Source organism: Micrasema longulum, unplaced genomic scaffold (assembly GCF_059751315.1).
Source record: "Micrasema longulum isolate JH-2025_06_02 unplaced genomic scaffold, ASM5975131v1 h1tg002503l, whole genome shotgun sequence".
NCBI classification, from domain to species: Eukaryota; Metazoa; Arthropoda; class Insecta; order Trichoptera; family Brachycentridae; genus Micrasema; species Micrasema longulum.
Genome location: NW_028279645.1, coordinates 1 through 72,089, shown reverse-complemented (window position 1 = coordinate 72,089; position 72,089 = coordinate 1). Strand labels below are relative to the sequence as shown.

General features: G+C 34.4%; 2 protein-coding genes and 1 pseudogene across 5 annotated transcripts; 2 read left to right on the top strand and 1 right to left on the bottom strand.

Moving 5' to 3' along the window:
• The first annotated feature begins 22,391 nt into the window (after positions 1 to 22,391).
• Positions 22,392 to 53,225, top strand: LOC148272069 (3-phosphoinositide-dependent protein kinase 1-like). 3 transcript variants are annotated; one of them, XM_088240571.1, is made up of 5 exons: positions 22,392 to 23,005; positions 41,936 to 42,230; positions 42,632 to 43,594; positions 49,861 to 50,144; positions 50,626 to 53,225. In XM_088240571.1, exons 1-5 carry the CDS (start codon positions 22,871 to 22,873, stop codon positions 50,740 to 50,742), a joined length of 1,794 nt encoding a protein of 597 aa, XP_088096697.1. In that variant the 5' UTR covers positions 22,392 to 22,870; the 3' UTR covers positions 50,743 to 53,225. The 3 variants fall into 3 exon arrangements, with proteins under 3 accessions (XP_088096697.1, XP_088096699.1, XP_088096698.1); XM_088240573.1 differs by lacking the exon at positions 22,392 to 23,005 and adding an exon at positions 23,568 to 24,029; XM_088240572.1 differs by lacking the exon at positions 22,392 to 23,005 and adding an exon at positions 40,905 to 41,113.
• Positions 53,226 to 59,055: 5,830 nt separating this feature from the next.
• On the top strand, positions 59,056 to 65,036 carry mRpS34 (mitochondrial ribosomal protein S34). The gene is made up of 3 exons (XM_088240569.1): positions 59,056 to 59,377; positions 61,632 to 61,871; positions 64,674 to 65,036. Exons 1-3 carry the CDS (start codon positions 59,201 to 59,203, stop codon positions 64,818 to 64,820), a joined length of 564 nt encoding a protein of 187 aa, XP_088096695.1. The 5' UTR covers positions 59,056 to 59,200; the 3' UTR covers positions 64,821 to 65,036.
• A 5,447-nt stretch (positions 65,037 to 70,483) lies between these two features.
• Positions 70,484 to 71,924, bottom strand: LOC148272067 (phenoloxidase-activating factor 2 pseudogene; annotated as a pseudogene). Its single transcript, XR_015824939.1, has 2 exons — positions 71,626 to 71,924; positions 70,484 to 71,447 (listed from the first exon to the last, which is right to left on the bottom strand). The product of XR_015824939.1 is annotated as a phenoloxidase-activating factor 2 pseudogene (transcript).
• Between the last annotated feature and the right edge of the window lie 165 nt (positions 71,925 to 72,089).

Sequence of the window (72,089 nt, the reverse complement as noted above, 5' to 3'; positions counted from 1 at the left end):
ACAATATAATGATTTAATGTGTCTTCAAAGTGTAAGCATCTACTGTTGTAGTCTGGCTCAAAGATGAAAATCGAATTATTAAATTAAAATATATTATCCTAATAAACATAATTGCTTCATAAATCAGTCGCAAGTCTTAAGGTATCTGAGAGAGATTCTCGTTTTTGGGAGAAATACATTTTTTACAATAAATCATCAATTTTATCCCAAATGGTCGAATTTTTCTTGTTTCTGAATATTTTCTTTATTCTTAATGCAAAATTAAAAGCATAAGTTAGTGCAATACCATTATTATTCTCCCTTGAGCTGATCTTCCCGGCCGGGTTTGTTTAACCGAGCGTTTTGTTTTATTAACGCATTAAGTAGCAGTCGGGGAGAATAGATTTATTTATGTGACACGGCTCTTTTGCAAATTACGTTTTCGCAAATGTGTATTCCACTTAATCAATTTCACCCCCCTCCATCTTTAATTTTATTAATGCAAATTTTATTCTTGACAAAATACATAATACGTGCGTCTATTATTTAGGTTAACTAACGACGCTGTTATCTTATTTCTGAATGGATTTTTTGGGGAACTAATTCACAGTAATTTAGCGATAATACATCACATACTTATAATATTTAAATGTTTTGTGTGATAATTATTATTTACTCTATTTTATTCGCCTCGTTTTGTAATGGGCTTGCACTTTTATTTCAATGTAATGAGGTCCTATATTCGTTTTTAGATGAAATATTTTTTTAATGTTTACAATACAACTTGACCATAGTGAGCAATGTGCACCTTTAATTGCGGTTCAAGGTATGAATATGACAGAAAAGGAATTTATAATGTTATTTTTGTAATATATTTTTAAATGCACACACATTCGTATGTACATTATATTTGTATTTTATCAAGTTAGTTCATAACATCTTTAGAACTTATATAAACTTTTATTAGCATTATATCAATATTTATCACGAACGTATTTTTTCAAATTCATTTGGAATATTTTGAGGCTTTCCATTCCTTTTATTTCTTCGGGTAAATTGAATGGTCCTATAGTCATTATTTTTATCTTCATTGGTATTTTATTTTTATCTCTAGTTTATTTGTTTTACATTGATGCCATACTTTTTTACTAACTAATGTCTCAAATATTTTTTACTGTAGCTGGTAACACAAAATATCTCGATTTCAAACATAATACTTGGAAAAAGAACCATAAATAATGTTTCTATTAATCTGTACGCATTTTAAGCCACGCACAAAATCCTTTGTAAGTATTGTTTATCTATGTTTTACTTTTGGGGTAAATTGAGAGTCAAATAATCGATAAACCTTTTTGAATTTTTTTCTCCCTTATCGTTTTCCATATTTCTCCGCCTTTATCTTGTGAAGCATACGTGACTTGAGAACGATTGATAATTTGTTATCGTTTTTTTGTGGATGTCTTCTATATATTTTCGTAAACATCTTTTAAATGTACATCGATAACACGCATTTTTCTTTTCTTTTGCCCCATCTACTCACTTTTGTATTGAAGTGTTTTGTATTGTATTTTTTTGAAATTTATGTTGTTTATACACTTATCTCTTTTTTATACCAACTATAATTCTAAGCACCGTTGTTTCTTTTATTTCTTTATATATATATTTTTTAAATTTATGTTTTTTATATACTCATCCTCTTTTTTTTACGTTTTTTTATTATTATCAATAAAAAAATATAATACATATTATGCTCCCAGAAGTTATTAATAAAAACTCATTTGGGATTGTACATATAAATAAAATATTTTTGTGACAATTCATAATATCATACATAGTTAATACATCCGAAATAGTAAGAAAACATTATATAAGAAATATAAAACACAGTACTTCACACCAGCTATATAAATTACATTTATTACTATCACTATCAATAAGTATTGAGTAATATTTTTTAATTTCGACACTTTTGGATTTTCTATTCGACTTTTCGTGTTTTAGCTCATCGGGCAGCTTATGAAATTCGGAATGGCCAATATTTTCTAGAAATTTTCTGCCAAACTTCGTTGACCGAAACTTAGACTCACGAAGATTCCTTGAGTAACGCGTATTGTAATTGTGAATATCATGACCAAATGTGTATTTTAAATTTGTGTGAGCAGAAAAGTTTATGATATTCAAAATAGTATTGGTTATGTCATGCAGTGGCATCGCCTTGAGAGGAAGTATTTTTGTCTGTCGATAGATATCCTTGACACGGGAATCCCATTTCAGTCCAAGAATGTTTCTCAGAGCTTTGTTCTGAAGAACTTGTATTTCCGAGATCTGATTTTTGCTGGCGAAACCCCGCATACATGATAGATAGGATAGGTGGGAATGTATTATAGCGTTGTAGAGGGCAACCAAAAAGGAATGAAGAAGCAAGCCACGAAGTCTATGCAATACGCCAGTTACTGGTGCTATTTTTGATTTTACATGTTCAAATTGGTAGCTCCATGGAAGTTCGAAGTCAATAAATAGTCCGTTTGTTGGGTTATACTGCAACCATCTATTATGTATCAAACAACTATTATGCAACAATCAATTATGTATTTATATGTATATTTATACTCGTTACCTAAGTAGTAGTTTTAAATAATAATACATGTAATTTATTTTTTTTAATTATCGTTTAGTGTTATTAATTTTTTTTTTCATCAATATGTGTTATTTTTTTAGTTTTTTTCTTTTTTACAGGTTCAAAATATTTATATGACCGAACGTTTTCTTTTTAAAATATTTTCATAACTGGTAATATAATTTTTAAACTGTGTATCTTTTTTTTAATCCTTAATTTGTAAATAACTGTTGAGTAATAATTTGTTTTCATTACTATATTTTACTTATAATTCCATTTCCATGGATGTAGTTTATTGTATATGCAACTTATACGAAAAGGCACTAAGTGCCGTTTATTTCAATAAATTAAATTAAAATCCTTTTAACCTCATTTACAGCTGTCGCATTTCGGTTCAAATTTATTTAAACTTTGAGAAGCGTCAGCTGAAATTATCGGTTTCTTGCTGAACTAGATGCTAGTCTGATTTTTTTTACCTTATTTGTCAAAGATGTGGTGAAATTATGTAATTGTTTTTAGTAATTATACAAACCAGCTATTTATATTTTAAGATAATATACGCTGAGTTTTTAACATCAAACTGCTGTGTTACAAAATACAATAATAATATAATTAGTTTTAATCTATCCCGAGCGATGCCGGATTCTACCGGAAACCTTGTCATGCATACGCATTTCGCCAGCTCTTCAAGCTCTCCAGATACTGTAATGCAACGAAAATATTTCAAGAAGCTAAGGTTCCTTCTTTCGATTATTCCCTTATATTAAGGATCCGTATGTTTCGGTGAGAGTCGGAAGAATAAGAAACATTCTGATTCTTGCAGTCCAACTGATGCTAATTGGCCAGTTAACCTGAAGTCATCGGATTTTAAAGACCTCCTGTAAGATTTATGTTGCAAATCATCTGTAAGATGAAGTGTTAAAAATGTATATGGAAACAGTAGTACTGCACTCCTCTACTTGGTTTCTGAAATAAAGTGTTCTATATAAGCAGGTATGGTAGGTATAATGTTTACAAAAGCTATCAAGATAAACAAATATAAAACGTTTTCTTCATTTTTTCAACATTTTCAAAATTAATTCTAATCCAGTTTCACCCCAAATAAGTTTCTTCCTAGACCATTGTGTTTTTAAAATATCCCCAAGTTATTTCAGTGTTTGGTTTGCAGCCACCTGGGTCCTTCTTTTTTAAGATGCGTATCTAATAGACTTTAAAAAAAATTAACCCTGCCAGACGCAGACAGCGCGCGGCGACTGCCGGGTCCGGGGTCGTAGGGTGAACTTAACAGTACTAGGTAGTAAAGTCATAATTAACATTAGCATTGTGAATGAAGAATTGATAAAAAATAGCAATATTCAGTAGCGTGTTTTCAAAGTACTTACCAATTCATTTTTATAAAATGATAAAAAAACCTAAAAGAAATTCTGATTGATCTGAAATAGGGTTTTAATCAATTTAAATTACCAAAAATACAAAATGCTTACCAAATCCAGCTAAATCAATTGATGTACCCAGACAAGAAATTAACAATTATAATTGTCCTCGCTAGTACAAGGCCAGCTGCCTGACTCCTCTTTTTTTTCGAGAATTTCCTCCCCAATAGGGGAAACTCACTTATTTTTACAATTTTCAAGTAATACGTCTATTTATTTATTTATTTATTTTAAAGAAACAATCAGTCGACAATGATATAATAACATTTATAAAAAAATACAGTTTAAAGACAGACCAGCAAAGTTTCTAAATAAAAATCATAAATATTATTAAATTGTGTTACAACAAAAGGATGTGTTCATATGTATTAGTATTAGAGTAAGTGTAGGTGTGTGTTTATGTGTATTAGTGTGGGAGTAAGTGTTCGGGAGTTTGCATCATTAAATAGTAAGTGGGATCTTATCGCAGCCAGAAATAATAAGTCTTAATTTATTTTTAAATAAATGAAGGGGTATGTAAAAATATATCAATAGATGAAAAAAAAACATTATAGTTAGGGCAAGAACGATAGAGGAAAGAGTTTTGTGCATAGTTAGTGCTACATACTGGTAGATAGAATAAATACTTATTTCTTGTCACGCGGAAGGGCACATTAAGCTTAATTTTAGAGAATAGGTTAAAAGAGTCTACTTTATTTTTTAATCATTTATGTAAATAGCATAATTCAGATACAGTGCGTCTATTTTCAAGGCTAAAAACTCCATTTTGTTTGGCAGATTGGCTGTAAGTACAAAGCGTTTTATTGTTTTTATAATCTAGGTATTTAAAAAAATTTCGTTAAACATTTTCAATGCTTTCTATGTTTGTTATGTATTGTGGGCTCCACATAACGGATGCAAACTACAAATTACTGCGTACAAAAGTGTTGTATAAAGTTTTTAATGTATTTGGTTTTTTAAAAGGTTTGGAAATTCTTAAAATGAATCCCAGCATTTGGTAAGCTTTTCTAACATTAGAATTTTTATGAGACCCGAACAGCAATCTATTATCAAGAATAACTTCTAAGTCTCTAATTTCGCTACACCGTGATATGGAATTATCTTTGATCGTATAATTGTGCGTAAAAAAAATTGCACTTTTAGTGAATGTCATTGAATAACATTCTATGAAATACTGTCGGATTCCCGCTAAAACGGTAATTACATTGTCTACGCCCCTGATACGTCACGATTAATTAAAATATACAAAAACATAATTGCACTTACAGAGATATTTTTTTTGACGAAATTCAACAGTTGATGCGCACAGACAACACACGTTGGCCATTACATCTATAAGTGTATTTAATCGGCGGGTAAGTGTTATCATTTTGTTTTTACCCGTAAGAAAAAAGCTTTTTTTTCATTTAATGTCGCATTTTCATGGAAACACCCTTCAGTATTATACTGGTGGGTACATATCGCATTTACATTAAAGTAGAGTCAATAGTATCTTAGACTGGAAATATATATATATTTTAATATGTAATCTATTTATTTTAGATAATTGTACATTCTTTTTTTATTCCTTAACTAAAAAATAATGTAAATACAAAAATAATTTAAAGAAACAAAACAACGTAATAAAATCCAGACGCTTTCCGATGACGCTCTATCCACGTATATATTTATATATATTTTTTAAATCATCGCTATCTCACGAAACGATGCGATATACCCAGCATCCCTTATCTCTTTTGGCAACTCATTAAACATCTCAAGTCGTCTTTTATGGTACAAATTGTTTTGAGTTTCCTGGATTCGTGTTTTGAGGAGTCCGAAACCTTCACCTCCCCTCGTAGGATAGCGATGAATTTCGTTATCACGCTTAACATCACTAAACATGTATTCGGGCAATAATTTATATTTTCAATCAAAATATTAACACCAATGTATTTTAAATTACTCTTTGTTTTACCGAAAGCATGTTCAGTACCGTCAACATAAATATGTTGAATTTTAGTATTTCTGCCAGATCTCAATATTGTCCTCATTCGCCTATTCTGAACTTTCTGCATGACATTTTATTAGAATAAATTATATTACATTTGTATTAGAAAAAAATACAAGAACAATAATTGAACGTAGTTATGCAGAAAGCAGCCAGTCTACAATTTTGAAAAAATCGATATTGATGTGATCAGGTGCAGTAAAGTCAATTCTATGTTTTGCTAAAAACAACCAGACCGCTTTCATGCAAAAAAATGCAGTAACCGCCTTTTGAAAATTCTAGTCTATTTCAAAAACTGACATTTCTCAATTTGCAGAAAACACCCACAAAACTAGAAAAACCTTAGGGTACTTTCAAAATCAATAAAACTAGTCGAATGCATAATTAAATTCTTGTTTGTTCTATAAAAAAAAATTCTATATTTATTGTTCATCATTTGTTAAACTCAAAAACATTCTAGCTGTTGTGCAGATTCGATTATTCACCCTTTTCACAAAAGTGCTATCATCTCAGTTTCACTGTTCTATGGCTGGCTGCTTTCTGCATAACTGCGTTCAATTTTAATGCTGCAAAACAATTGCCTAAAAAATTGAATTGCTTATATTTAAACCGAGATTTTTTCTTTTTCTATTTAAATTCCTACCTTTTCAGAATTTTAGTTGTTGATATACTCAAAATATGATGTAAATTATAGCTTATTATCTCTAAATATTTTATTTTTTTTACTTCATCCATATTTTCTCCGTGAATATTTAGTTTATTGCGTTCTTTTATTATTTTATCGCTTACTTTCATATAATTGAAGACAGTTTATTATGCTCTAGTACAGTCAAGCATTCAATATGCAATAGTTGGATGGGGAGGGGCTTATAACGTTTATCTAAGACCCTTCAAAGTTCCACAGAAAAAAAAAAAAACTATATAAACCACTCTTGTTCTCAACTACCGAAATGTTCAAAGAATTTAATGTTTTAAGAGTGAAGGATATCTACGGAAAGTGTTGTATGCTCCAGGTGCATAAGGAGAGCCTCCCATCGGACCGTATTACGGGAAGGTCGCTCTACAGAGAATTAAAACTACCACGGCTAAACATCATTATACTTTTATTGGACGGAAGCTTTTCAATAATTTACCACAAAATCTACGTCAAGAAATAAATTAAGGATAAATAAAAGAAAAGCTTCTTGACATAATTAACATTAACTGTATTTTGAAAATAAAGATGTTTGTTCAATATGTGTCTGTGTTTATAAATTTTTTGTTTTTATTTTTAAAAAATGTGTTATATTTTATCAATTTTTAAAATTGTTCAATTTTTTATTTATTTTATTATTTTGTTTTGCATTTTTTGATTCTTTTTTATGTTATTTTGTAAACTTGCCAAACACAAGATCCAGACTCTTTTTTGGAAAGTTCAACCTTTAGTGTTTTCTTTTACTGGATGTATTGTTTATTTATGCTTATAAAGGTTTTTCTTAAAAAATATATAAAAAATTGCTGTTTGAAACATTTAATATTACATTATGTTTCAAGCTTATTTCGAAAACAAAAGCAGAAGCACTTACATCTACATAGGATTGTAGGTGAAAAACGCATTTAAATTTATCATAGCTCTTTCTTTACATCGAGTTTTTACCACATTCCCTTTTTCCTATCCTACATGTTAAAAAGCCTTTGAAGTACAAACTTAGCGAAAATCCTTACTTAAAAAATTATGAAGTTAAACATCTTCTGATTTATGGTTAGTGAGCGTGAATAAGTAAGCAATAAGTAGAGAAGTTACTGCCCCTAACTTGGTGTAATTCATAAAACTTCAGAAAATGGTGGCTAGAAATAATTCGTGTCTCTGATCTCTCTACCATGCCATGCCCCCCCCCCGTGTCACTTCCCGCAGTATTCCCCTTCCGAAGGAGTAGGAAGCCGGTTGATTCTCCGTCCCTACCCTAGACTACCCTCAACCCCCAGATCCGCCCCCCTCCCTCGAGTTGTACAACTCTCCTTGCCCGACTGACTCGCGGAGATAATCATAGTAACTGTGCTGTATGTCTAATCAAATATTTACGCGGGATTAACATATATCATCATTATTATCGGGATACACTTTGCTTCATTAAGTTAGTGTTCAATTTTTAGAAATCCTATTTAGGGTTTGATTCGGCCTGTCCTTATGATTGTGTTATATCGTAACATATCAGTGGTTTTTAAAGGGCCGTATAGATAATATGACAATATTGTCATGTATAAGCTCCGTGGACAGCCTCGACCGCGCAGGACTGCACGCTGGGACAATACAAAAATTCAGCCGCAGTTCACACGTGAGCGCTGCGAAAATGAATGCACGACGGCGCGTGGCGTTCGTTACGAGCGAATTCATGAAAAATAGTATGAATTTTACACCAAGATGTACTGCAATTTTTAAAGGACGAACTAAATTCGGCAAATCAAGACAATCGCTATTGTCGCAAGGTCCTGTCCGCACGTGCTCACACGAGGACAATGTGGCGCGCAGTGGTGGGGGTAATAATTGTTACGCGGAGACAGGTGTCTACCTCGGTGGCGAGGTCTTGGGACAATTTTTGTCCTTCAAATTGCTGCTTACACGTGGACAGCGGTAGAGTCCTGGGACAAAACAATATAATATTGTCTACGTGTAAACCCCCTTTAACATTTTCAATATTTTATTCGGGGGAGCAATCGGCATGCACTTCGTTACATTTCAATTATATATATTTTTTAAACATGTTACTCGTATAACCTCCGTTGATAGCATTAGTTAAACAGAACTTTAATCGTGTTATCATTAATTATAATAAAACATCGTCATCATTTCCTTATCCGCGCCTAATGGTACATAGAACACTGCATTCTTAGGCTAATCGCAATGTATTATTGATCATTTTTAATTATATGTACGACGGCAAGATGATCAGGTTCACAAGGACTGTGAAATATTTCAAGATGACCTCACTGGGGATCGAACCCGGGACCTCACTCGGCGCGGTAGGCATAGTGTTGTATAGTAAAATATAAATTTAAAAAATGTGTTGGGGGTATAAAATCAATTTCTTTATGAATAATAATTCATGTCCGTTGTTCCTAATTACTAAAAAAATGATTTATCAAGGTGGTGACGATGGTCACCGTCTGTCACGCCGCTTCTCTTCCAAAGAGGTTAAATTAGCGTGGAATTCGCCAGTAGTTTTTTTTTACCAACCCAATAATAAATACGGGAAAAGAACACTAGAGTACAATATACCAAAAATGTATAATATGCTCCCATTAAATATAAAAAATCAAAAAAACTTATCTGGCTCATGTGAAGGACGTCTGCTGAGAATCTGGCTTTTAAAACGTGGTTTTTTGTATTGAATTTTTTTGTGTTTTTCTTTTTTATTTGGACCGTTTTTAAATATTTTTTTATATATTTTCTTTTTTTCCATAGTAATGAGAGTTTTTATATGTTTATAGAATTTAAGAAATAAGATTATGTATGTATATTAGAATTTAACTATAAGTACCTGCTGACGAACTGCATTTTATGCAGTTCAGTAGGACTTGATAATTTAAATGTTAATTTTTGTATGCTTTTGATAAATAAATAAATAATAGTACATTCACGCAATCGAAGTGTTAATATAAACTAAAACTACAATAGCGAAAAAAATAAACTTGCAATACGATACTTCTATTATTATAGTTTTGTATCAATAATAATCTACATTACTCCATTAATGTGGAACTCAATTTTATCTACAAAGTAAAATTAAGTTTTCTGTATGAAAAATATTATATGTTTACAATTTTTTTTTCTAAACATGTTCCATTACCGATTACCGACGAAGATACTTTGAATTTTCATACAAATATACACAATTTCGTACTTAAATATCAATGTTAGTTTATACCGTCTCAGTATATACCGATGAAGATAGCCGTTCATAATCGCGGCCCAGGGCTGGTATTTTAAACGCTTTAATAGTGCGGTATAGCGCATATTTAGAACCAAATACGCGAGAGCGAGATCTCATACACTATTTTACACACCCAAAAACCTTAGGAATGCAAGGGTGAATTTACCTATTAATATGGCTATTCGCTTGTTGCATACGGCTTCTGCTCAAAATATGGGCATAGTTTTCTGTAAATACTGTCAGTTTAGCAGTTATCTGCTTTCTGTTCATTATCTTGTAATTCGTAATATTATTCTACCTCATTTTCAGTCTACAATTATTAAATAAATCAATAATAATATTAAAATATGATACATAAATTTTTATTGTAGTAGAAACCGTATGTATTATTTACTTATACATTCACAATAACTAAAATTATGTACATATACATATATTGTTTAGCAAACTTTACATGAATTCTTTTGGCGGGAAGATTTATTATTGCGTACAACGTTGCGTATCAAAATTAATATCACTCGTGCTGATATATCTGGCTATTAAAATGTTTTTAAAATGTTAGCGCGTAATTATAATTTAACTGTATTTTTGGTACGTTAAACAATTTATGTTTGAATTATAGAGCTATTCTCGCGAACGAGGTTTATTCTGCCTTCTCTAGAGCGTGTCAGCCACGTGGCCACGTGGAACCCACGCCGGCTATGGCAAGTACTTACCTCCGCGCGGTTAGGGCGTGTTCCTACTACGAGTACAAATTCATTGATCGCATACCACGTGTCTACAATCATAATAATATATCGATACTGCTGACTCGCTAACAACGTACAGCTCGGTTCAGTTGATAAATATCGATCAACCAATACTCAAATATCCGCGACCAAATAAATATAGAAATAAAAAAAATTAAAAAACCTTTAAATTTATCTAAATTATTTCAAACATGTCTTTCAAATTATTTATATTTATGTAAGAATATGTTTATGTGTGCACTTTTTAAAAATTTAAATAAAATATTTTGATTTTATGCGTAAATTTTGGTTGATTTCTACATTGGTACATTTTATACCTTTATAGTTTTATGTAATAAGATTAACAGTTTATTTAATGTCCGAATTTTGAAAGTCATTGGTTTGACAGAAAATTTATAAAAAATAAATATTTGTGTTTTTATGGTTTACCCATAGAATATGTATTTGGATTTTTGAAGTTATTTTTAACGAGTTTTTTTAAATATATTTTTTTCAAAAAATAAACCGCTTAATTTCTATTTTAGAGGATTTTCAGCAGCTGGGAAAGAGGGATATGGAAGGATGTTACGAAAAATTCACAACACCCAGACCAATAGGGAATAATCTTTCTTGGGTTTTTTTTTCTTGTAACTGGCGGAAATCGAACCCACGACGCCAGTTTTATAGTTGGCTGCCTTACTATCTGCGCCACGGGCCTGTAAATAACTTACTACTAGAAAATGGGAATCAAATTAAGGTGAAGCGGTGTTCGAACCTCGGACCTATGATTAGTGAGTCCGCGACACTACCACGGGACCTCAACCCGCTTTATTAAGATATACCTTGATATGTAAATATAGATGAAGGCGTTTTAAATGGAATTTTTAGAAATGAAAATTGGTACCTACAGTTGGCTTTTCAATACAGTTGGGCAGGTTTAATGTTTAAGGCATATTTCATACTGCAATAATTATTGTAATACAATTATTTTTTAAATCTTGAAGTGATAAGGGCACGCCTCTAAGGTTTTAATAAAATAATCAATGCAACGTTTTGTTTCCTTATTGATTTATTTTATTTGCACCACAAAACAGGTCAGAAGGCCCAATCACAGTTGTGAAATACAGCACAGAGCACTTAGGCTTGAGAAAAATCTTATTCAATTTTTGTGATCTCACCGGGAATCAAACCCATAATCCTCCGCGCGTGAGACAAACCATTGTACCACGGGAGCTGCAATAATATTATAAAATAAAATGTTTTTTTAGTATATTATGCTATTAAAGCTTAGTAATTTGTCGTAAGTATATCTTCTACTTGTGGAGCGAAAAGCCCACCTCTCTTATCTGCCTTAGGAAATAAATTCGAATAATGATAATGGGAACAAATTGGTCGAAAGTTTGTCCGTAATTTCCCGGTCGGGAGTCGGGACCACGCGTCGTGCCCTGCAGGTACCCCTAACAGGGTTAAATTCTGGGTAGGTACCCTTCGGAGTTCATCCTGAACACGGTAATAAAACAGGTGTCCCTCCATACATTATTTGGTGAGGCTGCTCCCGTATGCGACACGTGTTTCCCGCCAGAATCGATCCTCGATATGGCCGCGGTGCGCGCGCAACCTCCTCTCCCGGCGCGGGGGGCTTCCCGCCTAAATCAACTCCAGAAAGGGTAGGTGTAGGTACTAGGTAGCAGGGAAGGCTCCTATTGTAATGCTCCTGTCCACAAAAAGCATTGTTATTATTCCGCTCGAAACCAGCCAACTTTCACTAAACTCGGAAACACTACCGCGAGCGTACTCGTATTCGATTGCCGAAACCACGTGATATTTTTCCCGGATATAATAAAATATCATCGTCAATCAATATTTTTTACATTTACAATAAAAACAGCACTTCATTTAGTAATTTAAATATTTAAATACAAAGAATATGTACTTTGGCGGACTTACTGCCAAAAGTAATATCTTCCAGTCAACTAAAAAACTGGCTGGTCAAAAAAAGATTTAGTCTAAAATTTGTACGAAAAAATATATCAAAAGACGCATATACGATATGGATAAACCTAATAAATTAATGAGTGAGACTTTAATGAGTGGTCGGCTTATTTTAGAAAACCCAACATGACTAGCGCATGTCATCAAGTATACCTACACACATATTATGTAAATGTAACGATAATAATCACGCCTATATTTTAAGTTGTAATATACTAACCTACTCTACCTTTTTTATCTTTTTAATATATAATATTTATATCATCATTTATTGGGTTACATTTAGTCGTTTGTATATAAAATTAAATGGCTAATTATGTTTAAAATATTTTTGGAAATTTGCGTATGAACTTAGTTAAATTTAAATTTAAGCAAATCTCAAGTATTTGAGAGCGTTCAAATGTTTGTAGACAGGGCTGGACTTCAGTGCCTCGGGAGTTATCAAAAAAAAAATTTATTGCAACAGATCCATACAGTAAATAATGCAACGTCTATAGATTTTCCCCTACAGTTACCCGGTCTTGGATAACTCAATGCTCCAAAATTCTGCAGAGAAACAACGGCCTAGATCTAGATGAACGTGGCACCAAGGTCCCAGAACCGAAGAACATACCGTGGGTGTACTGGCAAAAAGCTTTAACTCTAAAATCCTTGTTTTGAGAAATCAAGCATTTAAGTTTTGTTCCAATTTTACTCTTTTATATCTTGTTTAAATATAGTTGGATGTTAAGGGCTCATTAAAGAACATGTTATTAATTTTTCTGTTTCTTAATTTTATATTGGGTAAATATTAAGTTATTTAAAACTTTTAGCCTGAATAAAATACCGCGTATACGACTTAACCTTAAATTTATTTTTAAAACTACAGATATATGAAATTTAATATGACTTGGTGTATTTTGCCAGTTGGTAGAGCGTTAAAAACTTCACAAAACTGTATCATTAAGTCAAATCCATGTTTTCGAGTTAACCAACAATACAGTCTAAGATCTAAAAGAACCGACCCCAACACCAGGCGCGTGCGGTGAATATTGTCAGTAGGGATGCTGACAAAAAATAAACATGTTTTTAAATTTAGTGGATGTGATGGTACATATAGTTAGATATCTAATTATAATAAATATTGCATTGAATCACTTTTGTAAAGTGCGCTTAATGTGTTATATTATGAAAATGAGCCTATGTAAGTTTTCCATTATAATAATAATAATGAATAGTTGGTCATATAATATAAAGTAGCCGAGCACAAAAAAATCTTCTTTGTGACGATAATATAAACCTTAAGCTGAGACAACGAATGGTCAAATGTTATACATGGTACGTCTTACTGTACGCTGTAGAGGCGTGGACTCTAAAAGTTAATATTATAAACCGCCTTGAAGCATTTGAAATGTGGATCCACCTTAAAATGTTAAGAATATCTTGGACCAATATGATAACCAACAATGAAATATTACGTAGAGCCAATACTAATAGAGAACTATTCACCACTGTTAAGCTCCGTAAGATTTCATATTTTGGCCATGTGTTGAGAGGTGATAAATATGCCATACTTCAGCTTGTCGTGAAGGGGAAGATCGAGGGACGTAGAGAGGTCGGAAGAAAACAGCTTTCCTGGCTTCGAAACATCCGAGCATGGATCAGGATTAGAACTGTGGAGGAGCTGTTTCGCACTGCTCAGGATAGGGAAGCTTTCTCCCAAGTGATCGTCAACATCAGGAGGACCCGACATGACACGTGAAGAAAAAGAAGAAGAAGAAGCGGAGCACAGAAGCAGGCGCGTCTCGCGGTGAAGCTGTTAACATTTAACAGCACCTAAACCTCGAGATGTTCTAAAATTTTAGTAAAATTTCAATATCACGCTATTTAAAACTTTATGCCATACGTTATTAGAGTCGTTTTTTCTTTGCATTACTCCAGTTGGATGCTCTTTTTTCTGCAAGTCTCGCAGAACAATAAGACAACGTTATGAACTTTAATGCGCGAGCGCGGAAATTCGAATATTTGTAATAAGACTGGACTCAAAATGAAGAGTAGTATCCAGATTTCAGCGTATCAAACGAATACTATCAAGGCTAAGGTACTTTAATATAGGAAATATGCACACGTATTTAGGTGTGTATTCAAAAAATATTGTTTGAATTTGTAAATTGCTTGCGCTCGAACATTTTTTGTGATAATTTTAGGAAATATTTTTAGATTTTTTTCATATTCGTAATTTTTAATAATAAAATACATATTCGTATTTTTAAATATTCAAGGGATGCGCCAGATCCACAGTATGTACGGACGGAAGGTGCCTGATCATCACCCTCCTAAGTTGGGACAGTGCCAAAAAGAAGAGAGAGGAAAAACGTTCTTGAGAAGGGATTATACAAGTCTAGGCATTTACAGGACTTATGACGTGTCATTGGCTGGTTTAATTAAACATAGGCGGATTGGTGAATGTTGCACAGTGTATAAATCTGTCACTTAAACCAGCCAATGACAAGCCGTAAGCCCTATAAATGCTTAGACTTCCGTATTTCGTTCTCAAAAACGTTTTTCCTTTTCTGTTGCAATAAATTTCAAATTTCATGTATTATATTAAACACTAGCTGGACCCAGCAGAGCTTTGCAATATCTAGATTTAAGTTTATTCATATTACATAGCTTAAATGAACAAAATTTAATGTTTGATTGTTATATTAGTACAGAACTACTTACATGTACTTTAAAACAAAAAAAATCTCCATCTTAGAACAGGCTGAGCCATGTTAGACGGAGACTATCCTAACCAGAGAACTCTCCGTATTCATTTTCTCTTCACTAGTTTTATATAGATTCCCTGGTATTAAATATGTATTCTTATATATGCAATAAATTTTTAATATAAACAATGAAAAAAATACATTTTTGTGCAGGTAACCCCCCTGCATCACGGTTGATAGGTCCTGTAAAATGCCGAAACCGCGCTATATAAGACTCAAAGCCAGTACATAAAGGGGAGGTTCTCGGGATTTGTTTTTTTTTTTCAATTATTAAAAAGTAATATATTTATGTGTCAAATAGTAAAAAAATACTTTTAATTTGTTAAATCTTGTTTCAATAATTTTCTACCCCATCGTTGCTTGATACTATTAAACTTGAAAGTTTTTTGATAGAATTAATGTATCAACATCTTTACTCACTGAAAATGTTTTATCATATGCGCTTTCCGCCGTTTTTAAAAATCTGCAATTTTGGTTTGCATGCTGTTCCTTAAATGTTCATCGTAGATTTTCTGGTACGGAAACAGAGTATCTACCAATATTATCAAACAGAGTAGAAACGCAGAGTATCCTGATCGATTTTGTTACATGAAGGTAAGATGATCAGTCTTACGCTTCAGGTACCAGTCCAGGGGCTATGTAATATTCTGGTGTGAAAACACCCTTTTAAATAAATATTTCATATCAACCATGTCACGAATCGAACCCGAGATCTCTCACATGGTAGGCAAACGCGCCGACCATTACACCACGAGGCCGACTATATTTGAATATGAGATCTAAGTTTAAAATATTTTTATTATTACAGTGGAATTCCATCAAGAATTTTTAATAAATAACTGAAATCGGAATAGTTATTAATTTAATTTTGTCAACGTTGTTTGCGGTTAACAGACGTGATACAATATTATAATATTCTGATTTCAACCTTTATCTTGCCAGAACAAAATAATATTTTTTTACACATTTGATGGTTGAAAAAACTTATACCTAACTTTTTTGTTTTTGTTTTTATCAATGTTTATTATGAAATGTGACAATGTAGTTAAGAATGAAAAATTTGCTAAAGCAGTTTTAACTGAATGCTGTTTTACTTGTATTTGTTCATAAAAAAAACGAAATCACATGTGTCCTGTAGCATACATTGTCACGAAAAGGGTTAAATGAACGTACATACAAAAAATACAGACTTTAGGGCCCGTATTCTAATGGGAAGGAAAAATTTATCTTAAATTTGATCTAAATGTAAAATTAAGTCTTCTGTATGAAAAATATTTTTTTTTTTTTTTTTATTTATCGAGCCACAAACATGAACTTATTTGTAGGTTTTTAAAAAATATTTATCTTGTAAATTTATTATAGAAATGAAAGACGAGTGATACTTTAATCCACACATTTTGGAATATCCTGTGACCGGTTTCATCGCTTTCGCGACATCTTCGAGACTGGTATCTTTATTAAGGATTTCAATGTATTTATACAAAACAAAGGTAAGGATAGAGAATTCAAAATTATATGAAAGTAAATTAAATAAAATTATTTTTATGTTAGGATCATTAGCAAATTTTTTTGAAGAGAATTCAAAATTATATAAAAGTAAATCATATATAATTATTTTTATCTTAAGGATCATTAGCATTTTTTTTTTTTGCGTTAATTAATGAGTTGATATAATGCTATTTTAATGAAAGTATCACTCGCCTTTTCTTTCTATAATAAATTATAACGAACTTCCATCAAGAATTTTCACTTACAAACTTAAATGTTTTATCTTATTATTTTTTTTAAATATTCAAATGAGTCTTGCATTTTTAGAAAAACATCACGTTTCTAAATGTTTTTTGCCACGGTTTCAACCCCCAAGTTTCACTTGGATTAAACCACATGAATAATACACAAATATTTTTTTTACATATCAAAATATCGTCGTAGTGGTACTTTACTGCAATAGGTTGTTGAAATTATTATCTGTTTTGATTTATATAACAATTCTGAGCCCATATTTCAATGGGAAGTTAACATTTATCTTCAATTTTATCTGTAAAGTAAAATTAAGTTTTCTGTTCTTAACATATTAAATTACGGGTTACCGTCATTTTTGCACATGAATATCGATCTTACTTTATCCCGACTCGACATGTACCGATAAAGATAGCTTTCATAATCGCGACCATGAAAAACTTTAAATTTCTTGCTTCCATTAGTTCTTTTACATCTGACCCTTCTTAATCCACCTTCAAACCCAAGCGTAATTTCAAAGTTTATCATTTTTTCTTTGCTATACTGAAGCCATTACAGCTTTTGCTGGCATTGTAATTTCCTAAAGAAAATACATTTTCTTTCCACCCTTTCTTCATAGTCCTATAATTAATGTACACAATGTAAAGTTAATAGCGGACTGTTTTTGTGAGTGGTGTGAAAAATACGAGCATCATTAGCCGAAGGGAAGAGATATAAAACATTTTTTATGAACACGTGGCGTCAATTAAAAAGGTTACTCTGGTACGTTATTTTTTCAAGCTGTTGACGTTGTTTAGCCAATTAATTTTGCGTGCCCAATTCCGATAAAATAACACCTAAAATAGAGTCTTATTAACCTTTGCCTCTGGCGGACTCTACGCGAAATCAATGAACAAATATTTGTTCAATTTAATTTTAAGTGCGTTTTTCCTTTTATCTCAATTTATCAACATCCAAAATAAAATGAAATGAAAATTTACAAACACAAAATTGCTGTTTTCCAATTCTCTGAAATTTTTCTTTTCTCGCATAAAACAATATTATCTTGCACAACCCCTGTGTGATTACGACGTCACCTAAGTCTACATAGTATACTAATTGATATATCTCTCTAATTTTTTTAATAATGAAATCATATTTTGTTATAACCGGCTGAAATGATATTCCTGTTTTTATAAATTATGGTAAATAGAGTTTTAACCTTATATAAGTAATTTTTTGTGTTTAAATTTTCATTAATTATTAAATATTTCAATTCACCTTTATTGTTGTAACTGGTCCAAAAAGAAAATTAAAAATTGCAAAATTATTTTCAGGCGTTGCCTAGTTTGTGAAATAAGTCGAAAGTCAACAAATAGAAAAATCGAAGAAATATAGATGTTTAAACATAGGAAAAATGGTAAAACTTACTCAGTGTGTAAAATTGCCACTTAAACCACCCTATAACAGGTCGCGAGCCCTGAAAATGCCTACACTTCCATATTCCCTTCTCGAAATTGTTCTCCATCCCTGTTGTTTTTGTTGATTATGGTATTTAGAAATTATAATAGTATAACCGCACACTGTGAAACATACACCTGTTTGAGCATCCACATGTCTTCGATACTTCCTTCTGTTGATTTTTGTGAAGTAAAATATCTGAAACCTTTATTGATGCGAGTTCAATTCTGCCGATTTATTTCGCCTAGGATACTTCAAATAATCTTTTTTTTTTACACTTCTTCTTAGACTAGTAGGTTATTGATTCAATAGTATTCTGAGTACCTATTCGTCTAATAATTCTTTAAATATTTGGGTCTTTTTTATTTTTTTATTTAAAAAAAAAAAAGAAATATTTGCGTTCTTTTAATTTACCCAAATATTTAATTTTGCGGGCCATTTTCAACGAGTTATAAATAACTCACTATTAGAAAATGGGAATCAAGTTGGAGTAAGATTCGAACCACGGACCTTTGGTTCGTGAGTCCGAGACACTAGCCACAGGACCACAACCTGATTCAAATTATTGACAAAATGAAACAAAATGAATATTTTTGCTATCCGTAAGGATAGTATGCTCATGCCGCTGTGATTGGTGTTATTTAACAGTGCCTTATGGATCACTGGATGTGGATATTTTTAATTTCTCAAACTTATCGGTACCTGCTTCATACATACGGTTTTTCTTCATATAAAATCTGTTTACATAACTAATATCTAATATATATATTTTTTATTTCAACATTTTTATTAAATAACAATGTTATAATAATAACACAGTGTTTAATGCTTCGAATATCCAAAACGTTAAACAAAAAATGTTCTACAATTTGTTTTTCACCCAGCCATATTTTCGTGGATTCATCAAAAATCGATTCATTACACTTTAATTAGGTAAGTTTATTAGTTAGGCTTTACAGGCGCAGCACGCGTGTTTAGCCGACATAAATTTACCTAATTACCAAATTTATACGAAATACTACCGTACTAAATAATTCTGTATTTTTTTATAAAACAATATATATGTTCCCTATCAAATACAAATTAATATCAACAAACTTTTTTTATTTATTCATAGTGCGATTAGCTTAACCCTTGTGTGGCTTTGTCACGTAAGTCTAATAACACAATACTTATTATATATCTCTCTTATTTTTATTTATCAATGAAATCCTATTTTGTTATCACTGGCCTAAGTCGTGTAATGTATTATTTTCATAAAATATTGGAAATTGATTATTAAACAGTATATACATGCATACATGTTTAAAGATATATTTTTGAATGCCTGTATTTCGCATATTTTTAAGAGTTGATTATTGATTCGTAATTAGCATTTTAAAACCTATAAAGTGTTTCTAACTCTTTTTTTATTTACCGCTACTGGAAAGTTGTAAATTAATTACCCATGCAGTGACATCAGGTTTTTAACCAATAAATAATTGAAATTCTAACTCAAATGCGCTTTTAAAAAGTGCTTTCAACTTGACTATTTTATATTATGTAGAAATATAAACTACGTGTTTTTATTTTATTTTACCTCATAATTTGATCAATAATGTTTTTTTTTTTTTTTAAGTTAATGTTTGTTTTAATTCAAACTGCATTTATTCAAAAGAAGTATCTTCTTATAATAATAAAAATACGTATATAGTTTTATTTCACTTTTTTTTTTTTTTCTATATTTTTTTTTACCAGTGACCGGGTTTCGTTGTGACCGACATCGTCAGACTGGTTTCTGACCAGTCTGACGATGTCGGCCACTGGTAAAAAATTTATAAAAAAAATAATTCAAAATCAAAAGTGGAATAAAACTATATACGTATTTTTATTATTATAATTAAAATGCAGTTCCATCAAGAAATCTCAGTAAAAAAACTCAATATATTAAGAAGTATCTGCTGTTAGTTTTCCTCAAAAAACATTAAAACGCAGTACCTTATGAAATACTGCATTTTAGTAGCTATATAATTTTCTTTTGAGTCTTTTTTGCGGTATCATGTTTTAATACTGCATTTTAACTAGTTTCGGGGCAACTTTTGGTTTCCAGGATGAGAATTTAAAAAACATTTTTGCCTTTTTTTAATGATCGGGTTGTGGTCCTGTGGCTAGTGTCTCGGACTCACGGACCAAAGGTCTGTGGTTCGAATCCCACTCTACCCCACCTTGATTCCATTTTCTAATAGTAAGTTATTTACAACTCGTTGAAAATGGCCCTCAAAATGAAATATTTGGGTAAATCATAAGAACGCGAATATTTCTTTATAAAAAACAAAAAAAAATGACAAGCTTTTTCCTCAGAATTAATCGTTATCATCCTAGCCTTACGATGAAATAAACAAAAAGGAAGTTTTCATCAATATCACTGCATAAGTTGTTTAAAACATATTTCTTATCCTTCTGTTGAAATTTTGTTTTTTTTTCTTCTTCATAAATGTTTTTTCCCATATCATAATATTTTTTTACTGCCTTATATTAATTTAATTTTGTAGTTGAATTTTTGTACCTCTACCTGTTCAAAACTTTTACACTGTATTTTTGTAAGTTGCATTTCTTTAAAATGTTTTTGTTTATCCAGCTTTTTATATCTTATGTAGCATTTTCTCTCTTTTAAATCATACTTTAATTCTTAATTATTTCTGAATATTTTAAAAAGAGTTGTGTAGGCAATTGTAAATAACTATAATAAAAAGTATACGTACTTAAATACATATAAGCTAAGGCTGTTTTCCCTAATTATTAATGGCACATCATTATTAGGATTGACGGCTAAAGGCGTCGTGTCATTACACACTAAACGGGCAGAGGTGCCTGTACTCTGTACTGGGTGATCATAATAAATAGTCACCTCGTGAAGCGACACCGTGCTTGCAACTTGCACTAGTACCCATGCTAGTAGTAGTCGGTAGTCGGCGCTCAGTAGTGCAGCCCACGTGGTGGCGGCTGTCGTAGGTTGTTGAGCCCGACGCCCGCGCCCTCGCCTCCCCGCTCCCCCGTCCCGCGGCCAACCTTCCCGGGCCCCATTCAGGCCCTTTTCCCTCGCTCCGCGGCCAGAGCCCTCGGCGCCTCAGTTGCATCCCGGACGCGTCGCCCTCGTGACGTCAACACGGCTGTTCGAGAACGTAAACATGTAAACAAATACCAAAACAAAATTGAAAAGTGTTAGTTTCGCAACTTAGAACAAATTTTAGCGAGGAAATCTTTTAGTTTCGGTGTAAAATACAAAAAAATATTATTTTACCGACATTCAATACGGTACTCTGGATCGTTGATTGCATTCCTATTTAAAACATCGAACATTGGATTCGTGTGCCTGTTCAATATCCTGTTTAGAAACCGTGCATAAGGTGTAAAGCTGCGGAGTTTTCCTGCAAGCTTTCCTCTAAAAACTTACTGTAAAATACTCGCCCATGCGGTGGCGGTGGCGGCAGACCCACCGCGCGTAAACAGACGTGCCCGCTCCCGCCAAACTCGCAGCGGCGCAGACGTATACGTATTGTCGACAAATACACGCAGCGCTCGTTTTACTAGGAACCCACACTACCGAGAATCGGCTCGTCTGTATTGTGACGCGACACTAGCGAAGCCTGAAAGCTTTCTCATACAGGCGCAGGCGCTACACACCACTACATACGGCCGTCGGCGTTACGTAGGCGCTTCACACGAACGTACACATAAATAAATGCACTTGCGCGTACGGTACGTCTGGATAGTATACATTATATAGATGTGTGGGTTATTTGAGCTCAATTGCTCGTGCTCGACGTTCTACCAGTCGCTCGTTGAGTAAAATAACGAATGCCTCAGTTCAGTTCGCGTTCGACCGCTCTTGTGGAGAGTCGCTCGCTCTCGGAACTTTGAAATATATCTGCCGAGTTTTGATCGTTAAAAATATTTCCAGTTGTTGATAGATAAATAACATTTTGGTGTTTAAGTTTTTGTGGACATTTCGGTTAAAATATTTCTTCAGTCGAGCGTAAATATCAGTTCCGCAATCGTTGTTTTGATTGCAAACGGTTGCGAAATCATCGCGGGGAACTTTCGAATGGTTGTTTGTAAACACCGTTGCTTTTACCTGCAGTTGTTGTTTACGTTCCGCCTAACCCACTTCGCTCATCTCGAAACTTCTAGTGTCGTTGTCGGAGTGTGGTATCCTTAGCAAAGTGAGCTATCCCGAATTGGCTACGGATCCTAAGCTTGTGAATGTCCGCTAACGGGCTTCGCAGGTGAAAAGTGCTCCGATAAGTTGAAATGAGTGCTTTGGCCATAAGGAACAAGAGGAGATCCCGCGGGACTGACACTCTGCTAGAAGCAGCCAACAGAATCCTCCGGATTCTCGGTGTCAACACCAGCAAACAAGTCAAGCAAGCACCTCACAAACCCAAGGTAAGCTCACCAACCCCTACTGAAATCTTAAAAACTTTAATTTCCGAGTTTTCGGGATACCTATAATACCCCACAATTATTCTAATCATCGGAATATTTACGGAATCAACTTCGATCCGATGATATTGAGAATTAGAAAGTTTACACATGCCTATCTTTTTATTACACTATGTTAGAAAAATGTTTCTTCCTAGTAAGTATGATATTGTATCCGTTAATTATACATATTTTTAAGAGTTTTTATTAAATTATTTTAATTTCTCAATTCGTTCGTCTTGTTTTTTTTTCAAACCATTATATCGCCATGGCTGCAATATTTTCGTTTAAATCCGGAATGGTGTTTGAAGCGTTTGGTTTATTGCTCACTTTCATTGTAAATAGCATTCGCACAAAAATGCCCCGTGGAATGCGGTACCTACTGTAAATGTGGCTCATCGCTTGACATAACGGAGTCGAATGCCTCCACCGCCTCGAGAGTCCGGCCAGAATACTTTCGGTATAAATACCTGTGCGGTGTGCGGTCTCCCCGAGGTGCCTCCGCCCGCCGCCCTTCACTCGCGTCACTGAGCTCCGCGCGGCCATCGGAGGCGGTCCCGTGCCCCTTTCTCTCGCGCGCCGTCGCTGCTGCCGCTCGCGCTCGTCTCTCGCGCCGTCCTGCCGTCCTCCCGTCCTGCCTTCCTGGAGCGCCTCCTCCGGGTGACGCTGACGGTGCCAAATATTTCATATTCCAAGAACCCCATTCAAGCGACACCGGTAGACATAGTATTTCAACGGAATCTGCCCTGAATTATGTGTCTGAAAAAGTTCACGTAAAATCATAACATTTTAAATTACACGAGTGTATTTTGAATTAGAGTTCTAAAAGTATCCAACTGATTATTCAAAAAATATGCACTAATACTTTTTCTCATTAAATTCTTTCAAATTTCTCCCTAAAAATATGTTTTAATTTCCGGTAGGCATTTTAAGTTCTTTACATTCGTGATCGTCCATTGAAAAATCCCTCAAAATTTTCCGTTTTTAGGTACGTATTAGTTTTGCTTACATTATTTCATTATTTATCCATGTTTTTCTTATTTTCTCTCCGGGCATTGCGCCGAATACGAAGTTTAATTATTTTTGGGTCTGCACGATGTGCGAGGAATTTAAATTATTAATTTCCATAAAATATTGTTTTATGCAAATACCGTATATTCTGCGGTTGGACGTTTTGTTTTGATCTATTTCCACTTGTTTTTCCGTCGTCTCCCAGTCTTATCGACTCGTCGTTATTATTTGTTTGTTTCATAAATTAAGATTTTTCCTTATTCAATGTATACACCGCGGGTGTTAAATGACCCGTCATTTCAAAACAATAGATAGTGGCGCGATCCAAATAATTACTTTTCTGTCATTTATTAGTACCTACTGTGGACCAAAAAATATCATTTACTTTAAGACATTTACTAATTACATTTTACTAGCCATATTAGAATAAGTTTATTATCAAATACTCATTTACATTTTTCACCTTTTTGTTTATAAATTTCCATAAACCAATAATTTTGAGTTATATGTCGAGTGGTTTTGAGATCACATCGTCGGGGTGTATAGTATAAGGGATGCATAAGTAATATAAGTTCCGACGAATAGTTATTTACCACGAACCCAGTCAACGTATAACTCAAAATAAACAAAAATGTGATCAATTTATTACTCCTATATTTGCGTAATTATTTATATCAGATTACGCGTAGGTAATTTTTCCAAACAGTTCAATCGTTATCAATAATAAAAATAATTTCTCAACATAAAAATGATTGAAATTGATCAACAAACATAAGTACGCAATCTCGTTCCAACTGACATATTATGTTGTAATTGTATCTTTTTGTCGTGAATCATGATATGTTATATTTTACACTACTAGCACAGTGTTGTTAAATTAAAATATGCAAAGATTTAAAAATAATAATAAAAACTGTCGACAGTTTTAGAAAGTATGAATTTTATTTTTGCCACTGTAAAATATTTTTATTGGCTTAACTGTCCTTTTTTTGCTAGCCGTATATAAATGTTATTTACGATCCAATATGGTACACACTTACAAATTACGGACAGTCGAATTTGTGTATAGGTATGAAAAGGATCTAAAAATATCGTGTTTTTTATTTGTAGGTACTTATTACTCACATAAATTTCTAAAATACCCTACCGGGTGGGTATACACGCCGGGTATAACGTTATATAACTATTTCCCTGATGTAAGAAACGTCTTTCGTTTTTTAAATATTTTATTTAACATGTTATAAGTACGTCGGTATTTAATTTGATTTCCTTAACTTCTTATTTACGTTCAAAACAAACATATCGCGTGAGGACGTTAATGGTTGTTCATTAAGAGGATGTAGTGATGTTTATCATTTGTTTCTACTTGCTGATCGTCGATAGTCGTATACAAAATGCAAATAATATTTATAACTATCATAGTTTTACTGAAATAAATAACTAACTGTAAATTTAAACAACCGCGTAGCGAGATGTCTCCTTTATTGAATCAATTAATATTAATGGTTAGATTGAACAGACGGAAATGTGATATGCTGTATAGAAATATACACATCATAACAATAAATCTCCATGAACGCTGTTCATCATTGATTCCAGCATACCATGAGGAAATATGTGTGTCAATATCATATTAAATACTTCGGCGTACAAATATTCATTTTAGTATCTTTCGCCTTCGCTGAAAGTAACGAAATAAATGCTTTTTACGCGCAAGTTGATGCGCCTCCGATCCAACAACGACTGTTTATATGGAAGTCTGAGATCTAGGTGAATATTTCCGCAATAGCTCGCTGTAGGCGTTATGCAAGGAATGAGGCGAATTGCCTTTCTTACCTATTGCAGCATCCTGCACCTGACCCCTTTTAAGCTATTTACGTTTGTTTGGCCTTAGATCGAACACGATTGTGCATTCTTGAAGCTTTAGTAATTACTGCGCCAGCCTAATGCTCGGTATGGTGTGCCAGTTTTGCTACATTCACAACTGTTCTATCGACACTTCTTCATTACACTTACATTACATCTGATCTGTAACCAGCAAACTAGCTCGATGCTGTCACGCAATATATAGCATTCGAGGAATAGCGCAAATTTTTGTAATTACTTTAAATTAAGTAGGGCACCTCCCACCTCTTTCAGTGTTCCCTTTTTATGTGTAAGTACGCGAGAAATTTCATTTTGGCACGTTTTTACCGGTGATCGGCCGTCATTTTTAGCATTCTTTGTGTTCAATATATTTTATTACGCACTTCGGCGAGATAATTATTGTTTATGTGACAGGCATAATCCATCGCAGCGGGTGCAAAGTATTGCAAAGTGTATCTTAATATGTACGTACAATCAGTAAATTCGCTACGTACTCCACTACAGCGATGTTTCGCGTTCGTGCGGTCCCGCGGTTAGTGTTTACAAACAGTAAGTTCCGATCCTCGACGTTAACGCCTGATGGCTGACCATCGCTACTTACTTTACTACTTGTCACGGTCCCGCAACTCCGTCGTAACTCTAACGGAATTGCGGAATCGATTCGTCAATAATTTACCGAGGTTAGCTTCTGATGTTTGTAAATAGCGACGGTCGGATACTCGGGTTAAACATTAAGCATTTGCATTCGCTCTTTATTGACATGTTATTCATCCACGTTCGAGAAATTTTAAATAAACAAATACCTACGTGCATAAACTCGCTTTACATAAGGATCGCGATGATATTTTTATATTTGTATGTCCGGTCTCACGTGATGCGCGTTGCAAATTAGAATTACCGCAAATTGTTGAAGTCATATTCTGCATTCCTTTACTCCTACTATCGTGATTCCTTAATAACGCGACAGACAACAGTCGTTGGCGAAGTGAAGCGTGAATCAGCCTAAGCTTACGTGTTGTGTCGTAGTATACAGTACCTACGATCGGAGTCCTTTATCTTCTACACTGTTCCCTCGGCACTCGGGTCGCTGGTGCTGGAAGCACTCCGAGAGGACCGTGGGAAAGCGCGCGGCAGTCTTAACTCGGCCACGTTTTTGTTCGTCTGCCCGCTCGGCCATTGTTATTTCGTAATTGGTATTTAGTTTACAGTTAAACCGGTATCACTGTACGCAACCGATATCTGTTTATGTATATTTTAGCGAATTATTTTGGTAGCGAAATTCAACATTCTGTCGATGCGTATTGTGGATATACCAGTTTCTCGACATTGCAGAATATTTTTTTTATTTAGTAAATCCGAAGCTCATACGCATCACTTTGTCTGCTAGTCTATTGCTACTTTGATATATTATACATTATTGAGTTGATCTTAAGCGTTTTCCGATTCGTTGGTTTTCAAACAGCCTAAGATTTTTACAGGGCAATATTTTGCTGATTGAGCTGTTATAATACGCGATACCCGTGGATCGGAACTTCTACCTCATCTGAGGTACCGAGCACAGGAGTACTGGTACTGGCTCACAATTGGCGCCGCCTCCACGTAGGTAACCTTATACGGATTATCGCCATATGTTTTGACTTGGTGAATCATTCACCTCGTTTTCTCCTTTAAGGAGCTCGTTCGCCAGTTCCATTATGTAGATATTATTCTAAAAAACTTTAACTTCAAAATGAGTACCCACGAAACACTGGTCCAACAAAAGTTTTGTGGAAGTTTTCTTCCGCTAGCGCAACTAATATTTCAACCCATTCCAATATTAATTGATTAATAACATAATCAACGTTTTTCTACGTTATATAAGACTAATACTCGTATGCAGAGACAAAACTCAAGGTGAGGAAAGTACATTCTAATCTCATATGCATAGAACAACCCGAAGGTAAAGACAATAGAATGTACCTACCTCACCTTAAGGTTTGTCTCTGTATACGGGTATAACCTACCTTTAATTATAAGGTATAAGATGCATATTCTGGCGCATTATACAAAAAATATCTTATTTGTGAATACCAAAGGGTTCTCGGCTTACCGTGTCTGCCAGCAATAATCGTAGTACCCGAGTACCTGCTACCTACCTTCGGGAAAAAGTATTTGTACGAATAGCTAGAAATCTCTCTTATTAGGTTCGCAAAACCTGCGGCCTGTGGTACCTACATCTATATTATATACTTGTGTACAAACGTGTGGTATTTTCCTGTTTTTATTGCGGTCATTCAGCTCTTTCTCGGAAATATTGAGTCGAAAAACTCCGATAAAGCGTTCCTTTCCTTGTATTCGACAAATATTTTTGAATCGAAAATGAATCATTTTGCAATGTTCTTAAAATAAAACAATTTGTGCCCCGGATTTACATATTCTTAGATTTTAACTGCTTTCATCATTGTTTTATGCAACTATACCATAATATAGAGCTATGAAAATGTAATGACGATGTTGACACCTTCTAGTAGTTGTAAATACACGAAATATCCTAAACCTAAGTCACGATGACTCTGTGTAAATGATTGCGTCGCCTCGTCACATTTGCTAGCGCCAGTTATGCAACGTTTGTGTACTCGTAGATTTAAGATTTTATGGAATATTTAAACACTGTTTTTACGCAGCAGTTGTAATTACGTCACACGTGCTCGTAGTTGTAGTGCCCTATTAGCATTGATGCCCTCACATTCATGTCTTGTAGGTAATTATTTAGTATGGTGCGTATAACAAACTAGGCACGACATGCGACATCGCGAATAACCTCGCCTCCGTACTGGTCCTGGCAGCTCCGAAGGTAAGGTTAGATTTCCATACTGCATCAATTTAGAACCAGAGTCTGGCGCAATAGATTGACGAGACGAAACTATACTTGTATTTGTTAGTGTTAAGGATTGACTGCTTATAAATAACAGATCTCCCGGCACCGATAACTATCGTTGTACCGTGAAGGTGCTCGAATCTCGTTTATGCATTTAAAGTCTATCATTTAAGATTGTATTACATAGTTTGACTTCAATACGTGTGCACGTATACTACTCGGGTTCATACATAATCATATCGGGAGTGCCTATGCGCACAGTAGTAGATATATATGTAACCTACATATTTTAATGTCCTTTCGAGCAGTAACCGTCGACGGATATTGTATGGATCACATTTTAGGAAATCAAAATACAGCGCGATTTGCGGCCTTGTATAATACATAGACCTATTTAACATTTTCGGAGCCCGGATTCAAGATTTGAGATAAGAAACGTTTTAACATTCCGAATGACTCGATGATTTGCGCAATTTGAAGCGTCGAAAATTTATATTTTATCGAAAATTATTAAAAAATATTGTTTACATGAAAATACATTTTTAAATTGCAGTTTGACATATTGTAAGATACTACTTTTTATACAAAATTTAGTTTCCGGTTTGTTGTGTTAGTTGTGCGCTACACAGAAGCGCCGTTTTGATTCAGGTTCTCGTAAATTCATGTCAAATTTGTGGAGATAGAATGTTATTCGCGTTGTCCATGTATAACTTACTAAAATGCTCCTTCTATTTATCATTCCATGACATTATTTCGCGAAACTTTCTATTTTCACAGCCATTTTAATGCTTCATTGGCATTTACAGCTGGAAGTGAATTCTGTTTCTATATTATTTAGCGATTTCTCGCACCAAAAACAAATTAAATTCTTTCGCTTTATTACTTCGGGTAAGATGATCGATTAAATTAGTTTATTATTGACACGTTAAAATCGATTCATCCAATGAAATGTGTAAGTCCGCGTCCGTAGCTACTGAATCATTTGAAGTGACGGCACCCGTTTCCCGGGAGTTACGTTTTCTCGACTTTCTTTTGTTGTTTTAGAACTCATTTGTTAATCAAGCGATGTGAGGAATTTAGTCATGCAAATTGTATGTAAGCGGGCGCATACTTCCTTCAATTTGAGTCACATAACTGGCACTTTCTTAAACCGCTACTTGCAAGTTGTTAACATCAAAGCGGAAATGGCTTCAACGAGAGTTACGATCATCCGCGGGTACTCTTTCATCGGCTATGGGTAGTATTGCCCGATGGAACAATTTGTCGAGGTTATGATTATTAATCTTTATAGCTTTCAACTTAACGGTCTGTTTCAACTGCAAATTTAGTTTGATCGCCAATTTCTGTTTTTCACTCCCTACTCCCTAGCTACTTGAGGTTTTAACAAAATGGTCAGCTTCTATTATTTTCACCGTACCTACAAATTATATCACCCTTTTTTTTAAATTTGCAAATTTGATACTGTTAATTATTATCTATGATTAATTATTTTAATGAATGCCGTATCGTCGAGTAATTAAATCTTGGTCAAGTTCCGCCAAAAGCAAAAATGAAGATCCAGGTGACGTTTGTCCCGGATGCTATTGCGCTCGCGTAGGACACTTCGTGCATAATAATCATCAAGCGGTGTCCATAAATGAAACAAAAAACTGCGCACATGACATTTTAGCCGTAAGCTCGCGGTCCCCTATTTGGCAGAGCCTCTTTTAACTTTGCCTAAATAAATCACCATTCTCATGGTACATGGGGCACTTCGTCGGTACTTGGTACACCAAATGCAGCATATCTCGATTTTTCAGGGCGCCCAATCTCACCCTTCATGTGCTGTTCAGAGACAATGCACGGTACGGCTACTTAAAAAAAAAAAAGTTTCGTGTCGACCTTGCCAGGAATCGAACCGAACTAATATCCGCTCGATTTCCCTTTCGGGATTTTCACTTGACTGTAGCCATGCGATGTGCATGTAGACGTGCATTGTTTCTATATTCGGTATCATTCATTCCGCCCAGAGTAATATATTTATTTTAATTCTCTTCTATCAAAATTACAGCAGTTAAGTTATAACATTAGCTTAAATTATTAAAGTAGATTGTAGTAGAAAAAAAAACATGACTTACCCGTTAAAACATGACTTAGTCCATAACCCATTGATATTTATACATAGAAATCTTTTTGGTTCTGAAGTCCGGTTAACGCTTATGCCAGAAATACATTACCTGCGTTTATAAACACCTTTGAACCAGCGATATACCCACTACCCATACGGTATGACCTCTGATGTTATTCAGGAAAATGCAATGCTAGTTTTGCTGGGTGTAATTTTGATGTTCTCTTTTCAATTGAAACTTCCTGAGTAGTTTCGGTAAATTAATATAATTAAAGACGCAATTTGAATGTTGATCTTTGCCTGATATCTTCCAAACTATAAAACATGTTTTTAACTCGGGAGAACACATTCTTCTTGGCGCGGTTTTCATCTAGAGTACCATATATCACCATAGTACGTGTCATGCCTAAATATTTGCGTTAAGTAAATGGTTTTAATTGACGTCATTTTGGTTTGGATTCGGTCATAAACCTTTGACATCACCAGCGATGTTTGATAGCGATAAACTCCCACTTCGGGCAGGTTTGCGAAACTCGGTATTTCTTATCACGTATCAGCAAACAATTCTTTTTATCCGCCACACTTCTACATGACGTCAAATTAACGTGGACGCAGGCAAAACCAGGTGTTGAATAGATTATTACAAAACTGGACTCGGGTGGTCTTTTAAAACTCTGTAAATTTACAAGTTTCTATACTTCGTCGAGTGTGTAGATATTTCGACTCGACCAATAAAATAGCGAATGGTTGTTGCTCCTTGTGTTCCGAGTTCTGACTAAATGAATTTGTTTTCCTCGCCATAGGTATCGCAAAATGGCTATCATTTGTATTCAGACCGGTTAGAGACATTTATTATGCTAATCGCCAAAGCTATTTTTAACCGTTTCTATGTATATGAATAATTCTCATTTGCTCCGTTCGGTATTTGAGTAAATTCATTCACATTAGCCGATAAGCGATATATACTCGTATATAGGTGGATTAAACACTTTTTGATTTTGGTCACTTTAATTATATTTTTTATTTTGAATGAAACATTCGATATCATTTCGTATTAATATGTTTTATTTGTTTATGGTTATCTAATTGATTATTTACTTCGCACGATTAGTTTCCTCGTTATTTGCTGGCCGCAAATGTCACTATATAAATCCACTTAAGGTTACGATCGCAATTTAGCAATGCGCGATGGCGCCAGTTACTTTGATAAAAAGTTAATAAAATATGTTTTCTTGCCGCTTGCTGGCGGGATACACAATATTATGGTCGGTCGCACCTGATAACACCTCGTGATATGCCCATCCACTCAACCCGAGTGAATCATTCAGTAAATACACCCGCCCAAATAAAAGGTTAAGTACCTCAGCTTTATGTCACCTTAATCGTAATTATTCATCATTCACTTAGGTACTCATTGAATAACAGTTTCCCTTCAAAATTCGGTCCTCCCGGTGCGTTTCTGCGGTTTTCAAACTTAAAATCATTACACCACACCTATCTTCTGAAATGTCCTAGTATGAGAAAATGTGCGAATAATCCAATCTCTAAACCATCTTCTCGTATAAATTCTCCGACTACTTTAATTTTTGCTATTAAAATATGTATATTCTAAATTTAAAAACAGTATATTAACGAAATGTTGGCAGTCTTACCGGTCACTGTTTCCTCCACTCAAGAGTGGAGTGTTCCATCGCTGACACGTGACACTTACTTGACAGATGTCAGTCCGACTACAGTAGGTGGCTATTCGCGATGGATATGTAGCCGTATACGCAGCAGTACTAGCTCATATCGAATGTTTTGTCTGGATTTTGTCCTACTGACACTCACCCTACAAGACTCGCCCACTCGCATCACGCACATTCATTTTTCATTTCGTCATAATAGCTGTTTATGTTTGTTGCCGTAAAGATAAGAACCCATCTAGAGCACACATCCTTCGCGTGCTCGTCACAACAATAATACACGCTCACATATCATGCTGGACTATTTTCGGTACTGCTTACTGTCACTTTCATAGTTTATATGACCTTTAGAATGTGCTATCTCTTAATTACTCGGAGATAATTGTATTTTCGCCGGTATTCAAATATTGAGCCATCAAGACGTGTCGAATTGTTGTTTTATTGGTTTTATGTTTACTAGTGGCACGAACGATAATTGACTTCGGGCTTCGGGGTGGTCACTCTGTGCCGTGATAACATTTCGCTACATTTCGTTTCTCTGTGAAAAGATGTTTTTCTCGCCGCTCGTTGTTAACGGGAATTATCAGTATTGTTGACCTGTCTTTATTGAAATGTTATTCAGAAACGTGCCAGTTTTATTATCAACTAGCTGTTTTATTTTCAAAACATTATAATAAACCGTTTTATTGTTTTCCTTTTGCGTTCACGTGAACGTTGTATGCGCGAAATGCTATTTTTAATTGAATGGCTCCGCTGTCTATAAAATAATATGCATACATTTCCGGATTCTTTGTCGGTTGACTTGCATAATATGGAAAGACACTCGGAAACAACACTCGATAAATTAATATCACATATACATTATCTATTCCATATCCAACTCATATTTAAAGTGTCCATGCGGCTCGACTGTGGAATCATCTATCATCTCCCATCCACTAGCGAATATGTTTCTGCAGTATCTCTGTTTGACGTTCACGTCTGAAGAAACCTCTCCTTTCTCTTCCTCAATCTCTCTTTTCCTCTCTCTTTATTCCTTTTATTTATTTATTTATTTATTATTATTTGGGAAAAAAACAACAGTTTTTACATATATTGTATAAAAAAAAAATAAGAATACATATGAACGAAAATTGTGAAAACCGTCAATAAACATTTTCCACAGTAGTGTAAGATATCGATTAAGTACATCATCGGTATCAAAATAAAAGCAATTAACAATTGTTAGGCACTTAGAAACTTGCAAATAAAATAAAAATACATATACTTATTTGCAGTTATAAAAATAAAGTTAATAGAAACAAGATAAATTTAAATTTAAAGAATAAGAAAAGAAAAAAGTTATATAAAAATAATGTTAAAGGTACAAAAATATAATAATGAACATACGGATACATACATAATTACTGACATCGTAAAACTAAAGGGGTGTACTTTTTATGAGGAATTTTCTTTATTTCAAATAAGAGGGATGAAAAATTTCTGCGTGACCGGAGAGAACAGTATTATAATAATGACATGCTCTAATGAAAAAGTCGTTTTTCCTTGAGTTAGTCCTAGGTACTGGCAAATTTTCCCATTGAATATTAGTATTGATTTTAATGAATTTATATACAAATATTCATACTGCTATTTTTGTATATATTTAGTTTTATTATTTCGTTTTCGCTCAAATACGTTTCGAAACATCACCGATATAAATAACACTCTTATTGCATCGGTTGGTTGGAAGAAATTAGATTTTTTAAATTTAAAAATAAATAAAATTCGTTGACATTCGCTAAACTCTTTCCACGCGTATAAATCCGTTTTGTAATCATAATCATAATCGGTAAACAGAAATATCGCGTATTTCACTCGTTGCAGGGATATTATCGGTGCACTATTTCATCTTAAATTTTACTATTATTCAGGCCGTGTAATAAAACACACCGTAATGGAAAACTTTACACGTGTAGAATATGAAACGGGCGGTATTTGACTTGCAACGTCAGCCTTGGTCCGCCGCGATCACGCGTCGATCGGAAACTGCATCGCTTGCCTTAAACTGAACCCGATAATAATATTATCGTAATTGAGACGTTTTAATGATTCGACTCAATTACGAAACTGGCACTGTTTATGTGTGTACTAGATGCGTTGACCGTTGGAATTATAACAAGTTTTGACACACTTACAATATGCAGTTGTGTTACCGTCGGCGTTGCGTCGGTCCATACTCCAAAGTATCCGCAGTCCAAATGCATTTATATTTGTCTCGTCAATAATACTTGCTTCGTGTTTTGGATTGCGCTTAAAGAAACTTATCTATCCTACACTATTTCGGTATGTAGGTTGTGTTCTTTCCTAATCAACTCCCTGTTTTATTAGATGTATATATTATTGTATTTACTTGTTGATATAAAAAACGATATTTCAATCTTACCAGTCTCCATGATTTTATTTACAGAATTGTGATTTTGTTATCTATCTAAGCTATCTTATTTGATATAATAATAATAAATTGTGGTTTTCGTGATGAGAATAGCTAATTGAATAATAATATATTATTTGTAGCCTTCAATGAGAATTCCATCATCTGTTCGAAGATTCCCCGTAAATGGTAATGTGTATAATAATTTAATTATTTTAATTTCTTGTCAGATATGTATTATGTATGTTTCCTTCCATACGGTTTGACTACGAATGTACGAATGAAAAATGAACACATACGACTCTCGATTATCTATGAAAAGGCCAAAAGTCACCACTTCCCGTCGCATGATACTCGTATTATTTTTGTGACCCTCTGATATTATTGTTGAAATGGTTTCTTTTGTTTGCCGTGAATGTGTTGGTTACGTGTAGAGGAATTCAACCTTCGATATGTAACCAAAAATGTGAAAATACTTAATACCTGATACATCGCATTTCGTAAACCATCGCCATTTTTGTAAATTCCTTTCATGGGGCACTGCGTTAGTACACCGACCGCTACATGTCTCGATTATTTTATTAAATAAATGTAAAGTGATCAGTCTTACGCCTACGGCGCCAGTCCAGAGACTGTTAAATGTGTGCAACAACAACACATTTTTAAATAAATATTTCATGTCAGGCACAATATTGTTTTTGCTTTCTTCATTCTAAAAATTATGTAACAATCTATTACTTACCTGTAAGAATTTTAACAGTTACGACATATCTTTTTGAATGGATTCTTATTCTTAAAGTCCACTTTTCGCGCCACAACAGGTCAGGAGGCAATTCCAGTTTCCAGACTATCTCATCATATTCGCCACTACTCGGCCTTACTTCCCGTCCGATGCAGGATACGCGGGACTATTCCTACAGATAAGGCTGGGGCTTTTGGCTTTGTTGCCTCGTCCAGAGTCCAGATAAGGTCCGATACTGTTTAGGCGTATCTGGCTTATCGGCCGCCCATTCCCGTACCGAGCAGTCCGGGCACCGACTCGCCCCCAAATGCGATACCGGAATACGCCTTTCGGTGACAAGTCGTAACATTATTATTTCGTACTGTATATTTCTCGGACTTACAGTCTATTACGTTTCCCAATGCGACAACATTAACCCCCGTGTGACTATATTGTCAGTGGTCACATAAGTCTACGTAAAATACATGACTTGATACATTATATCTCTCTTATTTAAAAATAAATTAAGTCATATTTTACTATGACAGGCCTTTATTATGTTACGTATTATATTTATTAAAAATATCCAGTCTTTTGCTTAATGTAACGCGATGTTACATCACCTTCTCCAACGGGAGTTTAGCTCTCTTCTGTAAGTCAAATTAAACGCGAATTACGATGCATTAGGCATGTCAATCAGGTACATAACACAATTTATCCAATCTTCCCACGCCAATGTTGCGATTTTTTTGTATTTCCCTCTTTTACAGCCAACCTATTTTAAATTGGTTTTTACTACAATATTACTAATTGACCGGTGTACATTTTCCCATACTCTCTTAAATCGTATTTTCCGTTCGCGATTCTAGCGGTACTCGCTACGTTGATCATTCATAAAAATTGAACAAAGGCAGATACATTTTCCCGCGCATCGTGATTGCGCTCCGGGCCGTCGGGCGTGTGATCCTATCCATCGCGGTCTCCCACGTGGCGTGGGCGCGCTGGCACCGCGAGCTCCGGCAGTCAGCAGTCAGCCACGGAGCCACGCGAGGCACGGGTGCGGGTACGAGTGCCGGCGCACTCCGCAGCAGCATCCGACCCAGTCTGACCTCGGATATCTCATGAATGAACACATCTGCGACCGGATGGCGAATGGCGGAAGGCGGACGGGCTCCGCTTCGCGCCTCGCCCCGGCCGCGACCCTACGCAACACGCGAGACTACGTAATATCGACTCCCATGTATGGATTATTTATCTAGTACGTGGATTTTAAACTAAACTCTCTCATTCTTTTCTATTTCTTTCTCTCGGACAGATAGCACTTAGGCTTTTAACATTTTGAATCTTATTAGGAAGCGTTCCCGACGTACGTCTTACTCAATCAGATTTCCGCTTTGTTACATTATGGACCTCGCTATTAGGATTGTCGAGGCATTAGTATTGTTAAGCCATATATCATTTCCGCTGGAGCTACATTTGTGTCGGTACTCACTTAACGGTGAATGGAGACCTGTTGGACCTCGCAATTGTTGGAGTAGGATCATCGCCATTCATAGTTGTCACTCGCCACTGCTCCATACCTATATCGGACGCGCCTGATTCCGTGCGGAGTTGCGAGCGGACGCGGGCAGTACGCGTCAACTACAGGATGCACTCTCAAATGGCACAGTTACATGGTGCGAATGGTGTCGCAGACCGTATATATTACGTAAGATACCTATTTTTCTCTCTAATTATGCACTTCGTTCAATTAGACTAGACTAGACTAGGCACGCTGAGGTTATAAATTGGTCATCGGATAAATAATCATCTCGGCCAAATTAGTTGATGACTTTCCGGTCTATATTTCTTACTTACTTCTCAGTCGAGAACGGGTGTCGGAATAATAAGTAGTAAGTGATATTGCGATGGAAATAGCTCAGTTCAACCGCCTAACGCATATTTCCGTTACGAAATCCGCGTTGGTATTTCAATAACTGAGAACCTTTGCAATGTGTTTCCGGTGGTCGAATGGTGATCCTCGCGACTTAACATCGGATTTTGTGTAACAGTGGCGGGGAAATGGACACCGCGGGATTTTTCCCTTTTACGGTTTACCAATCTACTTACGCCTTACTGACTTCCGCAGCTGTAAATAACGCGCATTTAGCCCTATTTTGTGTTTTCCTAAACTGTATAAAAATATTTTCTTTTGAATATACACGTGTACCGGAGTATCTGAGAAAACAGGCTGATGTGCCATATTAATTCACTTATTTGATGTCCATGTGTATAAATATTTAATAGCGATTGTCTACTTTTCCCCGGCACGTGTTCATATTTACATGATATGCGGTTTATTTACACGAGCTTAATATTGACTGTCCATATTTTTTATACTCTGTTTAAATCAATTTATTGAAAGTACTGAGTAAACGAGTATGAACATTTAAAATCGTTTATGTTTACAGCATAATCGCTAATAACGTATTTTTATCTTATGAATGCACTGATTGCAAAAAAGATAATCCTCAAATTATTGTACATGTAATTGTTATTATTTATTATATTGATTGACTTTTTCGTTCGTACCTAGTACCTACCTACTAGCTTTCGCTCGTTCCGGCATTTTTGTTTTTGTTTATGTATTATTCCAATCACATTCGGTATAATGACTAGGCGCGTGATGTCATCCCAAACTGTCATAATGATGTCACGATGATTCGCGTCTTTGTTTATTGGCGGTGTATCCACGATCGGTTGTTGTTTGTCTATTTATATAAACTGCAAAATATAATAGGTAGCTTTGAAGTCAATTTAATAATATCCTTCAAATGGGTGGTGTATAGGTTTTCCCACGCTTGTTGCGTATGTCATATCCTCCTACAGTCGTGTGGTCGAAACCTACTCAGCTTCAAATGAGTCAAAAACCAGTAGTTATCACTGACTACATGATACTACCTACCACCTACCAGCTTCATTCGTTGCTACGGCTTTCTGATTTTGATATTGTTTGGTGTACGCAATGGCTGCCGTATTCAGTATAATGCAATTAGATTTTGTTAAGTATGTTTGCAAGTATACATAACCTAAAATATAGCACCGTGTGCACTGTGAAATAAAGATTAAAACGGTATTTCTTTGTGACTTAATTGTTATTAAATCGCATTTACATAACACTCGCGGGAGCCTTGCAGAATATTGTGCGCGACTCCCCATCTGTGTACTGATTATTATTGTATAATGTATTTTCTGTGATAATACTAGTATGCGGTAATTATCGGCGCCATCGTAACGCCGCCGATTGTACTCCCCGCTACGTAATAGGCAAAGCATACTTAGCATATCGAGCCGTGATCGCCAAAACATCGTAGTCGACAGGAGGAATATTTTACGGGATAATATTTTTTCTTCCCAGTTATTAAGGAATATACTTTGTAGGTTTCGTTTCGAATATTCATTTTATGGATATCAATAAGTGTATTTCTTGTTCATCGAGAGGAAAGAGTGTTCGGTAAAATATTTTTTGTCGGTTACGATGTTTTGGCGATCATGCCTCGATATACACGCACTTACTTTTTTACCTTCAAAACATGCTTCATTTAAAACTTCAACAGAAAAATATGGCATTTTGTATTTGTTGCACTAACTCTGTGTTTACTCACTGTATAATAAAAAATAACACTTTCTTCAACTAATTATTATTTATTTAACGGCCGACCTGTTTCGATGCTACAAAAGCTTTCTTATCAAAATATAATTTAGAAATGAATACGAGTATTATCCTATTTTGTAATTTTAACGGTGCCTACTAAATACTAAAATCTAATTCATACGGAGGCAATAAGTAAGAAGAAAAGACCTTATATCGAGTAATATTTTATGTTTTGTGGATGTATTGAGTGAGGGAGTTGAAAATTCTATTAAAACTGAATTATTATTTTTTATTCTAATTATAGTAAAATACGGATTTTATTCAACGGTATTTCTTCTAAAATTTGGTATGTGTTACAAGCAGTTAAAAAAAATCGAGTGTCGTTTGATTTACCTTTTTTTTCAATCGCATCATCGATGTACCGTATCAAGATGCAGGGTCATTTAACGCATCTGAATTCTCACCGAATCGGCCAATAAATTAGCCAAGTTCCCTTCGTCTGTGGGTCCCACGTGACGTGTGACGTGGGCGGCCTTCCCCGCCGCCCGCGCCCGCGCGGCCGCCAGCCGCGGCACCCAAGGCCGTCTCGACTGCTCGACTCTCGACCGCGCCGCGCCGCGCGCCGCCGCACGCGCACGCCAGTCGCTCGCCGTAGCGATGTCCCCGTGGTATATCTCGGTCTTTCGATACTTCGGATAAATGTACTCGATATTTTATATTCGTTCCTTTTACCAAACAGTTTAGTTTTCCTCCAAACTAAAAAATCTCTTTATGTACAATATTGTTTTACCTCTTGTAATGGTGAAGTCTTGTTTTATGAATTGTTTTTATAATAACGTTAAAATGTTGAAAGTTAAATATGCAGAAAACGTATTTTTAAACCATGAAAAAAGAGACGATTTTATCTTACGAATATTAAAATGTTGCATTTTCACAACAAGAAATAAATTTGTCTTTTTACTGACCGATAATTCATTTTTATGTGTGTACTTAACACCAAGTTTTTAGTATTCATTTGAGTAGTGGTAAAAGCGTTTAGCTATTTTTATGACATCCCGGGTTCCAACCTCTCAAGATCGACCTGAAATATTTTTATTTTTTAAAATCTATAACAGTAATTTGTTTTCTTGGAGTGGCATCAAAAGCGTATTGATTATCTTACATTGTTTTGCATTACTGATATTCATTTTTTCTTGTTTGACTACGATATCTTTACTTTTAGCAGTAGTAGAGTAACTGACAAAATTTCCTTGTGTAAAAGTAATAAGATATTATTTAAAATAGCGAATATCGGTTTCCAAATTTTGTTCGTTTACTTGGTAACGAATCATTTTATTAAAACAGTATTCGTTAATCGGTATAAAATAAAGTACCGCTTGTTTATGTATTTATTGCACATTATGCTTTTTATAGCATAGGCATTTATGTTTTCAAAAGATCATATTAAAATAATAACGAATTAATATTATCGAATACCGGAACATGTTCGATTACTGAGTAACGAATATTTTTATAGAACCGGTATTCGTTACTCGGTAGAAAATAAAGCATTACATATTGAACATCTTTACTTTAGTCGCGCGCCTTCGGTTCCCCGCTAGTGACTAGTGAGTGCTCTTGTAACGTTTCTCGTCCCAGTTCGCAACCGCAGCAGTGATGGAACCCATAACGGAAGTCTAAGTGCGGGTTAGTTTTTCGCGAGGTATTTTCTCACTTCCCCCGAAAGTTTACGCTCTCTCAAGAAAAAATATTTCATTTTAGCCTTCATGAAAGTCAAGGTAAACTTATTGTCTACATATGTGCATAATGTCATAAGACCTTTTTTAAGGCCGGGTTGTTTGATCAGTAGAAATAGTAAAAAATTAAAAGTAAGTTAAAGTTTTATAAAAATATTATTTCTTCATACAAAAAAATATTCTGTTTTTGAAATTGTTACTATTACTTTCGATTTTTAACTATTACTAACGATTTAACATCCCGACGTTATAAATTAAAGTGTGGCTCGATTCACCGATATTTCGATTTTAAGTGATTTTCTAGACAAGTTAATAGTGGGTCATTTATATTTGAAAAAAAATTTTACTGACGTATTTAATCTGTGAACTTTGTTTAATCGATTAAAAAAATTAATCGTAAACAAATTCCAAGGTTCCGAGTGTCTATTGAAACACTGTAGGAAATTGATTCGGAGTCGTTATGTGCGTGTGTGTAACTAAATCTATTCGACATCTTGACGGATAGATGGATACCGATTCCTTCGTTTCTTGCGTCTTTAGTTTCGTGTTATTTTTTTTAGCTTCAAATCCTCGACATTATGATATGATAATATGTAGGTACCTATAGTTTGCGGTAGTCCTCTATTATTTGAAGTAACAAACACTTCGCCAAAGTGTTTATCGACATTTATTTTTCAAATATTTAATCAACCGCGATATCGCTATGTCGAAATATACTTTATAAAAAACATTTTTCTTCGCCATCTATACAGCGTTGGCCTATTATAGTGAACGTATAAAATATGTTCTTCCGTGGTTCTTGAAAATCACATATTGAATTCGCTAAGAAATTAATAATAATTTATGATGTTTCTTCATTCGCAGATTAACGGCCGCCCACAGAGTCCGGCCGAGTCGCCCCCGGCGATGGCGCCCCCAGCACCCGCTGCGCCCCCCGCCCCCGCGGCGGCCAGCCAGAAGGCCCCCGCCCCCGTGCTGGCCAGCACCAAACTCCCGTCTCCAGTGGTGACCCCTTCCCCGTCACCCACTCCGCTAGCGGACCCCAGCTCGCATACCAAGAAGACCGCTAAGGACTTCATCTTCGGAAAAGTTATCGGGGAGGGTTGCTTCAGCACCGTGTATCTCGCCAAATACATCCACAATGGAAAGGAATATGCGAGTAAGTAATACCATCGTGTTTATTTTATCTTTATTTATTTATTAAAAGAAAACAACAGCCATTCTAACAAAAAAATACATATCTATTTCCTCAATTGTATTTTCTTGCTAAAAAATACATATCATACCATTTTCACTAATTTTTCTAGACCTACATAATATTGAATCCGGCTTTGTGACAAATAGAAAGCTATTTAATGAATGCCGTCATTACCAGACACATCCATACACAATACCGCCATCACCTGCTAAAATGATGGTAATTGGTGTTTCTAAAATCTTTTTATCCTGAATGTATTTAAAATCTCCGACTATCCCTTTGTTTTGTTTACACGAATATTCGTTAATTTCATTGTTGTGTTGTATAGTTTTGCTCTTATTAATTATTTTTTTCTTCCACAGTTAAAGTGTGCGAAAAAAAGCACATTATGAGGGAGAAAAAAGCCGAGTACATCAAGAGAGAAAAGGAAGTTTTGAATATGCTTTATAATGCGAGCCACGGATTCGTTCGGCTTTTCTGCACTTTCCAAGACGCCGAGAGACTATATTTTGTCATAACCTTCGCTAAAAATGGCGAACTTCTGCCTCATATCACTAAAGTCGGATCGTTCGATCAGAAATGTACAAAATTTTACGCCGCGGAACTTTTATTGGCTCTAGAGGAGATGCACAAAAGAGGAATAATTCACAGAGATCTCAAGCCCGAAAATATATTGTTAGACGAGAAAATGCATACTGTCGTTACAGATTTTGGATCTGCCAAAATTATCCGCCCCACGGACTCCGACAGTAATAGCGACAGTAGAGGAGAAGACGAGGAAAATGCCAGCGGAGAGATATCTCGTAGACGCAGAATGAGTTTCGTAGGAACGGCGCAATATGTCAGTCCCGAACTCTTAACCGAAAAATGTGTCTCCCGCGCTTGTGACCTCTGGGCCCTCGGCTGCATCATCTACCAAATGGTATCGGGATTGCCACCGTTCCGTGCGGGGAGCGAATACCTCATTTTCCAGAAGATCATGAATTTGGATTACGAGTTCCCCGAAGGATTTGATCCAGAAGCCAAAGATCTAGTTAAGAAACTGCTCGTTCTAGACCCTAACGACAGGCTGGGAGCCCGTGACCAGGGAGACCGTTACGACAGCATAAGGAAACACCGCTTGTTCGCCGGAGTGGATTGGGACACGCTCAGAGACAGTACGCCGCCGCCCATCTACCCTCACCTGTCAGGTCGCGCTGAAGAGTCCCAAGGACCTCAGTACCGAGTACCCGATCACCTCGAGCCCGGGTTGGGAGACCTTCAGCTCTGCCGCTTGGAACTGGATCTCGATGACCCCGCAAGCCTGCTTCCCACTAATCCACAATGTAAGTTTTATACCAATTTATATATTTTGTTCCCCGGTTCAAAGTGTGGGTAACTGCTATAGACAGATATGTAATAAAATATGCACGTTTTAGTTTATTCAGTGTATTCAAACTCAATTCCAATAATTTACAACATAATAAACGCATGATGCAAATAACGCATGTTCGTTTACCTATGAGGTCGAAAATCCTTGTAACGCAATTAGAATAATGCAAAAGATACGTTATGTAGCTCGAGACGGTTTTCGCGTCCGATACACTTAAACGTACGAGTATAAGCATACAATATACATACTCCATACTTGTGTGCATCAAGCGTTAGCTCGCTTCGATGCAGGAACCCATTTCAATAATCCTTGCGGTAGGTTCGGAATCAGTATAATATAAACGCGCTGTGTATGTTGGTGCATACATACAAGACATATTATTATGCAGTCTCTGGCTGCGGGCAATGTCCGTCGCGTTGGCTAATTACTGAATATGAACTACCACAAGTTAAAGGTTATTATGCATGAATTCATTTGCTTTACCATATTTCCATTAACTCCATATTTTCACTAAGCCCAAAATGTCACACAATAAACTTTTCAGTTCATAAATTCATTGAATCGTGTCGCGGAAGAATGATAATAAATTGATATGCTTTTCGTTTCATTTCGCTTTTTTATATTTTATGATTTATTTGTTTGATTGGTGAATTTACAAAGTAACCCAAAATTGAAGTAAATATTTTGCAAACAGTAAATTTTGGAGTACCCCAAGGATCTATTTTGGGTCCAATATTATATATTTTATACATTAATGATTTGTCACTGTACAATTTCAAAGGAAAAATTATTATGTATGCCGACGACATTGGACTATTCTATAAAAATCAAACAGACGTATTAACAAACAATGTCATAAACAAAGTCCTAACTATGTTGACTAAATGGACAAACACAAACTTACTTACACTTAATGAAAAAAAAAGCAATATTATCCATTTTGAATCTTGAAAAAAATGTCACAAAGTAGATAGATGCTTACATAAATAATGAACGACTTACTGAAATTGAACATGTTAAATACTTAGGACTAACAATAGACAGACAATTAACATGGACAGTTCATATCAACAATTTAATTAGCAAAGTGGTGACATTATCGAGTCTTTTTTTAAAAATCAAAAATTTTGTTCCAAAAACGGAAAAAATTCTAATGTATGAAGCCTATGTAAAAACTAAAATATGTTTTACGCAACTACTATGGGGAGCAGGATATCAAAATGACATAAACAGACTACAAAGACAACAAAATAAAATATTATGGTTAGTATATGACCTTCCCTATTTAACTGCAACTGGAGAAATTTTTAAACAAACTAAGCAATCAAATATAACTGAACTCTTTCAACTAGAATCATTAAAATTTATCCATAAATTAGCCACTAATGTAATTGTAGACGAAGAACTAAAACTTGTAAAAAATTGTAGTCAACATGGACATAATACGAGAATATCAGACAAATACCATATACAACTTTCTAAAACAAGACAAGGACAATCAAGACTAATGAACCAGGGACTGAAATTATACAATAAACTACCAGACAAAACTAAACAAAAGACTTTTCAAAAGATGTAAAAAATATTATTTTGAACTACAGAGTATGAATAAAAAATGCATATATTATTTTATGTAAAAGAAATGTAATAATCCGTAAGGGTTTATAAATAAATTTTAAAATAAAAAAAATATTTAAAAAAATTCCTGACTTAAATTTATCTATAAATCTGCATGATCTATAAATCTACATTTCTTATCCCCATCTCTTATGTACAAAAAGCATTTTGCTCGAAAAGTGGCGACGCTTCCAGCTGCCCGAGACTTTCCGGCAACTCGTTAAACATTTTTAAACCTTATTGTAAAGGTTGTTTTTAGTTCCAGTCAGTCTCACCTCCTGTGGAAACCCTTATTGTATCGAACACTTTCCAACGTTTGATATAATATGTTCACCTAATAGCATAATTGCGGTTAGTGTGTTGCCGCTATTGCCATCACCTGAGGTGTTATGGTTCAGCCGACACACTTGTGTAACCGTCGCTCGACAGACGTGACTTATAGCCATCTGCACTGTTTGCCTTTTATTCTCTTTTTCTGTTTTGTCGCTGTTACTACCGTAGTCCTAGCGAGCATCGCTTGAGTAAATATTTTCATTCAATAATATAGTTTTCCTCAGCGCCAGCCACCGTTGCTATGTATTTATATTTGTACAAACCTGTAAATAGGCTTTAAGAATATACGCTGCGCAAATATTTTTCCATATGTCGTACGTCACATTTTACTTTTCCGGCGATATTTTTTAGCTTCATTGTAAATATCCGTCTACACATATGCTCTAAGCTTTTGTGTTAAAATATATTTTTTAATCTGAACATATTATTTGAGGGTTTATTTCCCTACTATCTCAACATGATTTAAATTTATTCCCCATCGTTATAAAGTTCTTACTTATTTTTTAAGGTTAGTCTAAAAAAATAAACTAACGTTATCTTCCCTGTTTTTACACAATACCCAGTTAATGTAAAATATCGTCTATACATTTTATTTTATTGGTTGTTTGGAATAAATTGTTATTTGGAAATAAGCTCGCCAGTTTGCAAATATTGTACATAAAGACAAATCATATTCTGGAGTGCCATGTACATAGGACGTTTTAATTGGTCCCTTTCTTTGTATTTAAAAAAAATGCATTACGATAATCTAGGAATAATTCGTGCTGCCTCGCGACGCAGCGCGTAAATCGGCTTTCGGCGCGACACTTCTGTCGCATTGTTTTTCTCTCGTCTTGTATCTTGCGATTCTTGCGCGGACGACATTTAAAGTATCTCGCTATAAATAGATAGGAAGATATTCGATGCAAACACGTCTGGGTTCGGGGGGATTCCACACTCCCTTCTCTTCATCTACGTGTCTGTCTGTGACGTTAACGTATCAGTAAATGGTCGTTAGTCATTACTAAACGTAAATATTCGGGTTTTTCAATTCGCGTTACTTTAATCGTTTTTGTTTTTGTGATACGAGTGTCACTATAGTATTTTCTTCGAGTCTACCAAAGAAACTCGACACCCTACTCGTATGGTGCATAAGACGCCTCCGCGGAATTTGAACGCAGAGCAGACATAATACTAAAAGAGATGACGTCTGTTCCGATGGTGAATTTAGTATTTAACTCCGCCAGAAATGACGTTAGTCCTCGACCTCTGGAAGTTCTGCATAATCGACACCCTAGAGTATATTATCACGAGATTGCTGTTTCACGGAGTGATTTTAAAGAGTCCTACTAGTTTCAGGTAGGCGTTATGATAAATGTACTCCCGTTTAACTATGCTTTGGAATACTCACTGCACGAACTAGAAGTTCTTGACTAAACTACTAGTTCTGCAGCAATCGGAAATGTATCTGCAATCTGCAACCGACATAAAGTTCCGATTCCGTTACGTGACATGCGGCATTCACCATTCTCCCTTCCTGCTCGACTTTCACTCTCACGAACACCGCTGAGAATGTTTTAATAATCAGTCCGCGATCCGAAGCGCTCTGGGTGCATTCTCTATCTCGACTTCCCATGGCTAATATAATCTCCGAAAACCGGCCTCAGTTTCCCAACGGCGGTGGCGGCGGTGCGCGGCGCGGCCCACTTGCCGTGAGAGAAGAAAGTTCCGCCAGCAGACAGCGCGGGACCGCGCGACCAGGCCTAGAGTGGCCGGCCTTGTTGCGGTATGCGGCACTCTACTACCAAAACTTATTACCGCGCGGAAGACTTTCGATTCTTTTGTGCCTTGAATAATTCGCCACTATTTCTCGCAACCTTTATAGCCGAGGAATTTCCTTCATACCTAGACCTGTATTTTTGCCTTTCTCCTCAGTATTCAATAGAATGCCGCGAAGCTTCATAAAGGACAATGACGAAATGTGTTAGGCCAAGACACGCTAACAATGTTTTGATTATTTATTTGCCACTGGAAAACGCGTTGCGCCACAATCCCTTGTGTGGCGCTGTCTGTACAGAGTACTGACTCTAGGTCGTATGATGATAATGTGGTACACTGTACAACCTTGCGGACTACTGCGCAGATAGCAGAGCGCTAATATTGCGCAACCATCACCTCAAAACAAAAACGATCTTGACTTTCTATTCAGCGGCAGCGAAAATGGGATTTCTCTTTGTCATCTCGTTTTAGATCTGGATCACAGTATGAACTGTGGCGTTTGTTTTTCGGTACTATCGTATATATTTAATAGGTTAAATGTTTTTTTATGCTAGTTCTTAATTGATGAAGCGAAAGAACTCTAGATCGAAACAACAAAGTCGCTTCATCTTTCTTTTCTCTTCTGTCCCTTTATTTCCCGGATCCATCAACTAATGGAAACATTGCTGATTTTCGTAGTTTTGAGTGAATCTCTACCGTCATTCACCTCCACCTTAGTTTCTGATTGACGGTCGTGTTTGTTGTGTATGGTGACGCATTTACGTATTGCAACAACTCTCGAGGCATTACGTTTTGTTTACGGCTCTCTCACGTAACCATTTCGCTGACCGACTTTCCGCCTCCCCTCTCCAGTCGAGGCCGCCCACCGCTGGATGAATGAATGCCGCCCGTGTGCTAGTCTGTTATTCTGTTGGATACCAACTACCAAGCTAGCAGGCTACGGTGCATAGCGTCGGTTAGGCTACTCTCCAGCGCGACATTCGGCTGCGGCCTACTTTGTACGGTGTTGCGCATTTTTGTTTTTAATACCTGCCCCAGATAATGTGGTCGTCGGTAACTTGTGGCGATTTACGCAGTATAAACTATGTACTTAAAAAAAAGTTTAAAGGGTGATCCACGTAAAATTACTACTTATCAATACCCGTTTTCACTTTCGCAAGAATAATATTATAAAGCAAACATATTATCGCTTTTCCCCTTATTTCATTTCTTCCAAATAATGTTCGTGTTGTAAACTCCATTATACTCGCTTTATTTTCCCCTGCTTTTTGTTTCACCTTACAGCTAACGCAGTCTAACGACTAATTCAACTATAATTACCTACCTGTTTCATTATGCTATTATCTACTTGAAACTTCATATTTAGGTCAGGGCCCTTCGCGAAACAATCGGTTGACACACATTGATCGCTTTTTGCGCTACGAATGACCATCTAATAATATAGCAATCTTATTCGTTATTTAATCTTTAGAACTACTAATGGGTTTTAGTGGTTCGTCCATTCACTTTTCTATATTTAGTTGAAGTATGTGGCGATTTCAGCGCGAGCACCCGCGCCCGGCGCCGGCGCTATTCCTACCGGGCGACGCGGCGCGAGCGCGGCGTCGCGCGTCGGTTTCGCCAACCGCGGTTCTGTCTACCATCTCGTGTTAATAACACGTTTATTTTTTTAATATCCTTTTAAATGAAAGGCGTCTAGACTCTCTAAATAGAGCTCAATGTTTTGATGCTCACGAATGCGCGATTATGTAATAATTCTTTTGTGACGGCGCCGCGCTCGCTAAACTTTGTATAGAGGTCGACTAGCGTATCTCCCTATGTTTTAGCGTCTTTAATTTTTACAAATAAAACCTTCATTATTTAATACTGATTTAAAGAATAACAACATTGATTTGAAAATTTTCTTTTAAGCGTTTAATATGCGATTTAATAAGACATTTAAAAAAAAATCTTCACACATTTTTTTTTGCATTCAACTTACTGTAGTTAAGGATAAAAATATTTTTTAATGATTTACAAAACGTAATTTTTTTAAGAATAAAAATATTTTTTAATGATTTACAAAACGTAATTTTTTTAAGAATAACAATATTTTTTTTTGATTTACAAAACGTAATTTTTGTAAACAAAAAAACTCCTCAAAGGCATTGTAGCATGCGGAACAGTCTTCTGGTGCCAACGAGATACTTCTCGTCACATTCTCAACAAAGGATATGTGATACACTTTTATAATATTTTGTCTTGAACCGGTCTGCTTGAGATTCGCCTCGGTCTGGAGTTGTTCGGAATTGTTTACGCAAACAATATAATACTTCCAAAATTATTTATTAAGTTATTATGTACAGGCTTAATATACAATATATTTGTTAGTTTCGTTCTTCATGCCATTATTTTATTTTGTATTTATTTATTCGTTAAAACATTGCTACATTATATACTTGTATATGATATTCACGGTTAGAAAAATAAACTCACCTTTGAAAAAATCTAATAATGTTTTATTGTTAACAGGTGGTGGAATGTGCGACATCTCACCTGATGAATTCAAAAAAAGACTAGAAAAGCAGCGCGAAAACAACAAATGGCACAGATTTGTCGAAGACAACCTCATCCTGAAACACGGACTGGTTGACAAGAGAAAGGGACTATTTGCAAGGCGAAGAATGCTCCTCCTCACAACTGGCCCTCGACTCTTCTATGTTGATCCTGCAACTATGATAGTCAAAGGAGAAATCCCTTGGTCCAAAGACCTTTGGGTAGAGCCCAAGAACTTCAGAATATTCTTCATTCACACGGTGAGTTATTCTTTTGATTTTCAGATATAATTAAACAGATATTTTAAGAAACCTGCTGACAAGCCGGTTTCGCGGTTTAGTGGGTTTCATTTTTTTTCCTCATATTTTCTGTTCATGTTTACCTTCTTAAATAAAAATAAAATGAAAAAAAAAATATTATTTTTTAACTTTGTAATACCATTTATGGAACAAAATTTCTAGTGAATATATTATCAATTTTTTTTTTGTTGATAAACCCTAGATTTAACAATTAGAGGATTTTATTTATTTAACTATTGAAAGTTTTTGTTTGTAGTAAATTGGCAGGTATTTTAGTTCTAGGGAACCAATATTTTCCTAACAAAAGATTTTAGTGTATTCATAGATGCAGAAGAAATAAAAGTTTTGAATCAACCAATGACAAGTTGTAAGCCTTTCTTCCTCTCTTAGGGTATTTATTATGTATGTACGTTATGTAATAAGTATTTGTTTGTCGTTACAGCCGAACAGAACATACTACCTGGAAGATCCCGAGTCGTTTGCCTTGGAGTGGAGGGATGCCATCGAGGCCGTATACCGGAACACGTACCCATGCAGCGCCTACCACCACCCCACGTAGGGGGCGCGCTCGACAGGCCCCGAGCCGGCGCCCCCTGAACACAGGAGACCCCCTGAGGACCTCCCCGCCGCCCCCTGTATATAGTACTATTGCCCCTAGGAGTTGTACAGTAGGGAACCCGTGGCGACCATCCACAATGGACCGGGTCCGGAGTTAGGCGACCATTGCGACTAATGAAGAGATAGATAAAGTTCCCGAGACGTCAGCTGCGATGTTCTGCGCTATTATCGTCGTAAATAGTCGGAGGAGATTGCTGCTAATTGTGATAAAGAACTGTTAATAATATTGTTTATACACTGCCTCTGTGAAATGTTCCTTGAATATCTGATTTGTTCTTAGATTGTAATCGGGCAAGTGATATCGTTTACTGGACTTGTAGATAATGTTTTAATTCTCCGGTGAATGATCCTTGCCGAAAATTAACGCGATAGTTTAATTTGATACTGTTAAATTCAAATTTACCGAGTGCAGATTATTACTGCCTTTAGGGAAATTCAAATATAAGTAATAAAATTATTTATGATTAATAATAAGTAGCCGCCAAATTGTTCAGTTTTATTTATAAAAGTTCTCTAAGTAAACTGATTTAGTTTGCGTAATTGGTGTCAGATTGAGACGTGGAGTGTGTTCACTGAAAAGTGTTTATAGTACCAAACAAATATACTATCAATATATTATTGTGTATATATCATTTTATGTTACTATTTATATATTTAGGTAATTCTGCCAATATTAGATTAGTACTTTACTAAATGGTTGCCTTAAGGTAACAGTAAAATTATTAATCTTTTACTATAGTTGGTTATTTAAGTAAGTGATTGCCAGATCACAGTTTCTCCAATTTTCCTAAAATCTTGCCAGATGAATATAATTTATTTATTAATTAGCTTAATTATTACTTGTTTATTTGGCAATGAGAGACTGATGTAAAGGGTGATCGATAAAACACATACGAATCTTCGTGATATAGAGTTGAAAAATGTTATGAATTTATTAATTATTGTGTTTCGAGCACAGAATTATGTATTTATATACAATTGTTTGTTTTTTTATGATTCAGTTAAAATTTCTATGGACTTCCGTAAATAAAATGATTGTATTTTTTTTTTGTATTAAATGTTTAAATTTTTGTTCTTCATTGAGTAAAGTTAATAATTTCAAATCAACATTATCCATTCCTTTATATGAAGATCCTATGTTGCTATTTGGAGACAAATGTTGGAATCTTTATGTATGGTTTTAGTTTTCATGAATTGAAAGAAAATCCATACATAGAAATGACTGAACATTTTTGGTGAACTATCAATCTTATATCACTCCCGCAACACTATATTAGTGTTTCAGAGTTTTCCTTTGTTATCCAGCGTGTTTACACCAGCGTGATAATAATAATTATTGTAATCTTAAGATAATAGCTTAATTATTTATAAATATTATTTGACACACATTAATTGGAATTACAAATTTAGTAAATGTTTAAAATTGAATTAAAGTGTTTATGTATATTATAGTACACTTAATATTCACCCGAAATTGTTTTGTGTGGTTAATTTTTCATTTAGACTTTATTTTATAACACTATTTTAATGCTGGTTTTATTTATTTAAATATACATATATTGTGTGTTCTGCAGCATTTCCTTCTGTTGTGATTCTTCTGTGTCTCTTAATTTATATTATATCTGTGACTGTAAATTAAGGATAAGTGTTATCAAGACTGATAGTATTTTCTGGTATGTTTATTTTAGCTATTTACTATGTCCAAAAGATTTTGTAATCTGCAGTAGATTTTCTGTTGGAAAACTAGTTGCCTCTGGAAACATTTGCTTTTTCATGATATGAAGTAGTTCATTTACAGAGGGCCTTCATTTAATGAAAACAATAATAGTATCTAAAGGCAATGCTAAATTTTACGCCAATGTTTATGTACATACATAGTATACCATAAATGCTGTATTTAATATTGTGATTTAATAAAATTGTTATTAATAAATTTAGATAAAATTGTACATCTTCAATGTTTTCTGCAAAATTTACTTGTAAATATACCATTCTCAGATGAAAAATTGCAAATTTTCGCAAAAATGAAATTTTGAAAAAAGTTCATTTAATGACCATTCTGTTGTTTTCCAATACAATTATGATTTCATGGCATCATTATTGCATTTATTTATGGCTAACATATTCATACTTCAAAGCGAATTGCAATAGTGAGTCGGAATTGCCTTTTATAGATTGAAACTAAAAATGCAATGTAAATAGCACCATGAAGCATCACTGAGTCGGTAAAACCAATTTCTAATGCTCAATTGCGATAACTCCGAGAATTATTTATTTCAACTGATATACTAAGTGTAAGTAATTCCTTGGGTAGATAGCAAAATAATAAAATATTATTAGAATTAATACTTATTTAATTTAATTAACTTATAATGCAAGTATTTCTTTCATCTTGAAATAAAACATTTCAATATAATTTACAAACTCTTTTACTTGTTCTTTCCCATACCAAAAAACCCTTCAAAACCATAAAAACATATGGATTTTTTAAGTACAAAAATTCAATGATTATTTCTAATGAGATACTGAATTATTCAGTCAATTATTGTTGTGTACATCATGCATGTGACTCCGTGTTTGATATCCGGTGAGACACTTTTCTATGGCTAGTTCTGACAAAAAAAATACAAATTTTAAATTATCAGATATTTATAAAAATCTCCGAATAAATCAGTAATATTTATTTGGGAAAAAAAAATATTATCTACCCACTCCTGGACTGAGACCCGGATTTGTCTCATTATTGTCACTAGATGATAGTCATTATTTGTGCTAATCATCAGGTGCAAACAACTGCTGAGTTAAGATTTAAATCATTTACGCTATTCTAAACTAATTATTCATGGATGGCGCTTTAATATTTTTTATTGAAAAATGCCATTTTTATGTATTTTCAATGGAAACTTTACAAAACTTGGTTTGCGGAAACTTTACACCATATTAATAGTAACAAATACCATAACAATATAAGTAAAGGCCTTTTCACAAAATGGTGTACAAAACAAAAAATAAGATAAGTTATTTTTTGGCAATGGCCCTGAACCCTACTGTGGGTTACCTAAATGCGCTCCTCGTAATGAGTTTATGTCACGGGCCTAGAAGCAGAGTGTAATGCTCTGGCAAAAAGTGCCTGGTCAGCATCATGCGAAGGAACTGATAAAAGAAAGTTTTGCTTTTGACCTAATAAAACTCAGACGAAATCAAGTGAGGGTCATCAGTAAAGCCTTTACAGGGCACTGCAGATAGAACAAACACCTTGCTAGAATGAACCTTTCCGAAACTTCTAGATGTAGGTTCTGCAGTGCAGATGAGTAAACACCTATACATATTCTATGTGAATGTGATGCTTTACATCATAAAAGGAGCCTCATCCTCGGTGGACCACTGGTTAAACCTAAGGATGTTAAATAGCTCCCACCTACCAGAGGTGGTTCCTTAATATGTGCAAAAGTCCAGTGCACTGCCAAATAAAAATATGTGTAAAGAAATTAGTAATTGTCATAATTGATATTGAAAATTCAAATGTAATATGAAGAAACAAGTATTTATTGCAACATACTCTTACAGCATTATATTCAATACTAGCGCCAAAAGATCTAGCGAGATCGACTCCAGTGAACGATTTTCTCGTCTTGTCTACGCATGCGCTGTCCTCACCATGCATATTCGGTTTTGCACAATCTTTTGTTTTGTAATTTGAGCAAGATAGACTATACTTCATACCGGTGAACCATGCTTTAAGCTAGGGTTTCCTAGGACAGCGGTGCCCGTATCGGCTGTAGTGAATGGCGATGCGGTAGACAGGTGTCGTAACGGAGACTAGAGAGTGGTTTCCTAGGAAAACGGTGGTGATAACATTTATCAACAGCATTTTCCTAGTAAACCACTTTCTAGTCACCGTTACGACGGCTGTCCACCACATCACCGTTCACTACGGCCGTTAAGATACAGGCACTGCTGTCCTAGGAAACCCTAGCTTTAGAGAGAGAAGACAATATACATACTCCAAGCATTGCCAACGCATGCGCAGATTTGAAACATGAAGTTCATTTGTAACATCACTTTGACCATGTCTAATGACATAATATTAGTAAGAATTCACTTGATTTAGTTACCCAAAATGTTAATGCGTATAAAGCAGTATGCAAACAAAAACCATGGCGAATTTAGCATTCCTCATTCCGATACGCAGGCTGTCATATTAATATGGCTCATTTACCAAGTCAGGACTTATCGTATTATTTTTTTATTTTTTTTAATTAACATAGGTACAAGTTGACAAAATGGAAAGAAATGAACTGCCAGAGTTTTTGGTCAGGAGCGGCCCGTGCCCCCTACCTAATAGCCTGATACTTGAGCTCTATTTGCATGGAGGGGGAGATTTAACAAAATTTAAACTCTTGCCTTCCACACAGTAGCCAGGCTCTTTATAGACCTGGACTTGGAGGACGAGAACTATTCACGGGGACCCGTCACAATAAATCTCTACAGGTCGTAGTGACGTCAGGAGCTTGCATAGCACTGACCCTCACCACAAAGAATAAGAATAAGACCCTAACCGTTTATAGCATACCTCATTTTTGATTCTGCTAGTGATCGATAAATAATTCTTAATGTTTTTTTAGACCAAAATATTTGGTTCTAAACGTGGTTTTTATATTTTACACGTTTTGATAATATGCTTGTCCCATTTCAGAAAATTATCAATAGTAATGCCCAATTACAAGCATTCATTTAGACACCAATTTTTTCAAAGTTCTAAATATATAAATACTGTTATGAAGACAGCCAAAACTATGAGACACATACATTACAAAAGTTCAGCATGTTTTTTTACCAAATGAAGAGAACAAAATTATTTCATTGGAATATCCAGATTAGATATTTACCTAAGACAACTAAAAAATGTTACACGAGCTGACGAGCTACGAGCATTTGCAATTTGAAGACATTTCTTATTTTGACAACTCTCCCCATTTGAATGCTGACATAGGTACCACGATAGGTACTAAAACTTTTTTTTCTTCATGTTAATTAGTGTTTCTTTTGTTGGAAGCCATGTGTGTCAAAAATTTTATCATAGAGCTGTCGATGTTAAATTTTATAATCGGTTATTCTTACGAACTGTTATTTTAATGCGATATTCTCCATGTACAGTCACAAGTATCTTGGCGATGGCATAAACAGGAACTATTTTTTTAAATGAGATCTATCTATGGACTCTTTTCTGTCATCGTTATTGTGTTTTATTTTTTCAAATTATTTCACGCTTACAATCCCCAAAGTAATACCATGTAGTCATGCCGAAAGTAATAAAAAGTGGTATAAGAGAGACTATTCTAAAAGTTAAAACATTTTGTGAAAGGGAACTAAGAAATAATGGGCCCTTAATTCCATTTAAAAAAGTGAATGCTCGAGTTGCTGCTATCATTGGTAGGTGTTGTCATATCTTTGGATTAATTACCCTACTTTTTCAAAATCATTTTTTCAATACATAGATTTTGTGTAGTAAATCAAAAATAAAAATAAATATATTTCTGACAATATGTTTTATAAATTTGTTTTTTTGTAGGTGTATCTGAACGGTATGTTCAGATAATTGCTCTTGAATGAAGTAAAGCCGAGGCTCCTAAAAAGAAGAGAAAGATAAAAAACTATGAAAATTGACAATTTTCATTACTGTTTATTTTGTGAAACAGTAACTGTTGTTGTCGTTTTTATAAAAACACTGAAATGCCCATCTCTATTACCGACCTCTAAAATTTTTTTCGGAAATATTTTTTTTTACCAGGCGTTAAAATTTTGTTGCGGTCGTAGCAGCTGGTTCGCTTTAAGCTCAAACTTAATTTGTTATTGATATAACTTAAAAAAAATCGTTAAGATCAACAGTTTATTGTAATGATAATGACATTAAAATTTGAGTTTTTGATTTTATAAAGCTGACAACTCTTTTCCCATTTAAGAACGAAATTATTGGTTCCACATTTGTTTCCTTGTCTTTAAAGGCTTATTTACTGGTATGATCATTAATCTTATGTCACTTGTCATAGTTGTAATATTTATTAAATAGATAAAACAGTAGCCATCATCCAAGATGTTTTGAAAATAGTGTCAGAAAATGTTATTCGCAGTTAAAATTCTAGACACAGGCAGTATAATAGTAGACTAGCAAGCAACAGTTGGCTATCGCCAACTGTTACGTGCTAGGATATTCGACCCTTCGAGCCTCGCTTTATCGGGCCTGTGGGCCTCAGTTGATCTGCCCTTCGGGCTTTAATTGATTAATTAGTATCTTGGGCACTGTGAAATTTCATCCATTGGGGAAATGAAATAAACAGACAAACAAAAAAGTAATGCTGCATCTGATGTTTATCTACAGAGGATAAGGTAAAAGATAAATTTAAATCTCGAATGTAATATATTTAATATCTCGGCGGCCTCCATGGTGTAGTGATTATTTATTTATTCTTTGTTTGGATAACCAACGGCTTTATTTATCTTGTATATAAAACAAAACAAATAACAAATAAGCTAATTACAGGTTTTCACAAGTAGCATCACAGTAAGTTAAAAAATATTCCCGAACATAAAATGAACAGAAATCAAACATTTTCGAAAGCAAACGCCGTACGTCATTGTGATTATTCGCAAAGACGTCTTTGTTTAATGATTTAATCAGTACGTTAAAATTATAAAAATTCACCATAAAAAAATAATTTTGCCTATAATTAGATGAAACAAGAGGAATATGAAAAAGAAGGTTATTCCTTGGTTAAGACGCATGACTCACGTACGGTAGGTTCTGAATGCAATTCCCGGCGAGAACACAAAAATTAAATGTGATTTTTCTTAAACCTGAGTGAACTGTGCTGTAAATTAAAGTGCGAAAAAAATCCATCGATCTACTGAATTTCATCGAAATTCTACTGATTATTAAAATTTCCATTTTTTCCATAGAATTAATTGTATTACTATTTGTTCGTCCCCAAAATGGGCAATCCACTTATAAATGAATAAACCAAATACTCCTTTTATCTGTTTGTTCAGAAAGCTACTTTTTCTACCATCTTTTTATTTTTAATATTATAATTCTTTAATTTTTAATATTATACCACAACAGGTCAGGAGGCTCAATGACAATGGTAAATTAGAGCACAGCATATACAGGTTTGAGAAAAATCAAATTTTGAATATTCGTTTCCTCGTCGGGAATCTAACCTGGAACTTTCCGTGCGTGCGTCAAGTGTCTTAACCACCTCACCACGGAGGCCACCTATTATGTTATTTATATTATTCCTTTATAAATTGAATACTACTTATCCTTCGGTCTTATTATTTTTAAAGTTCATGAATCAAAATTATGTCATTTCTCTTTATAATTATTTCATAGTTTAATGAAATGACAGCAGATCATTTATTTTAATAAAATGTTTTTAACTTCAGTATTTATTGTGATCTCATTAAGAACAAATAATTTAAACTAACCGAAAGTAAATTTCCATTTTATTCTAATTTAGCCCAAATATATTTAACATTTACAGTACCTTTCTATTTTATTTAATGAAATATCACGTTTTTAATGTTAGTATTTATTGCGGACTTACTCATTTAAAACAAATAATTAAAACATACCTTTCAGTACTTACTAATTCACTGTTTTAGCTCATTTATTATCTTATTTCATAAGTAAGAACAAAAAATTAAGCACAGTTCACAGAAAATAAGCCTCATAAACAAACAAACAGAATAACAACTTCGATTTTATAACCTCAAAATATTTTACGTTCACCTAGAACCAGTCTGATGATGAAAAAGAGAGATAGCGCCATACAAAACAATTAAGGACGCATGTGTATTTTCTTTCCAAACGACGTGTGTCTTCTGCTATTGCTGACGTGCGTAGCATGGGACGACCTTAACAAATAACAGAGAGTGGGTATTACAATAATTATTTTTTAGTTATTTCATTTATCAATTGGCAGGTAAACACACGAAATATTACACTATAAAGCGGTCTTATCTCCACTTGATTTCTTTTAGAAAAAATTTTACCCACGAGTAGAAACTAAATAAATAAAACCAAAAAATCAAATAATAAATAAGTTTCCAACCACCCTTATTTTACCGGACTGATTGGATTAACTGCATTGATTAGACAGACTCAATCAATAATTTTAAGAATATTAATATTATAGATATATGCTTCTAATCGAATGGTTCGGTAAAGAAAATTTTCACACTATTCGATTATAATGCCATTACTAACTTCTCGCATCGCAAAGTCTGTAGACAGTCTAGGTAGACTGCAGCTTTGAGGTTAACTCGGTGTACATTTTATTATCTACAAAATATTGTAGTGAAGAAGTAAACTATCGGCCGCAATCCTTATTTCTTGAGCTATGTCTATTATTAAGTACATTGGAAGAAAAACAAATTTTAAAGGGAAGACATTGTGGGAGATTGTCGGTAATCTTAATAATTTTGGGGTTGGGAGAATAATTACAAGATTTACTTTTGATAGATATCCTGAACCGTGTTTTATGAAAATTGTCAAAGTCGAATCGCAACCAAATGAGGTGAGTACAACTCTTCATGTTTTAAGCATGTTTTTCTTTATCCGAGTTTTAAAACTTTTATCACTATCACTGCTCATAACACTCCTCCCTTACTGGGCTATAAAAATCCGCCCATTCCGGTGCTGTGTAGTCAATGCACGTACAAAAATGAGAGGCTAAAAATCTTACAATTGGAACATGCAATTGCTTCAATCAACTATATTTGAAGTCAAAAGCGATAATATTTTAAATATAATTACTAAAAACATGTAAAAACCATTTGCTTACGCTCACAGCGTGAGTCAACGGACCACCCTTAGCGGAGCTCCGAGAGTAACTGACGTCTTGTGGCATTGGTACAGGCTGGCCAGCGTAACGCATAAAATTATCTCGCTCGCGAATATATCTATATCGTCAAGAGTGAGACGTAACCAGTATTTGAGACAGTAGTATATTTGATTCTCTTACTTCATCCCTGCAACGATTCGACACATCGGTAGGCTTTTGATTGTTCAGGTGATTTATTTCCTATTTCTGGTAAATGCTTTTCTGTGCCCAATAAATATTTATTATTTAATAATATGTTATTTCAATCAATACTTAAATGTCTAATGAAGAAATACTGAAAATCTTAATGCAGTATTTATTATATTTACAGAGATATAAAAGTTATTAGATGCCATGTGTACTACACATCACTGGGAAGGGAGAGTTAATATTATAGAAACCAAAAAAGGATGCTGCAATACAAAATAAAATATAAAACTTAGTACAGTAAAAAAAATATTTTAATAATCTATCTTTCCAAAAATATATATTTGGACCCCTGTATTTAGTATCATGTACAAGGCTAAGGTACTCGGAAAAAATCGTTATTGTTTATCTTGGAAATAGGATGTTTGATCACTGATTTTGGTTTATTACCTTTATGAGTCCAATCACCATTGTTGCAAAGTCTAAGAACAATGGCGCTTGATAACTTCTTTTAACGACAATGTGAATATCGGTCAAGAATATTCCATCTTTCCTGCATTCTGCTTCAAGATTATGGTGTTGTAAACTGCAAAATGGGCACTGAAATAACAGATGTTCGCTGCGAAGAAATATCATTGCATGGACATATTCATGATTCCTTAATTTAAACCTATATAGGTAACTTCTCATAGCTCCGTGTCAGGTAAAAATTCGGGTCGTTTCGAAAGTACTTTCGTAATGACGACAGAAGTTTGCTGCATCAGCCAGCACTGGGAAAAACAACAGCGCGGTAATGATCCTTCTCCCAACTGGGAAATTCTGAGAAGAAAGGTGCCGTTCTTTTACAAGTTGTGGCTTTTGCTCGTTCATCTGCTCTCTCATTTCCTACGATACCAGCACATCCTCTTATCCAGAATATTTGAATAATCATCCCTCTGATTTTTAGGTGCTTAATTTTACTCTAAATATCTGCAATGAATGGATTTACCGACCGACTATCAGTTATAGCTTGAATGCTCGAACGACAATCGGATAATATTTTTTGTTATGTATCTTTAATTATGCACAAAAATATGCATTTAAAAAAAAAAACATTAGGTAGATAAGTCAATAAAATGGAGAAGAAAAATGCTAGTATAAAAAGTAAATATTTAAAAAAAAAAGGTATTAACACATATTATTAATTAAAATTTAATTACAGTAAGTGTATATGATAATGATGTATATGTTATTAACACAAATAAATTTCAGTAAGAGTATCAGATGTAAAAAATACACATATCAAAAACAGATAAAAAATTGCAAGAAAAATAATGTATCGACTTTAATAATTAGCTATAAATATATTTAAGAACTTTTAAAAATAAATTATTGTTGTATTAAAAATCTCTACATCATAAGTAAATGTCTATGTTGCAAGTAACAACAACTCAGTATGTTATAAGATTGTTCTAGATTGTGGCTAGTTGAAATTGGAAGTAAATGATTATAGGGAAATTTATCCCTTTTAATTTTGCTTAAATCTTTCCATGAAGCTTACTGTGTGGACAGCAGTTGGTTTATATTGAACTGACTCATATCAAACATGTTTCATATCCCCGGTGATCTGGCAATTAGTTTTTTTGTGTTTTTACTAACTGAAATGAATCACTTATGAAGCCATATTTACTGCCCCACTGTACAAAACCAAATTAAATCATTAACAATATCAGGAAGAAACAATATGAATTGCAGTATTTTAACTCAAAACTGATTGTAACTTTTTTCTCGCTATACTTCCCTAATTTGACTGTCTTTTCAGGATCCGCGTAAAGTGAAGGTCTGTGTCCAGAAGACATTTAGGGGCAAAGTTTATCCAAGATTAGAAGAAATATATCACACCTCATATAAACCAGATTACATATTAATACCTAAGGACGAAGAAGAAAATTACTGCAAAATAAATACTTCGATTCAAGAAAAAGTTATTTCTTCCAAGCTGGAGTTTCCTCCGCTACTTAAACAGTTCGTTGTTAAAGACTATAAAAATAAAGGGTTAAAGGTAATATTTGTATTTAAAGTAAAAGGTTTGTTATGGGAGATGCCCTCGATCAAATTAAAGAAGATCCTTATGAACTACGCACATCATATCATGTCCGGTTGAAAAGAGCGGCTGAGAAATGGAATATCTCCTGTCGGGAATGTTTTCTGCAAGCCGATCCCAGGGATTGAAACTAAATGTAGATGATTCAAAAACATTAACACTGTTATAATATTAGGATTACCTATACTGACAAATATTAGTCCAACCGTCGTAAACAAATCTAAGGAAAGAACCGAGGAAAACTAGTCCCACATGGCTCAGTTGAGTTTGGTGGGTTCACCTTTTCTCTGATTTTTTTGGGCATTTTTTAAACTATAATTGGCGCTTTAGTATATGATAGATAGATAGATCCATTTGACATTTCAAACTACAGCCGCGAGAGTGTCAAATTGTATTTTATGTCTGTGTTTTCTCTACAACAGGACGAGAGGCCGAATTACAGTGGTAAATTACATAATAAATATATTATGTATATATAGCTTGATTGAAATATGCATTTGAAAGCCAAGTTTTGGAAATACAAAGCAATTTTATTTGATTAAATGATAAACAAATGTTACATAAAAATAGTAATGTGATAGCGCCAAATCAAAACATTCTTCTTCTTATCAGCCCATTTCTCACCTCTTCCAAATTTTTCCATTATTTTCTGTCCTGGGCACTCTGTTTCCATCCATGTCCCACGAGTTCAACGATGTTATCAGTCCATTTTCTCTGTGGTCTCCCTACTATCCTTTTGTTTTCTTAGGGTATCCAATTTAGTATTCTGGTGGTTCACCTATCAACTTCTTGTGTCGCCACACGACCCGCCCACTGCCATTTTCGTATTCCCACTCTTTCTGCACTATCTCCTCATTCCTTATTCGGTCTTTTAAGGAGACACCCAACATTTGTCTTTCCATAGACCGCTGAGTCCACTTAATTTTGTAAACACATGTGGCAGTGAGTGACATGTTTTCAAGACCGTATGTTGTCACCGCCCGAACACAATAGTTATAGACTTTTGGCCTTCAGATACTTAGGGATTTCTTTATTTCTAAATTTGCGAGGCGGTTCCGCAGTTTGATTTAATTTTCCCAGTTTGATTTTGTGCCCAAGGTAAATGTACTCGTCAACAGCACCAATAGTTTTATTTCTAGAGGCTTTGTATAATTCTTTTACCATAGTTCCCAGTTCATTTACCTCTTTACTTATTATTACTATATCGTCTGGAAAACGGAGTTGATTTAAATACTCTCCATCTATTTTTATGCCTTTATTATTCCAATTTAGCGTCACGAAAATGTCTTCAAAGGTTAAGAGTTTTGGAGATATCGTGTCACCCTGTCTTATACCCTTTTTGATCTTGATTTTCTCAGTTTTTAGATAGTTGTTTTTTTTTACATCCATGGTAGCATTTTCATATACATATTTGATCAACCTCGTGTAATGTTATGTAATAATACGTAAGTAATATGTAGTTTTAAAAATAGTTATTATAAAATAAAAATAAAATCCAGAATAAATACTGGCATTTTTAAATACGCTTATAATTGCCCAGATTTCCACAGAATCGAATGTTTTACGATAATCTATAAAGGCCATGTGTATGTGAGTGGACAAAAGAGTATGGTTTACTAATAAACCCATCTAAAACACAAATTATGTTTGCGGGTAGTCAATGGTAACAATATTCAATACAAGAAATCCGTAAAAAATCTAGGAGTACAAATGGATGAACATCTCTGCTGGCGAGCTTATACTAATGAATTAAGCCGCAAAATGTTTTTCAGTCTACACTCACTTAGAAGGTTGCAAAAATTCTTACCCATTAATACTAAATGCACCCCTGTACAAGCATTAATACTACCCATTCTAGATTACGCTGATGTTTCCATGACTGATTTAAGCTGTGAGCAACTAGATAAACTTGAACGACTTCAGAATACATGCATAAGGTACATTTCTGGTCTTAGGAAATATGACCACATTTTTGATTATCGTCGGCAACTGAAATGGCTTAAAATTAGACAGCGGAGATACTATCACTCCCTCTCGCTTCTGTTCAATGTACTTCATAGTCCTAACGCTCCTATATACCTGCGTGAAAAATTTCAATGCTTATGTGTTCATGGTTTACCTCTTCGTTCTAATTCTCAAGGCACTCTCTTAATACCCATCCACAATTCCTCTTTCTTATCTAACTCATATAGTGTCCATGCGGATCGACTGTGGAATCATCTCCCATACACCATCAAAGATGTTACTACATTATCTCTGTTTAAATCACGTCTGAAGAAACATCTCCTTTCTCTTCCTTAATCTCTCCTTCTTTCCTCTTTCCTCTTTTTTTCTTTTTCCCATTTGGTAATAGTTTTGATTTAAGGTAATTTATTACGTTTATTTCTATTTTTATATATCTTTAGCTTTTTAATCTTTTTTTCTATTGAATGTGTTCTATAACTTGAATTATAAAAATAAAACCTTTATTTTATTGGTTGGTTGGAAGAAATTGCCATTTGGCAATAAGCCTGCCAATGTACAAATAACATTATGTACAAAAAGTTAAATAAATATGTTAATGTTGTATTCTGTGGTTCTCTCTATAAACAGCTGTATAGATTGAATATGGTGTAAGGTTCCAAAACCCCTGCGGAAGCTAGCCTGTTTAACAGGTCGGTAGAAGTCAAATCAAAACATTCAGTTTAATTTAAAAAGGGAGTGTACAAAATGATTGTTTTTCAGAATAATACGATTGTATTTGTAAATTTCTCTTTTCAGGTTCCAGAAAATCTTCACTTAATATTGAGATGCAATAAATCTAAAAATAATGTTTGTAAAGAAGAGCATGAGAGTCCCATTATTTTACCGATCGGACTAGGAATGGACAAGTCGAAGCATCTTTATAGTGAACCAAAAGTACAGTAATTATTTTTAGAATAGTTAATAATGTACACACACAGCCATGTTATTCTATTTGTTTAAATATCATTGGATATATAAATGGGTGTATATTTGCAAAAACTATTTTTTACATTTCCATAAACCATAGTAATGTATTAGCATGTGAAACAAGTTGTATTTCTAAGTATTTACTCGATTGAAAATGAAAATAAAAGAAGTTTAAACTAGAAACAAATGCAACCTGATGTTTTATTTGATTTTGTTGAACATTTCAATTTTATAGATTACGAGCCGAACCCAGCAAAGCTTTGCTATATCTAGATTTGAGTATATAGTCGTATGTAGATTAAATGAACACAATCAAAAGTTTGATAAAAATTATTGTACTAGTACATATTTAGTTAAATTAAATATGCTCATGTACATTATTTTTGTGTTTCGGATTACATAAATTGTAAGGATATGCAACGACAGAAAATTTTGATAAATAGGTATTTGAACATTGTTTTCCTGTCACTGTCTTGCAGATGCCTCCACCAATACTGTGTGAAAAAGACAACTGCATGTCGGACCTTTTATGCCTAACTAAAATAGACAAAATCAACGTTTCGTTATTGCTTTTTCCGCACATCAAAACTAAACCGAATTTTTTTAAAACAGAGTATAAGAATAAAAATTTGTGTATCGGTACGTTTTGCGTTTTTGAAAAATAGTTATCATATTTGTATACCGTGCGGCCGAAGACAGCTGATAAAACTCATAATTTTTACTTGTTTTTTCATGGTTCTAATTCCTATAGTAAACAATTTATTGAAAAAACAATGGTAAATATCTAGAGTGTAAAAAAACACGGCTCTAGTGCCATAATCCAGGGAGAAAATACGGAAATAAGATAAAAATAATGCTTTATGTAAATATAAAAACAGGTTGTTTTCTTAAATAAAACCATTGACTTATTAATACACATAGACACATCCTGAGCCCTTTAAAATTATACACTTAACTCATGCCCAACACGTATTTAGTCATTCTTTTACCGCCAGCCAGATTTAGCGGATTTTGACGTTAGTTTGACATTTAATTCGGAACCAGAATGCCCAATTGTGTCGTGAAAGCGTGTGAAAACAGTTAGGATAAATGAAAAAAAAAAATAGTATTACTTTTCATTGGTATTAAGGTACCTAGGTACTTGTTCATTCTAATTCAAAAACTTTAAATAATTTATTTTCAAATTCAGAATTCTTTTTACTTTATGTAGTGAAACAATTTTTAAAAATGTATTAAAAAATTAAATGCTTAGAGTATGCTCTAAGATTAAATGTCAGTTAATTTAAATTGAAATTTTTTTAATTTGTCATTATTCTATTATTCATATTCATTCTGACAAGCCGGTTTCGCGGTTTAGTGGGTTTCATTATTTTTTTTCTGTTTATGTTTTACCTTCTCAAATAAAAAAAATAAAAAACAATAATTAATTACAATGTTGTAGTTTGTCACATTCGGATTACATTACTCTATTATTATTTGATGATAACATAAAAAAAAATTGGTTAGTTACCAAGAATCGCTATGAGAGAGTTTTATCTCTCATTCATAGATGTCACTTTTTATGAAAACTGATCATAATATATTTTAAAATAATTTGGTTTGTTGTGCATGTAAAAATATGTTTTATTTCCTGTTTGAAATTTATGAATAATTTTTTTAAAGTAACAAAAATATATAGTCATTGCGCTTTGGAATCCGGCTATTCATTTTACTAAATAATGAAAATAGTTTTTGTCCTCGAGAGCTTAAAACGCTCTTCCAAAATATTAAACACTCTCAGTGCGATAAAGGAGAGGTGTCTCTGAGCAAGGGTCGTCCGGGTTTTGGGTTTAACTTAATTCATTCCCTGGGAAAACCTCGTACCAACATTTTGCTGAGATCTATCTTAATTGTTTGACCAGAAGTGTGTCAGTGCCTCTTTTAGGTAAAGTTACCTCACATCCAGTGCCCTCATGCACTAGAACAGTTTTTCTGATGGATACGTTGGAGGACACCGGAATATGATACTAAGCAATAATTTCTGCGAAATTATTAGAGACTTTAAAATGGATGCCGCTCAACCTCCTCAGCCAGCTATTCCATAAGTAAAAGCGGATTGAAGCAGAGCAAAAGTACACACTTCTGAGAGTGCTAATATCCGGAATTTCTCTAAGAGAGCAGAAAATATCGCACAGCTTTCTTAACCTAGAAGTCAATCACTGGACCTGAGCCTCCTATGGTAAATTCATATAACACCAAGATATTTTATAGAATCTATCCTTTTCAAAAGTTAGCATGTGTTATTAGAGTAAATTTACAGATTACGCGCGCTGCTTTGCATTGTACTATTATTTATACAAAAGGTTGGGTATTTTATTTTATCAATATTCTGAGCTAGAAGATTATCGTCTCACCATTTTTCGATAATGTTTATATCATAGTTTGCTTTTTAAAAAACACATTTCCAGTCACCAGACTCAAATAACAAAACCGCGTCAACGAAATTGTTTTCGCACCATTACTCAATTCACATAGGGAGTTTATGTAGACCAAAAACAGAATCGGTCCCAGGAGACTGCCTTGTTAAACTCCAAAAGCAATAAGTGACTTTGTACTTTATGTTTCTCCCTGTGATGTACGAATGACTGTGTGATAAGAAATTCTGAAGCAATAGAAGAGCCTTATCCCTGACGCCAATACGTTTTATTCGTTCCAAGAGAATCAGATGAAAGACCATGTCGAAAGCTTTAGCAAGGTCTAAGAAAAATGCAATAAGCTTTCTACTATTATCAAGGCGTTGTGTAATATTTTGAGTAACAGCAACAATTGCGTCCGCCGTGCTTCTGCCCTCTCGGAAACCAAACTGGACGATTTGTATTTAGTATTTTAACTTTATATACTTAAGATTTGTACCGTTTCACTATATTCAGTTTGTTAATCTGAAAGCTGTGTCGTTTCACAATCTATGCTTTTATGGAATTATTTATTATTGGGTGCAATGGGTATCAGAATGATTTTGAACTCATCCCATCATTTCTGTTTGTATTGTCAGTATGTTTGTAAATCTCAATAGCTTCTTTTACTAATCCAGTTATTTGACTCTTCCGCTTCTATAAAAATGCTCATTGTACGTGTTGTGGCCAGCGGTTCAATTTTACGCGATGATTATCCCCGTCAAGAAGGGATATTGAATCGATTCATGATAGCACATTTAATTGAATTCTTCAATTAAATGTGTGGCTGAATTCCTCCCCCAGAGATGGCGGGCATCGTTTTCGGTATCTCTGCGCCCGAGGAAAATCAGAGTTGTGTGAACGGAAAAAACGCGGACTTGACAATTTTGGGTCTCTTCGACTTGTTCTTCAAGATTTTCATCGCTGCATTGTGCTTATCAAATCCATACAAATCACTACATTGAAGTGCTCAACAAAAAACGGATTAAAGTGGATGCTATTGGATATTCAAAAGCCAGTTTTCTTTATCTTTTTTTGACGGTTGATGATTTGTTGTATTTTGAACTGCTGACAATAGATACTGTATGATATTTTTTATTGAATATGAAAAACTGAACACATCGCTTTTTTTTTTTAAAGAAATAACCCGCTAAGCCTGTATTTTGAGGCTTGTCAGCAGGTGGGAAAGAGGGGAAATGGAAAGTGTAACGAAAAATTCACCACAACACCCAGACCAATTGAGAAAAAATCTTATTTGGTTTTTTTCTTGCAACTGGCGGGAATCGAACCCGCGACGCCAGTTTCACAGTTGGCCGTCTAATCAACTGCGCCACAGCGCCTGTCTTAAAAAGGGTATATTAAATTATTATTATTGAAATATTTTCGTTCTTATATGCAAATATTTGATTTTGAGGGCCATTTTCAACGAGTTGTAAATAACTCACTATTAGAAAATGGGAATCAAGTTGGGGTAAGGTGGGATTCGAACAACGGACCTTTGATCCGTGAGTCCGAGACACTAGCCACGGGACCACAAACCGATTGGAGTACTATTTACACATACCGGTATTTTAATACAGTACTTATAACAATTATGCCGCCTCTCAGTGGCGTGTGGGTGTGTAAAGCTTTAGGGCATGCATATTTTAGTTTAGCTTTGTTAAGTAAGGGGTTTTAATTTATTTACTCCCGGACTATTTTATCTTAAAAGTTAGTAATCCTTTACTTTTACAAACATCCAAAAAACATGCTTGCATTATGAGACAGTATGCAATTTTAGTTTTGATATACAGTGTTAAACGCTTAAAGTAATAATACTCCACCCGCTTATAGAGTCGCCCATACAAACAAAACCCATATGATTGTCAATTACGAAATTGGCAACAGTTTACAGCAATTCAACGGGCTGTAGATACTCGGGTCGAGAGTTGCAAGCGCAAACCAAAACCGGCCCTTATCTGTTTGTCGTTAAACTAAAAATTTGGAACACTTTTGTTCTATGCAATAGAGCGAAAGGGCTGCTCTATAAGCGGGCAAATTATTATGGTTAAACATTTGGGATTCTGAAAATAACATTTTGTGTGAAAATTGAATCCTTAACCCCCAGGAGCCAGGGCCTCAGGCATTGGACCATGCAGGCTACTCATCATCAGGCAAAGTTGATATGTTTGATAACCTTGCAATATGTAGATCTGGTATATTCAATTTGTAGTTTTTAAGCGTTGAAGTTAGTTTGAACTAATAAATAAATGTGTTATAATGTAAAGTGAGTAATAATAATAGCATTCATAAAATTAAGTCATTGATCTGAAGTATTGACAATATGAGTATGAATTTAATGAGAATTTTTTTCTTTTCAAAAACCCCTTTACCCATTCTTTTTATTTTTGTTAGTAAATCTTTATTTCGCCTGAAAACAATACATAAATTAATAAAAATAGTACACTTCAGGTTGAATTAGAATATATTGACCACTTTTAATTTATTTATTGACTTGGTGTTTATTTTGTAGAACTCCATATTATAATTTTTATATTAAAATTATAACTTCTAATTCGGTGGTTTTAAAAAGTCAAGTGCAATATTCAGTTTATATATATATATACTCATCTATATATTTTTAAGAATTTACTTTGTTTAATTTTTTTTATCTTGTTTTGGTTGCATTTATGAACACCCACTATTTTTTCTTCAGTTTCAAATATATTCAAGTTTTTTTATTCTTCAATTTTATTGTGTTTTTTCTCTCTCCTTTTTTCTGCTTTTTAAAAAGTATTTTAAACCATTTTATCTGGTTTTGTTGGTTTTTTTTTCTTTCTTGATACTATTTTTTATTATTTCAAAGCATTAAATACAAAATAAATTTATTATGTTCTTTTTTTTATATATACAGTTTAATATTATGTCTGTACCCTTTTATTTGAATCTTAATTAAAACTAATGTCTGAGCGCCGATACAAACTATTTTTGAATATTTTATCAGGACAAATATGTTTTAATAATTTATGTTTTTCTTTTGAGAATGTATTTATATTGTAAAAACGTATGTATTTTATTGAATAAAGACAAAAAAAAATGTTTATCTTTGTCTACATGATTTTTTACTTATTAATTGTGCAACTACATTTGATCGATTTCAAGATCAAGTTATATATTGCTAATTAGTCCTTTACAGTTGTATTGATTTATAAATAAAAGACTCTTGTAAATTAAAATGTTTTTATTAATCTATAACATGCAAACGCATTTTACACTTAGTTTCAGATGAGCTGTCGAATGTCAACATATTCACAGTTTTGGAAACATAAGACATTCATGGCCACCCAAAAATTAAAGACAATTTTTTATAAACCTAGGTACTAAATCATAAATACTTATCCTTAAAATTAGTCTTAAATTGACTTTAAATAACAATTGAATGATTAAATAAATACAGGTATTACTTTATCACTGATAAATTAACTTTGAGATGGCTTATTTACATCAAACCAAGTTTGGATTGGTTTTTATTCAGACTGATAATGTGTTTTATGAACTCTCAGGAATATCACAATGGAATGAAGCACATATTTTAATATCTTCCTGTTATCTGTGCAATCCAGTCGAGGTAGTGAGAAACCTTAACATATACACCGGGTACATTAACCTGTCCGCAGCCTATACCCCACGATACTACTCCTACCAACTGCCAAGTTCCTCCTCTCTCACAAACCATTGGGCCACCACCATCTCCTTTGCAAGCATCTTTTCCTTCTTCTCCGCCAGCGCAGATGAATCCCGGATTCAGTTGATATTGGTAGCCTAACCTCGTCTGCTTGAGTTGAGCTTCACATTGATGATGACCAATAACCGGCACATCTACTTCCTTCAGAATGTTCTGGTACTTTCCGAAGTCTCCGAAGGCATCTTTTCCCATCCAGTGGTCCAACATCTAGCTCCGGTGTAGTCGGTAAACTTGTCAGGTAAACAAGCGGGGCTGATGTGAGGATACTTTGTCCAGTCTACAGGGTGATCCATCTTGAGAATAGCCAAGTCGTTATCCAGTGTTCCGGCATAATACTGAGGATGTACGTGAACTGAAATGATATCTCGTTCAACGTACGGGTAGAATTCCACATCATGGTTGACATCCCATTCTCCTAGTCGTACTCTGAGATCAAATCCAGTGTATCTAAAAGATAAATACATAATCAGTACCTAAAAAATAAACATTATCTGCAACAATATGGTTTTAAAATCAGTTCTTGAGAACATTTTTGAATAAAAATTACTCATTTTGATAAATGTGATGTGTTTGGACCAGCATAAAGTTTGAAATTGTTAATAAATTTATTTGACTCGGTACTCACGTTTTGACACAGTGAGCTGCTGTTACAATATGTAAATGATCAATCAGAGTACCACCGCATACATAAACAGATTCTTTTGGATCCTTTTTCAAGATAGCAACTTGCCATGGATATTCTCCAAACTCACTATCTCCATCAACGTAAACTGGATTCTTTATACGTCCATTAATTCCCTGGGAGTGGCGACTACCGCACTGGCCCCTGTTGGTTCCACCGATTCCTTGTGGTCTATTGGGTCGACGACAGCAAACATGACGAGGGCCACATTGCTGCTGTGGTTGCCCGAAATAAGCTTGACGCTGAAATTTTGTATAAAATCACAATTCTGTTTGGTATTCATGAGTTGAATATGTATTCTGTCATGTTATAAATAAATTTCAAAAAATTACAATTGGTAATAATATTATTAGTCTTAAGGTAACAGAAAAGAATAGGAAATGGATAATATATATTATGAAATGTGA

Bases quoted from the DNA above. Each gene is read 5' to 3' on its own strand.
- LOC148272069 (XM_088240571.1), top strand. From the start codon at position 22,871: ATGAGTGCTTTGGCCATAAGGAACAAGAGGAGATCCCGCGGGACTGAC. The intron at 23,006-41,935 runs GTAAGCTCACCA...CTTCATTCGCAG, and splicing joins AAGCACCTCACAAACCCAAG to ATTAACGGCCGCCCACAGAG. The intron at 50,145-50,625 runs GTGAGTTATTCT...TTGTCGTTACAG, and splicing joins GAATATTCTTCATTCACACG to CCGAACAGAACATACTACCT.
- mRpS34 (XM_088240569.1), top strand. From the start codon at position 59,201: ATGTCTATTATTAAGTACATTGGAAGAAAAACAAATTTTAAAGGGAAG. The intron at 59,378-61,631 runs GTGAGTACAACT...CTGTCTTTTCAG, and splicing joins TCGAATCGCAACCAAATGAG to GATCCGCGTAAAGTGAAGGT. The intron at 61,872-64,673 runs GTAATATTTGTA...TTCTCTTTTCAG, and splicing joins ATAAAAATAAAGGGTTAAAG to GTTCCAGAAAATCTTCACTT.